Source organism: Corticium candelabrum, chromosome 3 (genome assembly GCF_963422355.1).
Source record: "Corticium candelabrum chromosome 3, ooCorCand1.1, whole genome shotgun sequence".
NCBI lineage: Eukaryota > Metazoa > Porifera > Homoscleromorpha > Homosclerophorida > Plakinidae > Corticium > Corticium candelabrum.
This window is the reverse complement of record NC_085087.1, coordinates 4,156,916-4,227,468: the sequence shown is the minus strand read 5'-3', so window position 1 is coordinate 4,227,468 and position 70,553 is coordinate 4,156,916. Positions and strand designations below refer to the sequence as shown.

Sequence of the window (70,553 nt, the reverse complement as noted above, 5' to 3'; positions counted from 1 at the left end):
TAGGTGCAAGTCTGTGCCATGTCACAGAGTTGTGAAGTTCGTAGAACAATTGCAATCTAAACATATTTCATACATATCAATGCCAACACAAACAGTGGCGGAGCTATGTGTGTTGTGGGGTTGAGTACTCCCAAATTTATGCATGTGGTTGCTCATCTATTTTTGTTTATTTTAGTAAAGTGATTTTATGTACATAATTCTAGACAGTACCAAGATGATACGTTGTTAATCTACGTTTTTCTAACTCCCAAAAATTTTTCCCTGACATACGACGCTGAACACACTGAAACTATGTTTGTAACTAATGAAAGAATTTGCTACACTTAAAGTCAGATCTTATATCTAGGAGGGATTCAACGTCAGAAGTGACGACTCAAACCAGGACCCAAGGACCGCACGAGCTCGTCTGGGATTTATTGCTAATCAACAAAAGGATTGTGGATCTCCAGACTCTTTCGTTGGCTACGGAACACGGTACACTCACAAGCCAGTCAATAATAGTGCTGGTAACTACGGCAGTCCGTATCGAGCAGACAACGGGGAAGCAAACATCAAAGCAATCGGCTACATCATGGCACGTTGATATAAATACATTATACCTAACTTGCGCGGTGAATGAATAGACATAGACAAAAATGCACCACATTCTCAGTAGGCTATCGTTCTGTCATGGCTGTGTAGAGAAAACGTTAGTGTGTCTTGTTTAGCTATTCATAAATGAAACACATTGTCTGTTGTTCGAATAATGGTGATGTCCAATGAAGGGGTGGACACGCCCCAAGTTGCGAGCGACGTACCATGCACGTTCCTGCTTTAATTTGGACTAAACTTGGCTAGCCGAGGTTTTATGTGTCCTAGACTTATCATATTAAATTAGACCGAATCTTGACTTCTTGGATACTTCTAGCGAGCTGTCCGACTGTACTGATGGTGTCCGGTAACGGGGTACGTACTCTAACTGGTGATGTCTGGTGCTATTATTAAAACAGTGACTTAGGCATCTTTATGCTTTCCTAAGGCTTACCTAAGCTGCAAAGCGTTAGGGTAAAGCACGAAATTTCTTTTCTCTTAATTAACACTATATATTTCTCTTCGCATTCTCTATAGGTTTCCTATTTTGTTCATATTATCCTTCTAGTTTGTCATCACTTAATTTTGCTTCAATCTTGTTAACCACTTGTTTCATTCTGAATCAGTCGGAGCGGTGACTGTATGTACGGCAACATTTTTACCTAAGTTCGCGTCACAAATATGTTTAGGAAAGCGTACCTAGGATTGCCATCTTAGTACGCCAAATTCTTACAGAATTTGTCAACAGTTGTATCTCCGCTAAATAGATTGTTACGAAAGGGAGTAAAGTGGAAATGGTCATGTGAACAAGAACAAGCTTATAGCCGATCAAAACAACTGTTAGTGTCTGCCAAGTGTTAGCAAATTTTGATCCACAGTAAAAGTCGGTCGTAACCTGTGATGCTTCGTAGTACGGTTTAGGAGCCGTATTGGCTCAGAGAAGGAAGATCGGAAAAGAACATCCAGTAGCATTTGCATCGAGAACATTGACGAAAGCGCGGAGAGAAAAGACACACAATTGGAAAGAGAAGCATTGGCAGTAATTTTTTGTCTACAAAAATTTCACCAATATCTGTTAGGTAGAGAGTTTGTGCAAGTCTCAGACAATAAACCACTGGTACGATTGTTGGGGGAAATACGCCTCTTCCGCCAATGGCATCAGTGAGAATCCATCGATGAGCCATGATCCTATCAGGTTAAAGTTATAAGCTGAGATACAAACTAAGCCGAGAAATCTTTAATGCAGATGCCTGCATTCGATTACCCTTACAACTACCATCGACAACCGAGGAAGAACAAGCAAAGACAATTTCATTTTTACAGCAACTGGAATCGTCACCAGTATTGGCAAGAGATGTTAGAAGATGGACAGAACAATACCCTATACTGTCTAGGGTACAATAATATGTTTTCATGGTTGGCCCAATAATCGTCTAATCGAAGCGTTGACTCCTTACTGTCTAAGAGCAATTGAATTGTCTATAGAAGAGAGACTCGTATTATGGGGTTACAGGGTGATTGTATCACCATAAGGGCCAAAACCTGTTTTGGAGGAGTTACACGCTAGTCTTTCTGGTGTGGAACGGATGAAAGGCTGAGCCAGAACAATAGTCTGGTGGCCAGGACTGGATGGGGACATCGAACGCAAGGTTCAAGGTTGTTCTGGTTGTCAAGAAACAAGGAATACACCACCCAAAGCTTCATTGCATCCCTCGTCTTGGCCTTATCAGCCGTGGATGAGGGTGCACGTGGACTATGCTGGAGCCTTGATAGGAAAAGATTTTGCACTAGCCGACCACCAAAAGCAGCAATAACAACATCAACATGTACATGGCATATCTAAACAGTAAATTATTTGTAACGCCACTGGTGATGCTTTCCTAAGACTTACATAAGCTGCAAAGGGTTAGGGCAAAACACGAAATTTCTTTTCTGGTCTAAACCATCATGTATGTCTCTTCGTGTTCTCTAGATTTCCTATTTTGTTCATATTTACTTCTAGTTTGTTTATCTGCATGTCAATTTGCTTCAATCTTGTTAACCACTTGTTTCGTTCTGAATCAGTCGGAGCGGGGACTGTATAGATATGCATGTTTGCCTAAATTCTCAAATTTTGTTTGCGTCACAAATAGTTTTAAGTAAATTTTAAAGTGTGCTCTATGCACTGTAAACTAAAACAGAAACCCAATATTGATTTAGAACATGCACAACACATGGTAAGACATGTGTACTGTACAGTGCAGTTGAGGATAAGAAGAAGGCAGGAACGCTCATGAATTTGACAACATTGAAAATCCCTTCACGTGGTGGTTACACCTACCGTATTTACACAGCTATCATTCTTTCAGGCCTCCAGCTAAATAGGCACAGGTTGTCGTAATAGTGTGGTGACTCCGGAGCAGCCAAAGAAAAGACAAATTAATGTGGGAAAACATGTACGTACAAATGTAGATTAGGCGTCTCTGTTCGCTCTGACTTTGGAATACAGTAACAAAAATTAATAGAGACGCAGTAGCGTAATGACAGGTCAGTCGCTTCGTCCGACAAACAGACGCACTGTCATGGACAATGCACGTTCCCCTTCGCAAATTCCCGTGGAGCACCAAATTTCTGTTGAAGACGACTCAACACCGCAACCCGACCGCTGAGCCACGCACACCTAAAATTTAAGCTGTCAGTTTGCAGAACCACTGTGCAGAAACATCGTGGACCAAAAAAAATGTTACAAGTCAAGTACAGCTCCACGTACCGCATAGCGTTGGCGATTGAATCCAACAACTTTCCTTTCTAGACGCATGGTTTTTGGTGGGAAGTCATGCCCATGCGTTGCTAAACCTTCTGTAAAGCAAAGGACTTAACACCATGTACAGGACGGACGCCCGATGTCCGAATTCTCTACATCAACAAAGAGAGGTGAATCCTTATGATGACACCACGTACGTCTATTGGTTGGTAATGACACCACTTCTCGTCTATTGGTCGGAATAGCTTCACTAGTATCTGCGTACAGTCGCACTACTGCCCGGGCCTCGGGTAACATGCAAAGCGCATTTACTCTGCCAAGGCTCACATAGTGTTCACGTCATTATGTAGCTGTGACTCACTGTAGTAAAGTTACATAAAATTATTTCCTACAGTCTCGTTCCCAGACTCCGGGACATGATCTCACTCGTGTCTACGTGTATGTCACTCGATCAAGGGTCAACAGATTTGTAGAGTGCAATGGTCATGCATCCCACTAGAGAAAGCAGGCGAGAGAGTTTTCGAACACGAAGCAGACTTAAATGTAGAACACGTGCAGGTAGTTCTTTATATGTCACTATGGTTACGGTCTTGTTAGCGTTATTCACAACACTTGCTTCACTACTTTACTGACCGTCACATAACCCTCAAGTAAAGTTGCAATCACGCTCGAACTCGGGGAATCCCAACATTCATGCAAGGTACCGTACCGTGCCAACTAGTTAATTAACTCTCACGAGATCAAGTACAATCCTATACGCATACACACAGATCGCGTTGTTTTGCAGTCTATTCCGGGTGAATATATTGATCGTTGCAAAATTCGGTTGCACGAGAGATTACGACGCACTTACTCTAAATTTTGTTAGAGATCGAAAAGACATACTTAGCAGTCTGCTCTCCCACTAACTCAAGATCTCGCGGACACTCTCATTGGAATCTCACCATATGCCTACTCGAAACATGTCAAAAACTACAGTTCTAGTTGCTGTGTTAGAAAACATTTTCAAAGAAAAAAAGAGACACATCACTTTCTATAGTTGCCATGACACCTACAGCCATACATCGATCTCTATTTCATTTGTTGTAGTTACCGTAAAAAGAAATCCCTAGAGTAGAACGCGTTACCGGACCTATGTAGTTATCGATGTCAATGAGCGACTTCCAACTGCCTTCCCGAGTGCTCTAGTCGACTCACATAGTGATTAATGCACGGTTTGTCGTGATTTGTTCCAGTAATTACATATATTTAGTATTGCACTTTCTAGTTTACAACGTTACCGTCTTATCTAGACAGTAGGCAATTATTGCTAGTCCCGACAATTACATAATTCCGTATTTTAAGACTCACGTGAGATGAGGGTGGAGCTTTGACTCAAAACAATGACATCATGTTCCGTTCTATCGCGTACAATAAGACCAAACCGCTGGACTGCAAACTAGAAGTTCTACAGTTCACACCTTGTGATTTGTTCATCATCATGCAGCGAATTCAACTAGTTGTCTTCTTGTTAGTAGTCGTGACCGCAGATTCACAGGAGATGGCAAGCACTAAGGAATCACTTCATTCAAATATCAAATGATTTGTAGGAATCAGTGAGTTCTTGTAAGGGTTGTTTTTCTTTACTCTAGGAAAGCAAGGACTGTAACAATAGTTGCTGCTCGGGTAAGATCACAACAACTCTGTTATAACATTACGATTTCTATAACAACTAACTAACGTCTTATTTACAGTAACAGTGTCAGGTATTCATGGTGCTCCTGGCGCTCCCGGCATGTCTGGAGTTCCTGGCAAAGAAGGAACCAAAGGAAATAAAGGTGGGTAGTTATAATAAGAGAAGTAATCAAATTTAATATTTGGAATTCCAATAATGGAATCAATTCTGAGTTTTCGTTCAATTAACGCTGACAAAGTTAACTATTTAACGTTTGTTATTTTTAACATTTTCTTTACGTTACAACGCACAACTCCAAATTCTAAATCAACACATACACACTCTTGAATTCGTTGTGACTTCTTAATTAATTAACCTAAGTACGTAACCTAATAGTCATCAACGTTGTACCTCACAACAAAAAGGGATTCTAATAAGATGAGAAATAGTAAACATAACATATTGAATACTTTCTTTTTAAATTATTTAATTTAAATGAAATGCTATCATGTTACTGCAGGTGAAAAGGGTGTAAACGGTAACGTTGGTCCCAAAGGCATTCAAGGCGAACGCGGGAAAATGGGTCCGGTCGGGCCAAGTGGACCGCCGGGAACTCTTCGTCTGGACAAATGCTCTAAAATAAGAGAAGGTACAAAATTGCAAAAATAATTTAAAAATTAAACAATTATAAATTTATTAAGTTTATCTATTGAGAAGGAATGGTGAGATACAACAAGAAAGTGAAAGAGCTCGAGTATTGTGACGGCACAAAATGGTCGACATTTCTTCTAGTAGGAGAACTTGGCAGATCGGCTCAGTTTCCTGCATCGTCGTGTACGCAAATATCACTCAAATACAAATCATCTTCAAACAATGGACAATACTGGATTAAACCATCTGCTAGTGATCCATCATTCCAGGTCAAAAATTCTACATTTAATTAAATAATTTAAATTGCCTTTATTGCTGCTAGAGTTTACTAACGACCACTGTTTACCACAGACATTTTGTGATGCCAGTGAAGGTTGGACTTTGATCATGAAAATAGATGGAAATCAGCAGACGTTTACCTACGAGAGCGTGTTGTGGTCGAACAACGAGACATTTCAATCAAACAACTTGGATTTGGATGACAAAGAAGCGAAATTGGCTTCTTACTGGACACTACCATTTACTGAACTTCGTCTGGGAATGAAAGTAGGTGGAACAACCAGATGGATCACTTTTGGCTACAGCGCATCATCTCTCTACAGTCTTATTGCTGATGGAAAGTACTGAGAGACGAGTATTAGTAAGAGCAAGTGGAGAAGTTTACTACCAACGTCGTCTATGCAGAGCAATTGCAACAGGGTAAGCATGCGACACCTTCACTGTCTAGAGCATGCATGCATGTCAAATTACAAAACAAAAACAACGGCGTTGTTTGTCGTGAAAGCGTAACAATGTCATTCATGCCTAATGTAGTTTTTTGACAATTTTAGGTGTTTGCATGTCGGTATCATGCTCTGAAGTAGAACAATTGCAATCTAACGCATTCTATAGATATAAATGCCTTACAATGTTAACACAACGAGATTCTAAATTTAATTAATGAATGAAAATATTTGCTACACTTAAACTTAGATCATATTTCTAGGAGGGATTCAACGTCAGAAGTAACCACTCACACTGGGGCCCAAGGACCGCACGAGCTCGTCTGGGATTTATTGCTAACCAAGAAAACGATTGTGTAACTCCAGACTCTTTCGTTGGCTACGGAACAGGGAACACTCACAGGCCAGTCAGAAACAGTGCTGGTAACTACGTCGGTCCTTACCACAAAGGAGACAACGGCGTAAAAAACATCAAAGCAATCGGCTACATCATGGCACGTTGATATAAATACATTTTACATAGAATGCATGGTGAATGAATGTTTGCCGCTTCTATGTATAGTAACTGCTATCAATTAGCTTTAACGTACATTCGACTTGCATTGTCGTTACTAGCGTCAAGACTGTCAAATAGCAGTAAACAATTACATAGAAACGATATCGATTGTCATTGTCTGTATATGTCGAAATAGTAAATTGATTAAATTAAAGCAGCTTAGCTCTAGACGATAATCCCTAATAACTTTGACCGTGTATACTGCTCTAAGAACGAAAGAGTTTGAATAAACCAAATCACAATATGACGTCATCACTTGCCAGCGGTGACAGTCACGTTGAAAGATTACGGTATGATATTTTGAAAGTGTTAAGATTGATGAAACCGAACAAATAACGTAACGTAACTTAATTTATTAACGTATCGCGACTTTACGTTTAGCCTCGAATTTCCAGACCAGAGAGCGAGCGAACTCTAGTTGCACTGTAGTCTCGACCAAAACAATACTAAAATGATTTCGGAATTATTTATCAAAAGCGATGCTAATTGGTAGCTAACAGCGCAGGATCGTTTCACCTAGACTAACATATCATTTGTAACTGCCATGAGATATCACGAACAAAGAAGAGACATTTTCCGTGTTTCGGCGATATTCTGGTGGACGGCATGAAACGACGACTCTTTGATTCTTTGGCAGACCGCTAGCTAGTCTAATCGCTCGACTAGCGAAACTACCGCTCGACTAGTTGTCAAAGGTGATGCTCTAGCGACGCTGCTGTGCATGTCCTGTCACCGCAAGCTTAAAAAATCGAATAACTGAAGCTGAAACGAGAACTAAGATGTTTGCGTGCAACAGAGTCATCCTCACGGCTCTGGCGTGCACTTGGCCGCCTATGTATACGAGGGTTTTTTTTCACGCACGCAATCAGCTTTATTGCATGTATAAGCACTGTAAACTAAAACAGAAAACCAAAATTTTATTGATTTAGAACGTGCACACCACATGCTAAGACACGTGTACTGTACAGTGCAGTTGAGGATAAGCAGAAGGCAGGAACGCTTATGAATTTGACTACGTCGAAAATCCCTTCACGTGGTTGTTACGCCTATCGTATTTACACAGCTATCACCCATTTAGGCCTACAGCTAAATAGGCACAGGTTGCCGTAATGAGGTGAACCCATAGCCGCCATAGCCAAGACAAACTATTAATGTGGGAAAACATGCACGTGCAAATGTAGATTAGGCGTCTCTGTTCGCTCTCACTTTGGAATACCGTAAAAAATAAATAGAGACGCACTAGCGTCCTTACAGGTCAGTCGCTTCGTCCGGCAAACAGACGCAATGTCACGGACAATGCACGCTCCTCTTCGCAAATTCCCGTAGAGCGCCAAATTTCTGTTAAAGACGACTGAACACCGCCACCCGGCCGCTCAGCCACGTACACCTAAAATTCAAGCTGTCAGACTGCAGAACTACTGTGCAGAAACACTGTGGAACAAAAATCGTTTCAAGTCAGGTACAGCTACACGTACGCAAAGCGCTGGCGCCTGAATCCAGCAACTTCGCTTTCTAGACGCCTGGTTGTTGGTGGGAAAACATGCACATGCGTTGCTAAACCCTTATGTAAAGCAAAGGACTAACCACCATGTACAGGACGGACGCCCGGTGGCCGAATTCTCTACACCAATAAAGAGAGGTGGAGCCTTGTGATGACATCACGTTCGTCTATTGGTTGGTAATGACACCATTTCTCGTCTATTGGTTGGAATAGCTATATTTACATCTGCACTAGTCGAGTACAATATAATACGGTCGTACGGTCGTACGTACAGTCGCATTACTGCTCGGGCCTCGGGTAACATGCAGAGCGCATTTACTCTGCCAAGGTTCCTAGAGTCTTCATGTCATTGTGTAGCTGTGACTCACTGTATTACAGGTACATAAATTATTCCCTACAGTCTTGTTCCCAGACTCCAAGACATAATCTCACTCGTGTGTCTGGTTTCAGTACACGGGTATGTCAATCGATCAAAGGTCAACAGATTTCTATAGTGCAGTGGTCATGCATCCCACTAGAGAGAGCAGGCGAGAGAGTTTTCGAACACGAAGCAGACTGAAATGTAGAACACGTGCAGATAGCTCGTTTTACGACATTAATGTTACAGTCTTGTTAACGTTATTCACAACACTTGCTTCACTCCTTTGCCGACAGTCATATAACCCTCAGGTAAAGATGCGATCACGCCCACAACTCGAGGAATCCCCACATTCATTTAAGATATGATACCGTACCGTACGTCATTACTGCAACTAGATAATTAACTCTCACGAGATCAAGTAGAATTCCATGCACATACATACAGATCCCGATTTCTTGCAGTCTATTCCCGTTAAATATATTGATCGTTGCAAAATTCGCTTGCACGAGAGATTACGACGCACCTACTCTAAATTAGAGATCGAAGAGACATACTTAGCGGTCTGCTCTCCCACTAATTCAAGACCTCGCGAGACACTCTCATCGGAATTTCACCACATCTACAGCTTACTCGAAACATGTCAAAAGCTACAGTTGTAGTCGTTGTATTGGAAAACGTTAGCAAAAAAAAGAGACACAACACTTTCGATAGTTGCCATGCATGGCACCTACAGCACTACATCGATTCCTATTTAATTTGTTGTAGTTACCGTAAAAAGAAATCCCTAAAGTAGAACGCGTACAGGACCTATCTAGTGATCGACGTCAATCAACGACTTCCAACTGCCTTCCTGAGTGCGCTAGTCGACCAACATAGTAATTTACACGGTTTGTCGTGATTTGTTCCAGTAATTACATATATTCAGTATTGCACTTACTAGTTTACAACGTTACCGTTTTATTTAAACAGTAGGCAATTATTGCTAGTCCCGACAATCACGTAATTCCGTGTGTCAGGACTCACGTGAGATGAAGGAGGAGCTTTGACTAAAACAATGACGTCATGTTCCGTTCTTTCATGTACATTAGAAGACCAAACCGCTGGACTGCAAGCTACAAGTTCTACCGTTCAAACGCTCTGATTCGTTCATCATCATGCAGCGAATTCAACTATTTGTGCTCTTGTTAGTAGTTGTGACCGCAGATTGAGAGGAGATGGCAAGCACTAAGGAATCATTTCATTCAAATATCAAATGCTTTGTAGGACTCAGTGAGTTGTTGTAATGGTTGTTTGTCTTTACTCTAGCTTTCTGTTTAGTTTAATAGAGGTAAAAATAGTTTTATGTACTTTCATATTTCAATTGCCACAACAGTGTTATTGCGTAACTTACTAGTAATATTGTGTTAAGTTAAAGAAAGGTATTGACAGTGTTATGGCATACCAACAATTTGTGCCCTCTACCAACCAATCTGTGGTACTACAAACATGTGCAATAATACCAATACCAGCTCCCAATCAAATAGCTAATCAACGCCCAATTTGGAAAGTAGAAACAAATATATGTATATATATATATATATATTTACGCAGTGCATATATTTTTAAAAACTAACCCAAAACCAACCCAAACTCCCCACTCTCTCTCTCTCTCTCTCTATGAAAGGTCCTTTATTGTAATATACCGAACGATACAGTACAATAAGCGTCTACAGGACTGGTAGCACTATAACAGAAGTAGAGTTCTGGAGTACTATGTAGAGGTCCAGTCGAAGACTATACATCACAAATGATTAAAAGCAGAAATCTATCTATCTATCTATCTATCTATCTATCTATATATATATATATATATATATATATATATATATATATATGTATATTTAGCACACACTTTTTCAGAAGTCACAAGAACCTAGGACTTTTGAAAAGCTGTTTGTGTGTGTGTGTGTGTGTGTGTGTGTGTGTTTGTGTGCGTATGTGTGTGTATCTTGTTGCTGTTGCTGCTGTTGAGCACTTGTGATATTTCTTTGTGCATGTTTGTCAGAGTCATGTGTAGAACAAAAGAAGTAGAAATCTCAACTGATAAAACCGATCAACTGTCACTAGAGACTGTTCAGGTAAATGCAGCTGTATAGCGCCTAGACATATGCACTGTCTAGGGTAAATTTATTTCACATGCCTATCTACTCTCATATTTGCGCTCATTGGACATACAAATTTGGTTTACACTTCGAATTTTTCACACAGACGTATTTCCTAATGCCTGTGGCCTGCAATACTCTCAAGAACAACAAAGAGCAGCAATCATGTCATGCAATTGCTCCGCGCTTGGTTGCTCTTGAGAACTAGTACAAGCATTTTTAACAAATTTTGAGTCAACCTTAAACCAATTGCAAAACAAACTTTTCAAGTGTCTCGTATACAGAAAAGTGTTTTTATAACATAATCAAAGTCTTAAGGAATATGTGCAGGGGAAAGTGTCAAAACGTGGTCATACGCTAACATACTTGTTACCGATTCTACAACATCCTTTTTGGTATATATGCATATATATATATATATATATATATATATATATCAATGTTTCTGTGGAGTTGTAAATGTGTTTCAACTTTCTATGTTTATTCAACTACTTACCTTTAAAGGCTAAAGTATTATAGGAAGACACCAGACTTGTATGGCTATTTTTCTAGTCACGAGCTTGTCTAGCCTTGGTTGTATCTTTTTTTTGCTCTCTTGTGCTGTAGCTAAGCCCAGTCAGCTCTTGCATGGCACAGTTCACGTTAGCACAAGCTGGCGTGGACAACAACCATGTCAGGCGTTAATTGCGGCTTAGTCATCCTTCGTCCTTTTGTGAGACTCCCGCTGGTCTTCAGGCTTCTCCTAGGCACCTGCTCGATGATGAGATCCGAGGACCAAGCCAGCCCAATGACGATCACTTCTCACTACATGGAGACCTCCTCTAAAATGGTGATACACATCTGGATGCTTATTGTGGAGATTAGACATTCGCTGCAGATATATCCATGCAGGGTTTGTGTGCATTTCTGAAACAGTTTGAAGATGCAATTCCCAGTTGTCAGTTCGCTCTGCCCGGATATACTTGCAAAGTATATCAACCATATCCACGTACTGCAACCAAAGTGGAGCAGTCCTTGATGACTTTAGGAATTTGGTTTCTCTTTTGAAGAGCATCACCAATTCTGGTTATCACACCACACTGACAAACTTGATATGCAGACATTGAACGTTGCATCACCTTCTCATAGAGAACAGCAGCTTTATCCAGGTCTAGATGTCTAGCAGACTTCTTATGTGATAACGTTGTAGCTTTTAAAAACTCTTCTTTTTCCACATTTCCAGATTCTGGGTCATCTGAACTTCCGGCTAAAGGCTCTTTATATGTTTTGGCCAGCAGTAAGGCACTGAGAACTGCATCAACAATAAGCTGTGCCCGTACTGCTCGAGAAATTGCCTTACCAGTAAGCATGTGCATTACTGCAGTGGGTGCGTAAGTCAATTGCCGCAATTCTTGTATTCAGATGCAGCCATGAGATGGCCAATACACCCAAGGTAACTCGCTTCTGTATACAATAATCATCAGAGACTTTCAGAAAGTGGCTGATCAAACGTGATAATGGCTGTAACATTGTGACAACGTGCAAGCTTACATACATATTTCAATGTTGAGTATACACATGGCACATCACTGGGATTTATGTCGATCGTGGGTAGAAACATCACAGACGTTCTTCCAGAGTGATTGCCTTGATGCAGAATTTGCATCATCCCAGACCACATTGGCTTTGGCGAACCAGTCATGATGAAAGTCTTTCAAAGAATATCAAGATGTGCTGTTTGATGTTTCCACTGATGATAGACTTTGTGAGATGTTTCCACTGCTCTGATGTCGTCCCCATTCGGTTTAGCAGTAGTTTCTACTATCTTCATTTTTCCGTGTCAAGATCAGCTTTCTGCTGACTGTAGAAGTCATGGAGCACAGCTTTGGCCTTCTCTCTAGAGGTAACGACGTTGGGCTTACCATTGATCTCAGTTTCAATGATAATATCTTCAAAATATTTCTGCAGTTTCTGCTGCATGTGTGAGTAGCTGTATGCACCGTGTTCTGAGTCAGGCTGGTTATGTTTCATACGTGATCTGTTCGTCATCATTTTCTTCAAGAAACTAGCAACCTCCATGAAGGCATCTGTTCTTTCTTTATCTTTTGGGCGACCTAATTTTGCTCTTTTCAATTAATTCATGATGATAAATTGCTGGTATCTCTTTCTTCGTATGGAAATTTACATTACGGCCTCCGTGGTACACTGCATTTGCAGCATGAAGATCATGAACATGCAAAAGTCTTGCTTGTACGGCATCTGTCCAGGTATCACCTCTTTCATGACAAATTTGCTAGAATTGTGTCCCTCAATTCAAATGTTTTCAAAGGAAAACATTAGTACTCCTTCTCTTTGTACTCAATGTCGCTGGTGTGCGACAGAAGAGACCAGATATAGGGAAGGGATGCTCTGGACATTGTACATCATGCACAGGTAGTTCGGAGAACAACGTTAACTCCATGGATACACTTGACATGAAGTGCTGTGCAGCAGCAAAGTATGCAAAGAGATATTGTTAATTGATCTCCTCCGGTAGAAATCGACGGATATTGTATAAAGTTTCATCATACTGCACCTGCATGAACTGTCAAGTGAAACACTGATGAAGTACAATCAGTTACGTAGGAGAAAGTTGGCTTACAATACATCGTAATGATTGATGCTCTATTTTGTGAAGTAACAATGTCTAAATTTGTTTGTGATCGTTGACATAGACATGATAGTGAATAACTGCTTGATATCTGTCTGTAGATGTACTTGATCAGCTTGTTTGGATATGTCGGTGTTATAGATCAAGCTTTATTGAGATTTGATTACTTGAATGCTCAGAAAGATTATCCTGTAAACTGCAAATGTACAGTCGAGCGTCTGGAACATTAGTGCTAGCGTATATGATGTCAAACAACAGGAAGTCGGTCGTTGTAAGCAACTTGGTTTTGCCTCGAGATACAGATTTTGCACACTGACTTTATAAACAAGACAACGTGACATTTGCATTTACAAATAGATTTTCTGGCTGACAAAATCACACGACCAAGAGTGAGGAGACTTAGTGCTGTTGCATATATTCAAGTTCTTTCCTTATTGATATCTATTATTGAGAAAGGATTTACATGGTGAAATGGTACACAAACGATGAACGATTTGTGTAGAGATCACACTTACACATCCACAAACTTTCTAGGGACTGCAAATTTTAGAAAGCTTGCTAAATAATTTAAGCCACCCCTTGTTCCTTTGTTCTAGTGATCATTCCTAGTGCCTTTACAAGATCCCCAAATGTGAAGAAAGGACATTACCAGTTCTGGTGCAGAGCTGATGTCTAATGTTTTGCACTATATAGCCGACCACCAAAGGCAGCAATAACAACATCAGCATGTACAAGACCTAGACTAAACATTGAATTCTTTGTAGCGCCACTGCTGATGCCCCATGCTATTAAAAGCTGTGATTTAGGCATCTTCATGCTTTCCTAAGGCTTACCTAAGCTGCAAATGGTTAGGGTAAACCACGAAATTTCTTTTCGTCTAATAGACCACTATATGTCTCTTCGTATTCTCTAGATTTCCTATTTTGTTTATATTTACTTCTAGTTTGTTCATCTGCATATTAATTGCTTCAGTCTTGTTAACCACTTGTTTCATTCTGAAACAGTCGGAGCGGGGACTGTATATATCTGCACGTTTACCTAAATTCTCAAATTTCGTTTGTGTCGCAAATAGTTTTATGTAAATTTGTAAGAAGTGTGCTCTATGCACTGTAAACTAAAACAGAACCAATATTGATTTAGAACATGCGCACAACATTCTAAAACGTGTGTACAGTGCAGTTGAGGGTAAGCAGGAGGAAGGAAAGAATTTGACAACGTTAAATATCCCTTCACGTGCACGTGGTGGTTACGCCTACCGTATTTACACAGCTATCACCCATTTAGGCCTACAGCTAAATAGGCACAGGTTGTCGTAATGAGGTGACCCCAGAGCCGCCAAAGTCAAAACAAAACATTAATGTAAGAAACATGCACGTGCAAATGTAGATTAGGCGTCTCTGTTCGCTCTGACCTTGTGATATACCGTAACAAAAATAAATAGAGACGCACTAGCGTACTTACAGGTCAGTTGCTTCGTTCGACAAACAGACGCACTGTCATGGGCAATGCACGTTTCTCTTCGCAAATTCCTGTGAAGCGACAAATTTCTGTTGAAGACGACTCAACATCGCGACCCGGCCGCTCAGCCACGCACACCTAAAATTTAAGCTGTCAGACTGCAGAAGCACCGTGGAGCAAAAAAATTGCAAGTCCGGTACAGCTACACGTGCCGCATATCGCCGGCGCCTGTATCCAGAAACTTCGCTTTCTAGACGCCTGGTTGTTGGTGGAAAAACATGCACATGCGTTGCTAAATCCTTATGTAAAGCAAAGGACTAAACACCATGTACAGGACGGACGCCCAATGGCAGAATTCTCTACACCAAAAAAAGAGAGGTGAAGCCTTATGATGACTTCACGTTTGTCTATTGGTTGATAACGATGCCACTTCTCGTATTGGTTGCAATAGCTTTATTTGTATCCGGGCTAATCGAGTCTAAATACGGTCGTACGGTTGTAAGTACAGTCGCACTACTCCCCGGGCCTCGGGTAACAACATGCAGAGCGCATTTACTCTGCCAAGGCTCCTAGCTATTATAGTCTTCATGTCATTGGGTATCGGTGACTCACTGTATTAGTACAGGTACATAAAATTATTTCCTACGGTCTCGTTCCCAGACTCGGGGAGACGATCTCACTCGTGTCTGGTTTCGGTACACGTGTATGTCACTCGATCAAGGGTCAACAGATTTCTAGAGTGCAATGGTCATGCATCCTACTAGAGAGAGAGAGAGCAGGCGAAAGAGTTTTCGAACACAAAGTTAAAAGCAGACTGAAATGTAGATAACGTGCAGGTAGTTCGTTTTATGACATCAGGGCTACGATCTTGTTAGCGTTATTCACAACACTTCAGGCGCTGATCCAGGATTTTTTAGAAGGGGGTGGCTAGCTAGTGGTCGTAAGTGAGACATATTGGAGTGTGACAAAATTGTACTAGATAGCTACTAGCGAATTGAGTGAAGACAGTCTAACTCAAGTCCACCGCGACTGTAGCCCATATCCGGGATATTGCCAAGGGCGGCTGATGGTGACGTTAGCATCTGATCATGACGTCAGCATCTGATCATGACGTCTCACTCAAAAACAAGCAGCCAACACTGTTTGTGTTAGCGTTCGATGGAGGCTACGGAGCACAAGAATCAGGGATGCGGAATGAACAAAGGCAACTGTCGCAAGAATATGTACAACCTGCGACGGCGACCCTCAGCAAAAGTCAACTACAGGAGCCGGAGGGTTTGCAAAGCAGTCTCCTTCAGATTGCAATTAGACATACAAGAGAGCTAACTGCCGATGACAAGTACCGTTTGCTAACTACCGTGCAAGACGACATCCGGGATGATGAGTTGGACACAAGGTCATTTCCTGCTGGAGATCCTGAGGGTAAAAAGCGGAAGGTCAAGCAGATTACATTTCAAAGAAGTTGGCTTCGTGAGGATAACTGGCTTCGCTATGGTAAATCAAGGGATGACAAGGGAGGTTGGTGTCTACCGTGCATTTTATTTCTGACTCCTGATGGGATGAGATCTCTTCACCTTGGCGTATTCCTTAGAACCCCGTTTCTTAATTACAACAAATCCAAAGAGATTCGTGGTAGACATGCGACAACGGAATATCATTCACGAGCTGTTGATCGGGCGTACCACTTTAGGATGCATTATTCCAATCCTGCAGCAAGAATTGACAACAGAATGACAGATATTAATGCCAGAAACTACAAATTCAACTTAGAAGTTCTGCCTACCATCGTTGAAGCTGTTATTATGTGTGGAAAGCAGAGGATCGCCTTGCAAGGTCTTAAGCAAGATAAAATCCACTTTGACATTCCTGCAACACGAAATGAGGGAAATTTTATTGCATTGGTAAGGCTGCTTGCTGGCACCAATTCTTGCTTGGATCAGCATCTCAGGACTGGACCTGCAAATGCAAAGTACATTAGTTTAAACATTCAGAACGAAATATTAGAGATTGCTGCTGACCAGATTCGAGATTTCTACAGAGAATGCTTGAGGGAATGTGCACACTTTTCAGTTTTAGCAGACGAGGTTACATCTCATGGGCAAGAGATATTGTCAGTTTATTTACGGTTCTTAGAAGTTCAAAAAGGTAACTTTGAGCGGAAGCCAAAGAAACATGAAGTCTTGCTGGATTTCGTCTTTCTTCAAAGGATAACTGGGGAATCTATTGCACAGGGTATCCTGTGTTTTTGAAAAGCATAAGATTGACATCAGGAATTGTCGAGGACAAGCGTATGATACAACCAGTTCAATGAGCTCATCCAGTGTTGGTGTGCAAGCGCATATCAAACGTGTGGCACCTGATACAGATTATCAAGGCTGCTGCTTGCACAGTCTGAATCTAGTAATATGCAAGTCGTCACAAATAATGGCAATTAGGAACATGTTTGACAGTTGCCAGCAAGCATATCTATTTTTCCATAACTCTCCCAAACGACAGAGATTTCTGGAATACGTTATTAGCTGTCAGTGCCCAGCTACCAAGAAGACAAAAATCAATGGTTTGTGCAAGACGAGATGGGTTGAGAGGCATACAACTTTTGACACAATTCTGGAACTTTACACCTATCTTATTGAACCTGGGATGAGATATGTTACCCAAGCAATTGTGACAAACTTTATCCTGATGCAAGCAACTGGAAATGGGGTTCAGAAACACGAACTGCTGCAAATGGCTTGAGGTACACATTTGTTGTATTTGAACACATTGTAGTTTTCATGCTTGTGAAGCAGCTTCTTGAACCCATACGTCCAATTGCAGAGTGTCTGCAAGCAAGGTTGCAGGAGTTGTACTTTGGCTTCAAGAAAGTTGACGAAGTTGTCCAATTTTACAAAAGGATTCGAAACGATGTGGATGTAGAGCATAACCGAATATACGCTAAAGCCAAGGAGCTAGCCGCTGATATTGGAAGTGATGACGCAATGCCACGCATCATAAAGGGAAGGCAAACAAGAGCAAATCCTACTGTGTTGTTGCCTTGTGATTACTGGAGAGTATCACTGACAATTCCGTTTTTGGACTCCATCCTTTCTGATCTTGAGTCTAGATTTGCAAGCGATAAAAGAGCACATTTTGAAGTCTGTGTTTTAGTACCAGAGGTCATTACCAAGAATGAAAGTTTAGAAGAAACGGTAGGAATTTTGACATCTAAATGGGGACATCTGATGCCAACAGAGGATAACTTTGAGAGTGAACTTATCCGTTGGAGGCAGCACTGTCATGGGATTACGGAGATCAAATCCATAACACAACTTTTGAGCGAGGATGCTGATCTGCTATTCTTTCCAAATGTTCGAGAACTGCTCTGCATTCTAGCTGTTTTTCCAGTTGGTAGTGCTGAAGCAGAGAGGTCATTTTCTTGCCTCAGGCAAGTGCATACCTGGCTTCGTACCACTGTGACTTGCGATAGACTTGGCAACTGAGGTGTTCTGGCGCTTCATGGATTTGACATTCTACTTAAAATAGAGAAGATATGCAGTACTTTTAGGAGTCAACACCCGAGACGGATGTGCAGTCCTTCTGTATTGTACGATGATAGCAATGCGTTGTAAGAGTAAACTTGATCTTGAACACAACCTTGAACATTGTATTGTATTTGTGTACCATTAATTAAAGTTAAACAGAATACTACAAGGTTTCTTTCCGTTCAAAAAATCTGAGGAATAGCCACCCTGTCCACCACCCCTGCATCAGCCCCTGCACTTGCTTCACGCCTTTGCTGACTGTCACCTAACCCTCATGTAAAGGTGCGATCAGGCCCCCCAACTCGGGAAATCCCCACATTCATGTAAGGTATGATACCGTACCGTATCATTACCACAATAACTAACTAACTCTCGCGAGATCAGGTACAATTCCATGCACATACATACAGATCGTGCGATTTCTTGCAGTCTATACCCGGTGTACATATTGATCGTTGAAAAATTCTCTTACACGAGAGATTGCGACGCACATACTCTAAATTAGTTAGAGATCGAAGAGACATACTAAGCAGTCTGCTCTCTCTTTAACTCAAGACCTCGCGATACCCTCTTATCGAAATCTCCCCACATGCAAGCCTACTAGAAACATGTCAAAAACTACAGTTCTAGTTGTTGTGTTGGAAAGCGTTAGTCAGCCAAAAAAAGAAAAGAGAGACACAACACTTTCTATAGTTGCCATGCATGGCACCTACAGTACTACATCGATCCCTATTTAACTTGTTGTTGTTACCGTAAAAAGAATCCCTAGAGTAGAATGCGTACCGGACCTACATAGTGATCGACGTCAATCAGCGACTTCCAACTGCCTTCCCGACTGCTCTAGTCGACTCACATAGTAATTAATACACGGTTTGTCGTGATTTGTTCCAGTAATTACGTATATTTAGTATTGCACTTGCTAGGTTACAACGTTACCGTTTCATTTAGACAGTAGGCAATTATTGCTAGTCCCGACAATTACGTAATCCCGTATTTTCAAGACTCACGTGAGATGTGGGTGGAGCTTTGACTAAAAACAATGACATCATGTTCCGTTCTTTCGTGTGCAATAAGACCAAATTGTTGGACTGCAAACTAGAAGTTCTTTAGATATACCGTTCAGACGCTCTGATTTGTTCATCATCATGCAGCGAATTCAACTAGTTGTGCTCTTGTTAGTAGTAGTGACCGCAGATTCAGAGGAGATGACAAGCACTAAGGTATATCACTTTGTTAAATATCAAATGCTTTGTAGGACTCAGTGAGTTGTTGTAATGGATATTTGTCTTTACTCTAGGGAGGCAAGGACTGTAGCAATGGTTGCTCCTCAGGTAAGACCACCACAACTCTGTTGTAGCATCATGGTTTCTATAGCAACTATCTAACGTCTTATTTACAGTAACAATATCAGGTATTCATGGTGCTCCGGGCGCTCCCGGCATGTCTGGAGTTCCTGGCAAAGAAGGAACAAAAGGAGATAAAGGTGAGTAGTCATAATAAGAAATGTGATCAAACTTAATATTTAGAATGTCAAATAATGGCATCAATTCTGAGTTGCCGCTGAATTAAGACTAAAAAGTTAACTTGTTAACGTTTGTTATTTTTAACATTTGCCTAACATATCAACGTAAAACTCCAAATTCTAAATCAACCCAAACACACTCACACTTGAATTAGTTGTACTTTCTTAATTAATTAACTTAAGTATGTGACCTAGTAGTCATTAACGTTCTACCTCACAATAAAAAGGGATTCTAATAAGATGAGAAATAGTATTCATAGAATTTGAATATTTTTTAAAATTTATTTAATCTAAATAAAATATTATTGTGTTACTGCAGGTGAAAAAGGTGTAAGCGGTAAAGTTGGTCCTAAAGGCAATCAAGGTGAACGCGGTCTAGTCGGGCCAATTGGACCGCCGGGAACTTTTCGTCTGAACGAATGCTCTAAAATAAGAGAAGGTAGATAATTGCAATAATGTAAAAATTAAACAATTATAAATTTATTAAGTTTATGTATTGAGAAGGAATGGTCAGATACAACAAGAAAGTGAAAGAACTCGAGTACTGTTGCGGCACCAAATGGTCGACATTTCTTCTAGAAGGAGAACTTGGCAGATCGGCTCTCTTGCCTGCATCGTCGTGTACGCAAATATCACTCAAATACAAATCATCTTCAAACAATGGACAATACTGGATTAAACCATCTGCTAGTGATCCACCATTCCAGGTCAAAAATTCTACATTTAATTTAATAATTTAAATTATCTTTATTGCTGTTAGAGTTTACTAACGAACACTGCTTACCGCAGACATTTTGTGATGCCAGTGAAGGTTGGACTTTGATCATGAAAATAGATGGAAATCAGCAGACGTTTAGCTACGAGAGCGTGTTGTGGTCGAACAACGAGACATTTCAATCAAATTTCTTGAGTTTGGATGACAAAGAAGCGAAATTGGCTTCGTACTGGACACTATCATTTACTGAACTTCGTCTGGGAATGAAAGTAGGTGGAACGACCAGATGGATCACTTTTGGCTACAGAGCATCATCTCTCTACAGTCTTATTGCTGATGGAAAGTACAGAGAAACGAGTATTGGTAAGACTAAGTGGAGAAGTTTACTGCCAACGTCGTCTATGCAGAGCAATTGCAACAAGGTAAGCATGCAACACCTTCAATGTTTAGAGTATGCATGTCAGAATCACAAAACAAAACAATGGCGTTGTTTGTCGTGTAAACGTAATAATATCACTCATGCCTGCTGTACTTTTTTTGACAATTTTAGGTGTCTGCATGTTGGCATCACGCTCTGAAGTAGAACAATTGCAATCTAATGTATTCCTTAGATATCAATGCCTTACAATGATAGCTAACACAACTAGATTCTAAATTTAATTAATGAATGAAAATATTTGCTACACTTAAACTTAGATCTTATTTCTAGGAGGGATTCAACGTCAGAAGTGACCACTCATCCTGGGGCCCAAGGACCGCACAAGCTCGTCTGGGACTTATTGCTAACCTACAAAACAATTGTGTAACTCCAGACTCTTTCGTTGGCTACGGAACACGGTACATTTACAGGCCAGCCAAAAATAGTGCTGGTAACTACGCCGGTCCTTACCAAGCAGACAACGGTGTAACAAACGCCAAAGCAATCGGCTACATTATGGCACGTTGATATAAATACATTATACATAGAATGTACGGTGAATGTATGGTTGCTGCTTCTATGTACAGTAACTGGTAGCAATTAGCTTTAACGTACATTTTATGTTCAGTATAGATAACATCGACTTTCATGTTCGTTGTTAGCGTCTTGACTGTCAAATAGCAGTAAACAATTATATAGAAACGATGTCGATGTCATAGTCTGTATACGACGAGTTCAAATAGCAAATTGATTAAATCAATGCAGTTTACCTCTAGATGTTGATTCCTAACAACTTTGACCGCGTACGCTGCATGCTCTAGGAATGAAAGATTTCGAATAACCAAAACAGACATTATGACGTCATCACTTGCTAGCAGTGATAGTCACATGGAAAGATCACGGTACTGTACTAATTTTTTAAAAGTGTTGTAATTAAAGCTAATTACAATGAGCATGTAACGTAACGCGACATAATTAACGTCGGGCGCCGTTACGTTATGCAAATCACACTGGCAATTTTGTTGTCGTAACGTACCGTATTGATTTCGTAACGTAATGTAAGATGTTGAGTTGGGTTTAACTTTTCCCGGTTGACGTAAGCAATTATATCCAATCATGGAGCAGTGCGTGGGTTTCACTGCTGTAAGATGGATATACGGACGAGCGGCGTAGTGACCTTGTACGCGAGTATTCGTGTTTCTAGGACGTCAAATTAATTGTTTAAAGCCCGGATTTCAAGAGCACTTTGCTAAAAGAGAATGTGCTTGGAAAGCTATTGCCGCAGCCTTGCATCGAGAGGACAGCTAGGTAAGAGTTTCTCAGAGTAGACGTCACACGTAGACAACCATTGACAGGTTACATTTTGTGACGAAGCTTCATGAGTGACGTCATGTACGAGACGCTGAACGTATGCGAGGCAGTGGTGTAGATTCGGGGGTTCTTGGGGGGGGGGGGGGTTCGTTACTCCAAAAGTTATGAGCGTGGTTGCTCATCTAAATTTACAAACCAACAACGTATCATTTCGGTACTGTATAATTATGTACATGAAATCACTCTATTAGATTGTAAAATCTATACGCATACATATACAGTTCTTTGGGTTACAATGGAGATATCAATTAAATCATTCCTCCTAGTTGATATGAAATACGTCCCGGAAGCGTCCTTTGACTTTGCTATCTTTCTGAGAAGCAAAACGGTAAGGTAGTCTTAGTCTACTAGTCATCAGTTTGATAAGGAGGCCCGGGAGTGAAAAGTCATTTTCATCTTTGGCGTTAAATTAATTGCAGCTCAGTCATCCCTCGTCCTCGTGTGAGACCCCCCGCTGATCTTCAGACTTCTCATGAGCACCTGCTCGAGGATGAGATCCAAGGACAAGCCAGCCCAATGACTATCACTTCTCACTACATGGAGACTTCCTCTAGAATGTTGATACACATCTGGAAGCTCATTGTGGAGATTAGACATTCGCTGTAGATATATCCATGCAGGTTTTGTGTAGTGATTGTGTCCACATGCGTCCAAGTGAGGAAGCATCTCTGAAATAGTTTGGAGATGCAATTCCCAGTTGCCAGTACGCTCTGCCCGGATATACTTGCAAAGTATATCAACCATATCAATGTGCTTCAACCAAAGTGTAGCAGTCCTAGATGACTTCAGGGATTTGGCTTCTCTTTGACTAGCATCACACTACACTGGCAAACTTGATCTGCAGACATTGAACCTTGCATCACCTTCTCATAGAGAACAGCAGCTTCATCCAGGTCTGGATGTCTAGCAGACTTCTCATGTGAGACGTTGTAGCTTCAACAACTCTTCTGTTTCCACATTTCCAGATTCTGGGTCATCTGAACTTCCAGGTAAAGGCACATTAAATGTTTTGGCCAGCACCAAGGCACTGAGAACTGCATCAACAATAAGCTGTGCCCGTACATGTACTGCTCGAGAAATTGCCTTGCCAGTACGCATGTGCATAAGTCAATTGCTGCAATTCTTGTAATCCAGATGCAGCCATAAGATGGCCAATAGACCCAAGGTAACTCACTTCGGTATGAAAACTTCCCAGACGAAGGACAATATATTTCAATTCACTTTTCACTGGCTCAGTTACAATAATCATCAGAGACTTCCAAAGAGTGGTTGATAAAACGTGATAATGGCTGTAACGTTGTGGCAACGTGCAAGCTTATGTAGATACATATTTCAGTGTAAAGTAGACATATGGCACATCACTGGGATTCATGTCAGTCATGGGTAGAAACATCACAGACGATCTCCCAGAGTGATTGCCTTAATGTACAAGTTGCATCATCCCAGACCACATTGGCTTTGGCGATCCAGTCATGACAGAAGTCTTCCAAAGAATATCAAAATGTGCTGTTTGATGTTTCCACTGATGATAGACGTTGTGAGATTTTTCCATTGCTTTTATGTCGTTTCCAATCAATTTAGCAGCAGTTTCTACTATCTTCATTTTTTCCGTGTCAAGATCAGCTTTCTGCTGACTGTAGAAGTCATGGAGCAAAGCTTTGGCCTTCTTTCTGAAGGTAACGACATTGGGCTTACCGTTGATTTCAGTTTTATGGATAGTATCTCCAAAATATTTCTGCAGTTTCTGCTGCATGTGTGGTTAGCTGTATGGACCGTTTTCTGAGTCAGCCAGATTATCTTCCATACGTAATCTGTTCGTCATCATTTTTTCAAGAAACTAGCAACCTCCATGAATGCATCAGTTCTTTCTTTATCTTTTGGGCGACCTAATTTTGCCCTTTTCTTTTACCTTAATTCATGCTGATAAATTGCTGGTATCTCTTTCTTCGTACGCAAATTTACACTAGACCCTCCATGGTACACTGCATCTGCAGCATGAAGATCATGAACATACAAACGTCTTGCTTGTACGACATCTCCCCAGGTATCACCTCTTTCATGACACATTTGCTAGAATTGTGTCACTCAATTCAAATGTTTCTACAGCGAAAACATTAGAACTTCTTCTCTTTCTACCCAACGTCGCTGGTGTGCGACAGAAGAAACATTCCGTGCTGAAGTTAATTCTATTAATTAATTAAACTGCTTTTCTGCTGATCTAAGTTGATGCCTTGCAGTCTCTACAGCTGTACCATGTCTTTATTTGGCTATTTTAGAAATTGTGGATATTTGTTGAGAGTTGCAGTATTTTCGACGGCATTCGTAGTGTACTTGTTGCTCATTCCTGCAATCACTTGCCTTGTTGATACTTGCACTTTCCTTTTCTTCCAGAGTAGCAGTTGGTGATGTCCTTTCTAAAGGCTGCTTGCAGATGATATAATCTTCAGACTCCTCTAACTAACGCGTCCATTGCATTGCCGCGTTGACAAATCTAAAATTACCGGGTATACGGGAACTTTGACGCCGTAGCAGTGATTTCGGTCATGGTCGGAGAAAGTGAGTAACGGAGAAGCCGAAAGGGTAGACTATTTCAGAGAGATAATCGTAACCTTGCCAGAGTGGTTTCTACATGAGAACACGACGATAATCTGGAAACGACGGCGATTTCGATCACGTTCTAGTCTAATCGCAGACGGAGAAGCCTTGAACACGTCTCGAGTGAGGTATTTGTTCTTCACTATAGTGTTTCTACGTACCTAATACGATACCCTTGTTTCAGAAGAACTGTATGCTAGACAAAGAGATAGCCTAAGAGGTCACGTGATTTGAATGCTATCACTTCCCAATTCACTAAGCTATTTAGTATGTTATAGAGCACACTTTTCTGTGTAGTAAACAGTTGAGAGAGTTTGTGTTGCAATTTGTTGAAGGTCAAACCCTAGAGTGCCTGTACTAAACGGACACTTTTACAACCGCCTTGATGGATGGCAAGATCGACTGTAGACAGCAGTGATGGATGACAAGACGCTAGTCCAGTCTTAGACACGGAGTTTGGAAGATGCTCGTCCACGTGGTTCTCGTAAGTCGATCGCCAACTTCACATGCATGTGCACTTCACGTAAATTTTGATGGACAATAACCTGGCCTTGTTAAGTTCCTGAGTGTGTAGAAACTAGTAACTGAAGCAATTAACCAGAAGAAGGAAAAGCCCGGGCTCATATATTAAAGTTTCTTCGATTTTTGGTACAAATGTGATTCAGTTTTAAATAGTAGGCTCAGAATTCGGAGACCAAAAAAGCAGTGAGTTTGACAAAACTACGTAAATCCTCAAAATTATGTGATGATCGAGGTACGTACCAAGCAAAAATGGCACTGGTTCAGTCTGCTATGCAGTAAGAAGCAGGTTATTTATCAAGCTCTGCTTGCTGTGCTTTAGTTTGTCAAGGTTGTTCTAAACTATGTATATAAATGTAGCCAATTTTTTGACGATAATTTTATAGTCAGAAATAACTACACTACTTAATTGTGTTTGATGAAAGGGCAGCATGACAAATTCTCAGGGGTAGATGGAGTCACACACACACACACACACACACACACACACACACACACACACACACACACACACACACACACACACACCACACACACACACACGCGCGCACACACACACACACACACACACACACACACACACACACACACACTGAAAATGCTTGACTATAGCTGGCATGAGTGTGTCTCCTTTCATAATTAATACCACTCATAGCTGAAATTTGAAACCAAGTATTCATGTTTTATCAGGCAGGAAGCATGAAACATTTCCAAGCTACTACACTCTTCAAGCTACTAGAAGCTTCTATGCTCACCAGGACAGGAAGTATGATGCACTCCTAAGTGTGACACACACATTTCAAACACGCACACACACACACACACACACACACACACACGCACGCACTTGTGACTAGCTCAGTCACGTGACTCTTACCAGTGCCATTGCTAATTAGAGCGAGCTCATATCTAACCAAGTACTTACACAAGTACAATCTAGATCTGTTACCAAGTCTTCTAACTGCATGCATATTTCAAAGTCATAGCTATTTGGAATGCTGAACCAGACATTCGTGTCCAGAGCATGCCTTGTATTGGTTATGAGTAATACATCTGACACAGTCATATGGTATGTGCAGTCCCTGACCTAAACTGTTGGTGTCTTAGTTGCATTACATCGTGGAGGAACTGTGAGTGATTATTGTTCAAGTGCTGTACAAGCCATTTGATCTTCTTCTTCAGGTGTACAAACTGAACACAATAGACTTTTCCATCGTCAGACTGCAGAACTTAGTTTTCGCTGAGGGGACTGCAAACATTCACGAAAACGTGCAAGAAAATGTCACACCTATTCATCTGCCTGGGATCAAACTCTGTTGAAAAGTGGGTAAGCGGAGACAGGTTAGAGCTAGAACTGGCTGGATTAGGAGAGCGAAACATCGAGTTTGAAGATGCCAACAGCATAGACAGTTTGAAACTAGCCAACGAGGGAGGATATGAGTTTATGAGGTTTCCTCCCAATTGTCGAACACTTGAAATCATTGAACTACCAGCAGAGGGATATACACCACTATTCTTGAGTAGAGTGAAGGGAACAGCACAGACCTGTATTGGTCCAATATCCAGATCACTGGACATGTCCAAGGTTGAAAGACAATATCTTGTCGCAAGCATTCACAAATACATTATTGTTCTTAGACAAATAACACAGTAAAAGACGAGCCAGTGAGAAGTGTTACCGATGTGAAGCACTCTTGCCTATGTCAAAGCTCAGAGAGCACCTTCATTCTTGCAGGTTTGTTGCCCAGCATTGCATTCCACTGATGGTTGTGCATAAAGGTACATTAATTAACCAAAGAAAGATGCATAATCCATTGTGAGCCAACAACAAATTGTGGTCAACTAACTCTTGTTAATAACACTTAGATGTACTGAAAATAGTAACTGTTTAGTAGTGTATTTCAGATAATATAATGCTGTTGTGCATTTCACACACACAAACTGTATACATAAAGGGTACCATGTTTATCTCAATGAAAATGTACCCTTGTTTGTCTCAATGAAAATGTTTTGTTAGTTTCAGAAGCCTAAACAAGGGTACCATGTTTATCTCAATACAAATTTTTTGTCAGTTTCAGTGTTTACAACGATAGAAACGTTTAGTGCCAACATGCAATGCCTGCATGAGTGATGTTGAACAGACATCTGACTCATAATTCTGCATAACCTTCAAACTATAAGATGTAGATGCTGTGATGTGGTTATGTTATGTCAAGTGGTTAGATGCTGCTAATTAACTACTGTAATTGGCTGAGTGCCAATACTGCATCTGCATGAAGTTTAAGCAAAAGTAATGTTTTTAGCTATGCCATTTTGACACATGGCAAAACCCGGATTTCCTAAGCCTCACTTTAAAGCAGGCCCTTGAATCATCACTAAGTTATTTTCCCATAGTACTCTAAAGTGATAATTTTGTTGCAAATGCCCAATGTTGAACTGCCTCTGACAATGTCAATAAATTGCAAAATACTTCCAGACCAATCAAAATTTGATCAAATACACCAGTGTTGACTCTAGCACTGAGACCATTTCTTCCTGTTCTACTGCAGTGATCAAAGCGAAGGACTCTTCTCACCATGTCACTCATTTCAAAGTTCTCTTTTATCTTCACCTTCACTCTCACTTTTGCTTAGCCTGCAACAAGATAATGAAGATGCTGGAAACCTCCAAAGATCTCCAAATCAGGTGACAATCAAAGAGTACCTGTATCAACACCGTATACCCATTTTCTCAATGCAGTGTCTTTTGCAGGATGATGAAATAGCAACTGATCTGCAGCAGGTAATCCACCTTGTACTTTTTGTTTTTTTGCTGCATTTGTTAATAGCATTGCATTGAGTCAAGAGAAATTAAATTCTTATCTGTCATGCCTAAACTGGCTATTGTGAACCCAGCCTTCAGCTTGTTCTGAATGTGTTCTTGCTTGCTATCTTTGTGCTTGTGTTCATTGCTATGTTTTTTATCCTGTTGGTTAATTAAGATAGTGAGATGGATATATCATATTTCAGCCAGTGTCTAGTTCAGATCACACCAGCCCAGTGCATGTGGGTGCTGCTCAAGAGAGAAGACTAAAGGAGGTATTTAGTACTGCTATGCCATTCAACAGTGTGTATATTACATTAGATTAACTTGACAGACAAGGAGGATACGAATGGAGCAAGACAGAATTTGAACAATGCTTGCTTGCGGACCAGGAGAAGGTACCTGGACAATAGCTTTTTTCTGATTTACTGCTACATAGCTAAATATGTGTTGAAATTCTTACTTTATTTTAAGGAAAGAGCAGCACAACAACAGAAATTAGAAAGAATTGTATGTTGTTGCCACTAACTGCTGTTAGCTGCTGCAATTATTAATTGTAAGCTTTCTAATTACAGCGACTACAACAAGTGCGCCAAGCTCTAAGAGAAATGATCCCTCCTGAACCCACTGAATCGTATAGTGGAATAGATGTCAAACTGTTATTTCCTGACTCTTCGAGGGCTCAAAGGAGATTTTACAGTGATGCTCCTCTTCAGGTAAAATATACAAGACAATGATAGGTATTAGCGGTAATTGCAGTAAGATCGATACACCCATTACAACCAAGCCCGTATATCTCTTGCGTAATTAGAGAGGACATTAGAAAATGATGCAGATCCACAGTAGCTTTATCAGTCTCTGCAAAGCTTTTAGTGTGCTTTATGTTTTGCTACAGAGTGGCCAATTCAAAATGATAGGACAGCTTATGGCTTTGTCCCTTCTGCCAGGGAGAACTGGATTTCTTTTCCTGGCACCATGCATCTATGATTTCATTTGTGGAGTGCCAATTAGCAATTCATCCTGTCATAGACCACATTCCAGATCCTGAAGTGAGAGACATAGCCCTCAAGGTACATGGACCTGTTGTAATAAACCTCACTTGAACTGTTTATTAAATCATGTTCATATATGAAGATCAGTGAAGCAGACATGGAACTATTGCCCCAGTTGCTGATCCAGCCGCAAGTGACAGAAGTCATCTATGCTTCTGGATTTACACAAGAAGTCAACCCAGAAAGAATTAGATCTCAAATCCTGCGAGCAATTCTTCTGCAGCAATGCATTTCTCTGTACATACAGAGATCAATGAAATATCAGAAAGGATTGCATCTGTTGGTTTGTTACAAAAAATTGACGAGCATTCTAACTTGTTTAGGAAATATTTTGTAGCAGGACTGACTCCAGCACTGACTGCCGGTAAAGTGATTAATTATCCAAAAGTTAGCCTTGACATGAAGTTACTAGCAATGTCTTGCTCTGTTTGGCTGATTTCATTCGAGACTTTTACCAGCACAAAACATTCTCTCCTCATGGCTCAAATGAATGTGGCGTCGTGAAAAGAATGCCTACATGAACTGTCTGTCATTTTTGGATGACTCTCAAGATATTCACGTTCCTGGTATAAAACTTTAACTGTGTGTGACTGATACGACTGCATAGATCTCAACTGTGATGTTACACTGTCTGACATATTGTCATTTTGACTGGATCAGCAAATGTACCTGCCCTTGGATTTCCTCATGAAGGTACAGTAGAGTTCACAACTGTGGGAAGGTACCCAATCGTGTCAACATGCACACTGACGATTACTCTACCTACAGGACACGAAAAATACAAATATTTTAAGAAAGACTTCAGCGAAGCTGTCCAAGGACATGATTGTTTGGGCAATTGTAATTGCTATTTTCTAAAATACTTAACAGGCATTTGTTGGTCAAAGAGACATAACAAGCATTTATTGGGATGCAGCAAAGTTAAGTCTATTTAAGCAGAGTTTGGCATTGTTTATAGTAGCTTCATAAAATTGGATGGATTGATTTTGCACAAAACGTTGATTGAAATTGGTACAAGACGAAATGTATGTATACCTGTGTTACACAAAGTTAATAGACAGCTAGTTCAGAAACTGAAAACACACCAGAAATCTATGAAACCAAACTGGGTTTGACTGGCTCAAGCCATTTGCTGTCTATTTTTTTAAATTTACAGTTGTCCTAGCCATGCAGCAATCAAATAGCATCTGTTTGAGATAAATGTTTCACAATTGAATACCTAAAGGCTTTCGTACAGATTAGGTTATTGAATCGAGCAAAAAGGCAGTTGCAATTTTCTTCTTAATAACTGGTAAATGTTGCCTGATATCTCTAACATTCCCTTTCCATAGTAAGAGATGACTCTGTAGCACACAGCACTTATACACTTGGGATTTGCCAAATTTCATTCAGCTGAGCTGATGATCTGTCAGACCGGCAGATCAAAGTGCTTTGTATCACCGCTTCTTGCAAAAAAACTGTAGTAGCAATAATGACTTCTACCAATCTAAACACAGCACTAGCCATGCACGTTCTGGCATTGCATGAGAGGGTAACTCCATGATCGTAAGAAATAGAGTCAAACATGAAATGATGTCACCTGATACCCACTATACAATGTATGATAGCTTTACATACATACAGAGAGTGTGCGAGTGGTGGCATAACCATAGTAACCGTTGCTATGCCGCCATCTTGGAGGCAACAGTTCTGCGTCCGGGAGCTTGCGTGTGTATTTTCTCTCAGATGGCGCGTAGTCGCGTATCGCAATACTTTGAGGGCTTGTCCCCAGAGGCACAACAAAGGTATAGGACTAAATTGACCGCTACTGGACTTCTGATCGATCCATACGCCATCCCTACCTCAGAATGGACTCAGGAGCCGGATGTAATCCCAAAGGTGCAATGGAGCGATTGAGTCCTTTATATGGTACTAGCTCACCTGTTAGGAAATTTACATCTGAGCAGCAGAAACTTGAAGTCACGCGCAATTTCTTGTCAGGAATGGGCAGTTTAGACTTGGTGGATATCCCATGCGCCGTTCCATATAATTCGAATTTCGCGCACGAGTAAAGGCGGATCTTCCTGGGATATTTTAAAAAATATTCTCAGCACGTTTCCAACGTATGCACTGAACAATAGGAACTCTGTCCCTTTGCTCTGGACGTAGTTCGATATTTAAGGTAAGTACAATCATCTACAGCTAATCCAGTCTGATGGGACTGCTAGAAAGCATTGTGATCGAAAGCGGACCAGCTGAGCGGTCGTTTCGTCCGCCCCCTACCCTACGGGCCTGCTGTAAACCAGCCCATATAGGCTAAGATCTTCCGAGTCGTAGCACAATACTAGTGACACTCTTGTTTGCCATATCGGAATGGAAGAGGAATTAATTAAGTGGGCATGCAGTACATACGTACTAAAGGAAAGCCGACTTTTCTCAAAGGTGCCCCAACAGACTGCGGCATGCAGAGACGTGTTTCCCAACATCCACACTATAGCGGCCTACACATATTACTTGCACTGGTTGACAGGTCTTTCCTCTAGTCTAGGCAATTTTTGAGAAGCCGCCGTCACTATGCTATTTATCTCAGAAGGTAAATTATTTTTGCCAAGTGCTGATCTTGGCACAAAGGATACAAATTTCACTAAATTGTATGCAGCATGCTTGCTGAGTCAGCCCCTTCAAAACAATTTTCAGACCAAAGCTTGAAATTTATTGCACACAACTGGATGCATGTTTGACGTCACCGCGGACGCGACTGTGTGTTCGCAGAACCGAGGACTAGCCTCGAACGTCTAGACCAGAGAGCGCGCGAACTCTAGTCTGAAGCGATTTCAGAAGTACTTATCAAAAGCGATGCTAAATGGTAGTCTAACAGCGTAGAATTGTTTTACCTAGAGCAACATATCATTTGTAACTGCCATAAACGAAGAAAAGGCGTCTGCCGTGTATACGGCAATATCTTGGTGGACGGCATGAAACGACGACTTTTTGATTCTTCGGCAGACCGCTAGATAGTCTAACCGCTCGACTAGCGAGACTACCAGTTGCCAAATGTAATGGTCTATCGACGCTAGCTTCTGTGTATGTCCTGTCGCCGCAAGCTTAAAAACATCGAAGAACTGAAGCTGAAACTAAGATGTGTGTGTGTGGTGTGTGTGTGTGTGTGTGTGTGTGTGTGCGTGAGTGCGTGCGTGTGAGTGTGTGTGTGTGTGTGTGTGTGTGTGTGTGTGTGTGTGTGTGTGTGTGTGTGTGTGTGTGTGTGTGTGTGTGTGTGTGTGTGTGTGTGTGTGTGTGTGTGTGCACCAGAGTCTTCATCACGGCTCTGGCGTGTACTTAATCGCCCACGGGGATTTCTCACGCGCGTCATCAGCGTCAGTACACTTAGCATAACCGATTATTGCTAAACCAATCAGAATTTACAACGGACATTCGGGTTCTAAGACGCTGATTGGCCTAGAAGGCTATTTCCGAAATCATTTTAGTGTAGACAGGCGCGCTCTCTGGTCTGGAAGTTCGAGGCTACCGTAGGAGTTCCAGAAAGTTGACGCATTATGGAAATATGGGTGGTTGTGCGGGGACTATTTAATTTTGGAAACTACTTGGTTTCGGGACATTATCTATACGGCTTATTTGGTTTCGAAAAGGTTTTACTGGCTATACTGTGATAGGGAGTGCCGACAAGTGAGGACATATTATTTCAATCAAATAATCAAGTACAGTATCACAGTAATCTAGATGACAATGGAAGCAAAAACCTATTGATTAACAATAAGAAAATATATACAGTTGTGTATATACATACAATATATTCTATGCACTGTACACAAGTAGACAAGCAAACTACATGCAAAAGGCGGTTCAAGTGTATAGTACACAGTGTTTAGAGGTTGATAGTCCAATTCTCGTGCAGACCAGTTACTTGAAAAGCTTGCCAAGATCCACGCTAAATGAGGTACCGAACAGAGAGAAACCGATCTTGCGACCCAGCTGGATACCGGTTCCCGCCACTTTTAGGTTAAGCGAATCGTCTTTGATACCTGCTCCACATGATAATCCAACTCCGACACGAAAATCTAAAGCGGATACATGGCATTCAGCCAGGGTGAGTCCAATCTTAGCCTCGACATGGTGCGAGGAGGAACTGATGGATGCATCAGCGCTGAAGAAGTGAGCATCGATCTGTTCCAGGGGGTTCTTAACTCCAGGACCAGTTCGAATGCGAAAACTTCCAACGCCTGCCGACACCTCAATTCCAGGGCCTTGCAAGTTCTTGGTTACTTTGCACGCAAGATCGGAGTACCCAGTGGAACATACAAAGTCGTAAGTCTCGTCACTCTGCCATGCGTCATGGACTCGTATCACTATTCTAGAACTGAATAGTTCCATGTCGTTGTATTTTGCAACCCTCAGAATGTCATCGACTTCTTTTACGCTGAATTTGCCAAAAGCTACATTTGATGCAACCGCCATAGAAGCTAAGGGTAGTGCAACCGCCATAGAGCTTGAGGTACGAGTCAATGCCCCTTTGTACAAGGACTGGAAACTATATATTTTTGTTCACGGGGGAGTATGGGACTGTTTTGTTTACAGGGTCTTTTGACTATACGAAAGGTACTATTTTATTCATATTTGCTTCTATTTTTTCCTAGGTTTGCTCCTATTTTGTTCACGCATGCATGCATTCTGAGCCGACGGAGTGGGGACTGTAGAACTATTTTGTTGAACCTACAGAAACGTGGTATCGCGTAGCCAGCCTCTCCCTTTTCGACTCCCGACGGCGAGGGACGGAGGAGCTGACTACAATGCCCCCGCCGTCCGGAAGTCGAAAGGGAACGAGCTGGCTACGCAAGATTAACTCTGCGAAGATTTACAGTTTAGATCTATTTTGTTGAAGTGGGGAATGTAGACGGCGAGGGACGGCAAAGACTGTAGGCCTATTTTGCTCATGCATTCTGGACCCACCGCAGCGGGGACTGTAGACCTAATTTGTGGGATCGTGGTCTCGCGTACCCTAAACTCCCCCCTCCTTTCGACTTCCTGATGGCGGAGACGAATGTTTCAAATGGGGGAAAGCTGGTTACGCGAGACTAGCCAGGGACTCTAGAACTATTTTGTTAAACCCCCCAAAGCGGGGACGGTAGAGGTGTTTTGTTCACGGTGAGTTGTTAGCTGCATATCCGCGCAGTTCTTCACAAATCCTTTTACAAATTGTGCTATAGAGCTAAGCACTGCTTGCAAACTACCGTATCTAGAAGATGAAACGCTCGCGGGAATTATTTTGGCGGTTTGTTAACTAAGAAATTGGCGGAAAAGCATATTAGCGAACTTTATTTTGGCGCTTGGACAGCTTTCATACCATATTACGGGGGAATCCCCACTCACTTGTCAGGTGGCCAAGCCAACTCAAGGAAGGTTTCAGTTTGCTGCGTTCGTGGCCATCACATTTCCCTGACTTACTGGTCTCCAACTACAGTAATGATAAAGATTTTATTGACGGAACCCACATGACTCCTCCTTCTTTATCGATATCTTTATGGCCTCATTCTCATGCTTAAAACTACCCATATACGCATCACGTGACAGTCAATCAAGTCAGAATAAAATCTATAAATTTTTATGCAATAAATTAAATTATTGATTATAATCAGCAAATTGAAATGTTGCGTCGAGGTATAGTAATAAACATCAACATATAGTAACTACATACAACTTTATGTTGTACCTGATAGAATAGCTCTAGTAATCTAGAAAAGTGTCGTGAAAACATACAACTGAACATTAGAATCAATATCAACAAATGAATACAGATAATAAAACACTGCAAGTAACACAATGCAATACTTTATATCACGTTCAAAGATCCATGCAGATACAATATTTGCTAACTACACTAATGCAAAATATAGCCAAAATATTAAGAATGCATAGAACAGCTGACCCATTGACAAGTAAAAACGCACATGCACTGTCACAAGTTTACAAAACCTTATACATATACATGCTTGCTTAAAAACGTTTTCGTCATCCAAGACAAAAAATTACGTAAGCGATATTACAAAAAGCGACTCACTCACAAGAAACTCTAAATATCAAATGCAGAAACTGCATGATGTCACAAAATAGATTCATATGCTGGATTGCGGTGAAGTTGTTCCGTATTCTCACTCTCCATTGTAGAGTAAAGACGATTGGCAGTAAGCGTCTCTTGCTGGTGATCAGACCCATGAACAGACCCTGGACGTTCATCCGGAACTTCATAGGTGGAAACGATTGGTGTAGATGCAACAGCCGGAACAAAACTTGCTGCTCTCATGATGACTTCATAATCATTAGATGGAGGCGGTTTCTCCATCCTAAAGACAGACAAAACAAGATTTAATAGAATAAATAGAAACAGATACACCAATAAGTTATACATACTTTTATTTTCTTGCGGTAATCGAGTAGGTAAGTACAGCAGTTGCTACAATTGAGCACAAGCACACAGCAATGATAATTCCAGTAACAGTACCAGCTGAGAGATTGCTGCTACTTGAATCACTAGCACGAGGATGGAATGTAGGACAATATTGGCATATAGTTTGAAACACTTCTGTTGTACGATATACATTAGGCTCGTTGGAATCTACAAATATGCACTAAACGCCACAAGCACACGCATCAAATTGAATGCAATTTTACTTAATCCGATGGACACGATTCTTGTGGTAACTACTGGTGCACTTGTAACGCGGACAACAGCAACAGAGATGATGTTTTCTTGACGTTCACCTGAAGCTTCCGCACGACAAGTAAAATTTCCTGTTGTTCTTACTGTGATTGATGATTGCCGAGAATAACTTCCATCCAAAAGATCATTACTAACATCAGCATGTCTTTGTGAAATAGATGAGCTATTTCCTGCCATCCATGTTATGCTTGGATAATTCGGGTAAGCTCTTGCAACACAAACAAGTAGCTTTGTACCATCTCTACAAAGATTAGCATCTTGTGTAGTAGATAACATAGAGACACGAGCAATCACTTCTATTTGCTTGTTTTCCTGTGTATTAGGAATCGAACAGATGTAACGTCCAACACGATTCACACTAACTGTTGAGTGAAGTACATTAGCCCGTCACTACTAACAGTAAAGTCGTCAGAACTTGCAACAGCTAATCCAGATGAATTTGTCCATTCTACACGTGGCTTCTCAGGATATTGTCTTGCACTACAAAATAGACCCACACTCGTATTAAAGGCAATATTGACTGAAGGACTCGAAGAGCTAGTGATAGTAGGAGCAGCTAAGAACACACACATGATATTAACTTTAACTACTTGGTAATCAAACACACAGGTAAGTGACCATTCCAACAACAGTAATTACATACTCTCGTATTTGCAGCTAATTCGTTGACAACAGTACAGTCATAATGACTACCATCTTGAATGGCAACATTTGAAAGACTTATCGTCGATGATCCATTAAAGTTAGGCAGAATAGCTCCGTTTAGTCTCCACGTGATGCTTGGACTAGGTCGACAAGTGTGATTACAGTCCAACTCCAAATTACCAAATTCATTCACATTTCGGTTCAACTGATCAGCAGCAACATCATTTACAAACATCGGTTCGGCTGCAAACAACAGCATCACAATAACCAAACTAACTCAATTCCTTACAAAATTAAATTGCAAGATGTGATCTCACCATTTACAATAAACATTCTTTCATCTGAGTATCCACACAGATAACATTTATAATCACCAGGTGACGACACAGTCAGGACAGACGTAACACAGTTTGCGTTATTTGAATTCATACCGTCACTAGCTGTTGTTTCTAACATTTGTTGTCTACTCCATTGTATACGTGGAACACAAGGATATGAACAAGCCATGCATGTCAGTAGTCGAGATTTGTGACTAGCTGTAAGATAAATTGGCTGAGACATACTGACAGATGTTGGAGACAAAATAAATGGATCTAGTAAAATATTTACAAATTTAGACCAGCAATTCATAACAATCACATTCATGTGTTTACGTTGAATTTGCTCAACATTTTCTTTGTTCTGTCCATCAATTTCAAAAGTATAATTTCCATTTTCTGTTACATGCACATTTACCTGCACATTGTAAGCATGTCGTGGAGGTTGTATAGTTGCAGCTTTTAATGCTGCAAGTTGATCTCCTGATGAATTGCGCAACAACAATGTGGGTGAGTGAGGAAAGCAGCGTGCAACACCATACAAACTAACAGTCTGCTGTTGTGCTGGATTAACAACAGATGAAGGGCAAGAGACAGTATCCAAACACACTGCCCTTGATTCAAGTAAACATGGAACTGAAAACAAACACACCATCTAAGTATACACTTTAGTAGCAAGTAAATATCAAATTAACCTTTTACTTTCACATTCACACTGTTATGGTTTTGCCCACACGTGTTGTTGACTACACACTGAAATGTTCCATTGTGTCTCACAACTGCTTTCAATGCGACAGTTTTCATGTTCATCCAATCTCTTTGTTCAATTCCATTCTCAAACCAAAAAATATTGGGAGATGGAAGACCAGTAGTAGAACAAGTCAAAATTAAGTCATCATTCTCTTGGACAAGACCATTAGCTGGTATCACAGAAAGCTTGGCAGCAGGTGGGGGCTAGAGTAGAAAAAATAATAATCACACCTATGTTATTACACAATCTATTTCATCTCAACCTACCTCCAATGTCAACTGTACACATTTCACTAACTGTTTTGTGTCTATTAGTAGCATTGCACTTGTATATCCCACAATCATTTTGTATCACAGGATTCAACGTGATTCTAGAAATGTTTGGTGACAAGACAGATGAGTGCGGTCCACTTATCATAACATCAGGGTATGGTAGACCAGATGCTGAGCAGTTAGATATTTGATTCATTCCAGTACACACATAAATTTTACCTCCAGCATTGCAAAACGATTCAACTTTAGGCGCAGCTAGAGGACAAATTTAAACAACCATACAGAATGACGTCAGCACCACAGAATAATGTTATAACCTTCAACAGTTACAGAAACTGACTCGTTTATACTTCCCACTGAATTGTTGACTTGACATTGATAAACTCCACCATCAGATAACTTTTGAGCTGTCACATTATGGACAAATGTTTTGCTTGTGACAGTAGCTATTGGTGTATTATCTTTGCTCCATGTAATGGTTGGAATAGGATATACATCATCTTCAACACTGCAATGTAAAGTAAACCTCTCTCCAACCAATATCGTGCCATTAGGAAACAAAAATGTTTCTGTAAACACAGGAGCAGCTAAAAAAAGCACAAAATTATCAAGCAACCTTCAACAAAACAAATTCATTACACATTGAAATTAAAACAATAAAATGTACAGATTCCACATAAAGCAAGAAGACTATTGAGAAATTACCTTTTACTTCCAGTCTGGCAATAGCAGTGATATTAGTTGTAGGTGGTGTTGTTGATGCTATGCACTTGTAGTTTCCTGTATCTAGTGCTACTGGATTTGTAGTAACCAAAGTAGCAGTATTTGTTCTTATGATTGACAGGTAGTTGTTGGCAACTAAATATTTTCCATTTCCACTCATTCCCAAAGGTAATACACTACCATCAGGCAATACAAACTCTACTTTAATAGTTGATGTAGTAGGAAAGCTGCCATCAGTTTCCTGAGATGCACAAGTAAATGTTGTGAATGCAGCTGAGTTTTTGATAAATCCAGTAGATGAAAATGATGGAGCTGGTGTGAAAACCAAGACAGCATCTAGAATAGAAGTTTGCACAGATATCTTTCAAATACACATTTCAATGTCATGTTTGTTGTTACCGACATACAGAAATAAAGCATCTGATCTAAGTATCAAATGCATTTAGTGCAAACAGAAGAATTCATAACACAAACTGTTCATGCCATTTCCAACCCTGCTCCAACAACTACTTGCTACATTCAGAATCATTAACAAGCAAACAGTACTTCCAAAACTGGCAGCCAAGAGTGTAGCTGCTTAAACAAGGAATGAAGTGTAAGTACTTGAGAAGCACTGAACATCAAAGCAGTACAAAACTCCCACTATCAAACAAACTACATACATACTCTGCTGATTTCTTTCACTACCATCGTTGTTAACGTTTTCTAAACATGACCATGCCTATTGCACAGCCCAAAAGATGTAGTTATTTCTTAGTAAAAGATTAGTCAAAATTCAAAGTACCACAAAATCAATTAATTAAATTAAGGAAAGTACTATAGAATGTGACCCACAAATATAAATGCAATTTTACAGTCACTGGTCAGTTTTTCTCATATTTCAGACATACTGCATCTGTAATTACATAATCAACTAATTAAAAAAGGTGCGGACTGCGTTATGTGTAACATGCGGAAGGTTGGAGCGAGCATTTCAACCCAAATAATGTCTCAATTTTCTCTGACTGCGATAGCAAAGCCAACTCTGGCACCTAGATTAGGTTTTGAAAAATATAGCTAGTATGACCTAGCAACCGTATAGAACTAGTACTTCCTTACCTGCTGACAGTTGGCAAAGTGGGAGTAAGAATATTAGTCGAACAGACATCGTACCACGCTCCCTTGCTTTGACGACGTAACTAACGCAACCGCAGAAGTGATTACATACCGGTAAAATCGGTTGCTATCTTGGATGAAGGTTTTTCTTTGATCGCATCCACGCTCCCGTATAAGCTTGCGTGCGCTAAGCAAACTATCTAGCACAGTTACTGCGTCTGATACACTCACACAGAACAGTTTCTTTCCTACTGTACACCCACCACGTGAAAAAAGCAGGAAAATGTTTTTTGTAAGATATATCCGGGCTAGTTAGGTAGGAATTGATATCTGTGATCGGCTAATCTGCGTTCCGAGTGTAGAAAGCAGTTTCTGACGTCTCCAAAGCAATTGAGCTTGTTTTATCGCTGCTCTGAGTTATGTCTCGGCGCTTATTACAGTCTACGTTCACATTCCTACTACTCTGCCAACTGTACATGTCAGGTACGCAAATATCGCTAGTAGGTCATACCGCCTTACTGTTTACAACATCTTAGATGTTTCTAGATCTAATTTATCATATGACAGAGTTGGTTTGCTGTTATAGTCAGCGTAGAGCCTTTCGTGAAAGATCAGACCATTGAAATGTTTGCCTGCCTTCCGCTTACAACGCTAATTTCACGAAAATGACGGCTTTTCTCGCATTGTTTTATTCTAAGGATAGACAGTGTGCTAGTATGTTTGTACATCAAATGGAAATACGTACGGAATATGCGTACTAGTCACACTTACACGTGCTACTTACTCTTGCACACACGCACGCACGCACGCACGCACACACACACACACACACACACACACACACACACACACACAAAGACACACACACACACACACACACACACACACACACACACACACACACACACACACACACACACACACACACACACACACACGCACTCACACCTCTTCTTGTGTTGCTTTCTGTGACCGGATACAGTATACTCATAAAGAAGGAACAACGAGGTACGAATAGAGATAGCGAGCGCTCCTAACGACTCTATTATTTAGTGACAGTTGTGTTGCTTTTTACTTGAATTAATCAGGGCATTTTCTGTACATTCGTGTATTGTGAAATGTGCTGGCCTTGGCCTCCTAGACTTGTGTAACGGCGATTAAAACGGCTTTTTGATTTTAATTGGCGCTATACAAGCTTGAGAGGTTGAGGCTCGAAATGACTACATCTTTTGGAATGTGCAATAGGCATGGTCATGTTTAGAAACGTAAACAATGATTGTAGTGAAACAAATCAGCAAAGTATGCATGTAGTTTGTTTGATAGTGGGAGTTTTGTACTGCTTTGATGTTTAGTGCTGCTCAACTACTTGTACTTCATTCCTTGTTTAAGCAACTACACTCTTGGCTGCCAGTTTTGGAAGTATTGTTTGCTTGTTAATGATTCTGAATGTAGCTAGTAGTTGTTAGAGCAGGGTTGGAAATGGCATGAACAGTTTGTGTTATGATATTCTTCTGTTTGCACTAAATGCAGTCGATACTTAGATCAGATGCTTTATTTCTGTATGTCGGTAACAAACATTTATGACATTGAAATATGTATGTAAAAGATATCTGTGAAAACTTCTATTCTAGATGCTGTCGTGCTTTTCACATCAGCTCCATCATTTTCACCTACTGGATTTATCAAAAACTCATTAACTACATTCACAGTATTACTTGTTCATCTCATCAAACTGATGGCAACTTTCCTGCTACATCATTTATTTAAGTACAGTTTATATTGCCTAATGGTAGTGTATTACTTTTGGGAGACAGTGGAAATGGAAAGTATTCAGTTACCAACAACTACCTGTCAATCATAAGAACAAATAGTGGAACTTTGACTATTATAAATTCAGTGGCACTAGAAACAGGAAACTACAAGTGCATAGCATCAACAACACCACCTACAACTAATATCACTGCTATGGTCAGACTGGAAGTAAAAGGTAATTTCTCAATAGTCTTCTTGCTTAAGTGGAATTTGTACATTTTATTGTTTTTAATTTCAATGTGTAATGAATTTGTTTTGTTGAAGGTTGCTTGATAAATTTTTTGCTTTTTTAGCTGCTCCTGTGTTTAAAGAAACATTTTTGTTTTCTAATCGCACGATATTGGTTGGAGAGAGGTTTAATTTACATTGCGGTATTGAAGATGATGTATATCCTATTCCAACTATTACGTGGAACAAAGATAATACACCACTAGCTACAGTCACAAGCAAAACATTTGTCCATACTGTGACAACTCAAAAGTTATCTGATGGTGGAGTTTATCAATGTCAAGTCAACAATTTAGTGGGAAGTATAAACGAGTCAGTTTCTGTAACAGTTGAAGGTTACAACATTATTCTGTGGTGTTGACGTCATTCTGTATGGTTGTATAAATTTGTCCTCTAACTGCACCTAAAGTTGAATCGTTTTGCAATGCTGGAGGTACAATATATTTGTGTGCTGGAATGAATCAAATATTAAGCTGCTCAGCATCTGGTCTACCATAGCCTGATGTTATGATAAGTGGACCGCACTCATCTGTCTTGTTACCAAACATTTCTAGGATCACATTGAATCCCGTGATGCAAAATGATTGTGGGATATACATGTGCAATGCTACTAATACACACAAAACAGTTAATGAAATGTGTACAGTTGACGTTGGAGGTAGAATCAGATGAAATAGATTGTGTAATAACGTAGGTGTGATTATTATTTTTCTACTCTAGTTCCACCTACTGCTAAGTTTTCTGTGATACCAGTTAATGGTCTTGTCCAAGAGAATGACGACTTCAATTTGACTTGTTCTACTACTGGTCTTCCATCTCCCAATATTTTTTGGTTTGAGAATGGTCTTGAACAAAGAGATTGGAGGAACATGAAAACTGTGACATTAAAAGTAGCTGTGAGATGCAATAGAACATTTGAGTGTGTAGTCAACAACACGTGTGGGCAAGACGATGACAGTGTGAATGTGAGAGTAGAAGGTTAATTTGATATTTACTAGCTAAAGTGTATACTTAGATGGTGTGTGTGTTTTCAGTTCCATGTTTATTTGAATCAAAGAAACTGTGTTTGGATACTGTCTCTTGCCCTTCATCTGTTGTTAATTCAGCACAACAGCAGACTGTTGGTTTGTCTGGTGTTGCACGCTGCTTTTCTCACTCACCCACATTGTTATTGCGCAATTTATCAGGAGATCAACTTGCAGAATTAAAAGCTGCAACTATACAACCTCCACGAGATGCTTACAATGTGCAGGTCAATGTGAATGTAACAGAAAATGGAAATTATTACTTTTTGAAATTGATGGACAGAACAAAGAAAGAGTTGAGCAAATTGAACGTAAACACATGAATGTTATTGTTATGAATTGCTGGTCTAAATTTGTAAATATTTTACTAGTTCCATGTATTTTGTCTCCAACATTTGTCAGTATGTCTCAGCCAATTGTTCTTACAGCTATTCACAAATCTCGACTACTGACATGCATGGCTTGTTCATATCCTTGTGTTCCACATCTACAATGGAGTAGACAACAAATGCTAGAAACAACAGCTAATGATGGTATGACTTCAAATAACGCAAACTGTGTTACGTCTGTTCTGACTGTGTCATCACCTGGTGATTATAAATGTTATCTGTGTGGATACACAGATGAAAGAATGTTTATTGTAAATGGTGAGGGTCACAGCTTGCAAATAAATTTTGTAAGGAATTGAGTTAGTTTGGTTATTGTGATGCTGTTGTTTGAAGCCGAGCCGATGTTTGTAAATGATGCTGCTGCTGATCAGTTGAATCGAAATGTGAATGAATTGGATAATTTGAAGTTGGACTGTCATCACACTGGTCGACCTAGTCCAAGCATCACGTGGAGTCTAAATGGAGCTATTCTGCCTAACTTTAATGGATCATCGACGCTAAGTCTTTCAAATGTTGGCATTCAAGATGGTGGTCGTTATAACTGCAGTGTTGTCAACGAATTAGCTGCGAATACAAGAGAATTGTAATTTCTGTTGTTGGTATGATCACTTACCTGTGTGTTTGATTACCAAATAGTCAATGTTAATATTGTGTGTGTGTGTGTGTGTGTGTGTGTGTGTGCGTGTGTGTTTTAGCTGCTCCTACTATCACTAGCTCTTCGAGTCCTTCAGTCAATATTGCCTTTAATACAAGAGTAGGTGTATTTTGTAGTGCAAGACAATATCCTGACAAGCCACGTGTAGAATGGACGAATACATCTGGATCAGCTGTTGCAAGTTCTGACGACTTTACTGTTAGTAATGACGGCGCAAATGTGCTTCACTCAACAGCTCGTGTGAATCGTGTTGGACGTTACATCTGTTCGATTCCTAATACACAAGAAAACAATTTGGAGGCTACCTTAGGACTTCCTGAAAGTTGATGCATTATGGAAATAGGGGTGTTTCTGCGGGGACTATTTGGTTTCGGGAACTACTTGGTTTCGGGAGATTATCTATACGGCTTATTCGGTTTCGAATAGGTTTTCCTGGCTATACCGTCATATATAGTACCGACAAGTGTGGACATATAATTTCCATCAAATAATCAAATACAGTATCACAGTAATCTAAACGACAATGGGAAACGAAAACCTAATGATTAACAATAAGAAAATATATACAGTTGTGTGTATACATACGATAGATGCCATACACTTTACTCAAGTAGACAAGCAAACAACATGAGAAAGGAAGTTCAATTGTATCGCACACAGTGTTTAGAGGTTAAGAGTCCAATTCTCGTGCAGATCAGTTACATGACTGAACACTTGGCAAGGTCCACGGCAACTGAGTTACCGAGCACAGAGACACCGATCTTGCGACCCAGCTGGAAACCGGTTCCAGCCACTTTTAGGGTCAATGAATCGTCTTTGATACCTGCTCCACATGATAATCCAACTCCGAGACGAACATCTAAAGCGGAGACATGACATTCAACCAGGGTGAGTCCAATCTTAGTCTCGTAGTGAAACGAGGAGTAACTGGTGGATGCCTCAGCGCTGAAGAAGTGAGCGTCGACCTGTTCCATGGGGCTCTTAACTCCATTACCAGTTCGAATGCGAAAACCCCCAACGGCTGCCGTCACAGTGAATGCAGGTCCGGTCAAATTCTTGGTTACCTTGCACACAAGATCGCCGAACCCAATGGAATATACCGCGTCCCATGTCTCCTCACTCTCCCATGCGTCACCGAGTCGCATCACTATCCTAGAACTGAATAGTTGCATGTTGCTGTAATTAGCAACCCTCAGAACGATTTTGGCATCTTCTTCTGTGAAGTTGCCAAAAGCTAAAGGTGATGCAGCCGCCATAGAGTTTGAGGTACGAGTTAATGCGCGTTGTGCAATGACTGGAAACTATATATGGTGCTCACGGGGGAGTGTGGAACTGTTTTGTTTACAGCGTCTGTTTTGCCTATAAAACAGAGACTATTTCTTCATATTCTCCTATTTTGTTCACGCATGCATGCATTCTGAGCCGACGGAGTGAGGACTGTTGAACTATTTTGTTGAACCTACAGAAGCGTGGTCTCGCGTAGCCAGCCTCTCTCCTTTTCGACTTCCGACGGCGAGGGAGGGTAGAGCTGACTACAATGTCCCCGAAGTCCGGAAGTCGAAAGGGAAGGAGCTGGCTACGCAAAATCAACTCTGCGACCATTTACAGTTTAGATCTATTTGTTGAAGTGGAGATGTAGAAGGCTGGGGACGACAAAGACTGTAGGCCTATTTTGCTCATGCATTCTGAACCCTCCGGAGCAGGGACTTAGATCTAATTTGTGGGAACGTGATCTCGCGTACCCCGAATCTCCCCTTTTCGACTTCCTAGAAAGGGCGTGATCTCGCGTACCCCGAATCTCCCCGTTTCGACTTCCTAGGAAGGGCGGAGACGAATGTGACTAGAAAGTCCCGCCGTCATGAAGTCAAATGGGGGGAAAAGCTGGTTACGCGAGACTAGCCAGGGACTCCAGACCTATTTTGTTGAACCCCAAAGCAGGGAGGTAGACCTGTTTTGTTCACGTGGAGTTGTTCGCTGCATATTCGCGCAATCGCGTAACAATTTTTTTTTGCAAATGTGCCATAGAGCTATGCGCTGCTTGCAAACTACCGTATCTAGAAGATGAAACGCTCGCGGGAATTATTTTGGCGGTTTGTTAAGAAATTGGCGAAAAATTATATTAGCAAATTTTATTTTGGCGCTTGGACAGCGTTGTTGGATAATTGATTTAATTAAATTAAGTACCATATTACGGGGGAATCCCCACTCACTTGTCAGGTGGCCAAAACAACTCAAGGAGGGGTTCAGTTTGCTGTGTTCGTGGCCATCGCATTTCCCTAACTTACTGGTCTACAACTACAGTATTGATAAAAATCTTATTGACGGAACCGACATGACTCCTCCTTCTTCATCGATATCTTTATGGCCTCATTCTCATGCTTAAAACTACCCACATACGCATCACGTGGCAGCCAATCAAGTCATGATAAAATCTATACATTTTATGCAATAAATTAAATTATTGATTATAATCAGCAAATTAAAATGCTGCGTTAAGGTATAGTAATAAACATCAACATATAGTGACTACATACAACCCTAGCTTGTACCTGATAGAATATAACTTCTAGTAATCTAGAAAAGTGTCACGAAAACGTACAACTGAACATTAGAATCAATATCAACAAATGAATACAGATAATAAAACGCTGCACGTAACACAATGCAATCCTCTATACCACGTTCAAAGATCCATGGAGATACAATGTTTGCTAACCACAGTAATGCAAAATGTAGCCAAGATATTAAAAATGCATAGAACAGCGGACCTATTGACAAGTAAAAGCGCACATGCTCTGTCACAAGCTTACAAAACCATACACATATATGTATATCTATCCTTAATTGTTTAAAAACGTTTTCATCATCCAAGACAAAAAATTACGTAAGCTACATTACAAAGAGCGACTCACTCACAAGAAACTCTAAATATCAAAAGCAGAAACTGCATCATGTCACAAAATAGATTCATATGCTGGATTGTGTTGAAGTTGTTCTGTATTCTCACTCTCCATTGTCGAGTAGAGGCGATTGGCAGTCAGCGTCTCTTGCTGGTGATCAGACCCATGAACAGTCGCTGGATGTTCATCAGGAACTTCGTAGGTGGAAACGATTGGTGCAGATCCAACAGTAGGAACAACACTTGCTGCTCTCGTGATGACTTCGTAATCGTTAGATGGAGGAGGCTTCTCCTTCCTAGAGACAGACAAAACAAGATGTAATAGATTAAATAGAAACAGATACACCAATAAGTTATATATACTTGAATTTTCTTGCGGTAATCGAGTAGGTAAGTACAGCAGTTGCTACAATTGCGCACAAGCACACAGCAATGATAATTCCAGTAACGGTACCAGCTGAGAGATTGCTGCAACTTGAATCACTAGCAGGTGGATGGAATGTAGGACAATATTGGCATATAGTTTGACAAACTTCTGTTGTACTATATACATTAGGCTCGTTGGAAGCTACAAATATGCACTAAACGCCACAAGCACACGCATCAAATTCAATGCAATTTTACTTAATCCGATGGACGCGATTCTTGTGGTAACTGGTGGTGCAGTTGTAACACGGACAGCAGCAACAGAGATGATGCTTTCTTGACGTTCACCTAAAGCTTCAGCACGACAAGTAAAATTTCCTGTTGTTCTTACTGTGATTGATGATTGCCGAGAATAACTTCTATCCGAAAGATCATTACTAACATCAGCATGTCTTTGTGAAATAGATGAGCCATTCCCAGGCATCCATGTTATGCTTGGATAATTCGGGTAAGCTCTTGCAACACAAACAAGCAGCTTTGCACCATCTGTACCAAAATTAGCATCTTGTGTAGTAGATAATATAGAGACACGAGCAATCACTTCTATATGCTTGTTTTCCTGTGTATTGGGAATCGAACAAATGTAACGTCCAACACGATTCACACTAACTGTTGAGTGAAGTACATTAGCACCGTCACTACTAACAGTAAAGTCGTCAGAACTTGCAACAGCTAATCCAGATGAATTTGTCCATTCTACATGTGACTGGTCAGGATATTGTCTTGCACTACAAAATAGACCTACTCTCGTATTAAAGGCAATATTGACTGAAGGACTCGAAGAACTAGTGATAGTAAGAGCAGCTAAAAACACACACACAACAATATTAACACTAACTATGTTTGGTAATCAAACACACTGGTAAGTGACCATACCAACAACAGTAATTACATATTCTCTTGTAATTGCAGCTAATTCGTTGACAACAATGCAGTTATAATGACCACCATCTTGAATGGCAACATTCGAAAGACTTAGCGTCGATGATCCATTAAAGTTAGGCAGAATAGCTCCATTTAGTCTCCACGTGATGTTTGGACGAGGTCGACCAGTGTGATTACAGTCCAACTCCAAATTACCGAATTCATTCACATTTCGATTCAACTGACCAGCAGCAACATCATTTACAAACATCGGTTCGGCTGTAAACAAGAGCATCACAAAATAACCAAACTAACTCAATTCCTTACAAAATTAAATTGCAGTATGTGATCTCATCGTTTACAACAAACATTCTTTCATCTGAGTATCCACACAGATAACATTTATAATCACCAGGTGATGACACGGTCAGAATTGACGTAACACAGTTTGGATTATTTGAAGTCATAATGTCATTAGCTGTTGTTTCTAACTTTTGTTGTCTACTCCATTGTATACGTGAAACACAAGGATATGAACAAGCCATACATGTCAGCGGTCGAGATTTGAAACTAGATGTAAGAACAATTGGCTGAGACATACTCACAGGTGTTGGAGACAAAATATATGGATCTAGTAAAATATTTACAAATTTAGACCAGCAATTCATAACAATCACATTCATGTGTTTACATTGAATTTGCTGAACTCTTTCTTTGTTCTGTCCATCAATTTCAAAAGTATAATTTCCATTTTGTGTTACAGTCACATTGAACTGCACATTGTAAGCATGTGGTGGAGGTTGTATAGTTGCAGGTTTTAATGCTGCAAGTTGATCTCCTGATGCATTGCGCAACAACAATGTGGGTGAGTGAGGAAAGCAGCGTGCAACACCAGACACACCAACAGTCTGATGTTGTGCTGGATTAACAACAGATGAAGGGCAAGAGACAGTATCCAAACACACTGCCCTTGATTCAAGTGAACATGGAACTGTAAACACACACACCATCTAAGTATACACTTTAGCAAGTAAATATCAAATTAACCTTCTACTTTCACATTCACACTGTCATCATCTTGCCCACACGTGTTGTTGACTACACACTGAAATGTTCCATTGTGTCTCACAGCTGCTTTGAATGTTACAGTTTTTATGTTCATCCAATTTCTTTGTTCAATTCCATTCTCAAACCAAAAAATATTCGGAGATGGAAGACCAGTAGTAGAACAAGTCAAATTGAAGTCGTCATTCTCTTGAACAAGACCATTAGCTGGTATCACAGAAAGCTTGGCAGTAGGTGGAACTAGAGTAGAAAAATAATAATCACACCTATGTTATTACACAATCTATTTCATCTCAACCTACCTCCAATGTCAACTCTACACATTTCACTAACTGTTTTGTGTGTATTAGTAGCACTACACTTGTATATCCCAGAATCACTTTGCATCACAAGATTCAATGTGTTTCTAGAAATGTTTGGTGACAAGACAGATGAGTGCGGTCCACTTATCATAACATCAGGGTATGGTAGACCAGATGCTGAGCAGCTTAATATTTGATTCATTCCAGTACACACATAAATTGTACCTCCAGCATTGCAAAACGATTCAACTTTAGTTGCAGCTAGAAAACAAATTTAAACAACCATACAGAATGACTTCAACACTACAGAATAATGTTGTAACCTTCAACTGTTACAGAAACTGACTCATCTATATTTCCCACTGAATTGTTGACTTGACATTGATAAACTCCACCATCAGATAACTTTTGAGTTGTCACATTATGGACAAATGCTTTTGCTTGTTACAGTAGCTAGTGGTGTATTATCTTTGCTCCATGTAATAGTTGGAATAGGATATACATCATCATCAACATTGCAATGTAAAGTAAACCTTTCTCCAACCAATATCGTGCGATTAGAAAACAAAAATGTTTCTGTAAACACAGGAGCAGCTAAAAAGCAAAAAACTTATCAAGCAACTTTCAACAAAAACAAATTCATTACACATTGAAATACTAAAAACAATAAAATGTACAAATTCCAAATAAAGCAAAAAGATTATTGAGAAATTACCTTTTACTTCCAGTCTGGCAATAGCAGTGATATTAGTTGTTGGTGTTGCATGTTGTTGATGCTATGCACTTGTAGTTTCCTGTATCTAGTGCAACTGGATTTGTAATAACCAAAGTACCACTATTTGTTCTTATGATTGACCGGTAGTTGTTGGCAACTGAATACTTTCCATTTCCACAGTCTCCCAAAGCTAATACACCACCATTAGGCAATATAAACTGTAGTTCAATAGTTGATGTAGTCGGGAAGTTGCCATCAGTTTCATGACATCCACAAGTAAATGTTGTGAATGTAGTTAATGAATTTTTGATAAATCCAGTAGATGAAAATGATGGAGCTGGTGCTGTGAAAACCAAGACAGCATCTAGAATAGAAGTTTGCACAGATATCTTTCACATACATATTTCAATGTCATAAATGTTTGTTACAAGCATACAGAAATAAAGCATCTGATCTAAGTATCGACTGCATTTAGTGCAAACAGAAGAATATCATAACACAAACTGTTCATGCCATTTCCAACCCTGCTCCAACTACTACTTGCTACATTCAGAATCATAACAAGCAAACAGTACTTCCAAATCTGGCAGCCAAGAGTTTGTTGCTTAACAAGAAATCAATTACAAGTACCTGAACAGCATTGAACAACAAAGCAGTACAAAACTCCCACTATCAAACAAACTGCATGCATACTCTGCTGATTTAATTGTTTCACTACCATCAATATTTACGTTTTCTAAACATGACCATGCCCATTGCACATCCCAAAAGATGTAGTCATTTCCTAGTAAAAAATTAGTCAAAATTAAAAGTAGCACAGAACTAATTAATGAAGTTAATTAGGAAAAGTCCTATAGAATGTGACTCACAGATACAAATGCAAGTTTACAGTCACTGGTCAGTTCCTCCCATATTTCAGCGTCTGTAATCAATTAATTAAAAAAGGTAGGGACGACGTTATGTGTCACATGCGTAAGGGTGGAGCGAGCATGCATGTTTCAACCCAAATAATTTCTCAATTTTCTCTGACTGCGATAGCAAAATTTTAAGCCAACTCTGGCACCTAAATTAGGTTTTTAAAAATATAGCCAGTATGACCTAGCAAACGTCTGTCACACCATTAATTAATTTGCTTACCTGCTGACAATTGGCAAAGTAGGAGTAGGAATATTAGGTGAACAGACATTGTACCACGCTCACTTGGTTTGACGACGTAACAAACGCAACCGCAGAATTAATCACATACCGGTAAAATCTGTCGCTCTTTCGGATGTGAACGTTATCTTTGATCGCATCCACTCTCCCGTAAGAGGTTGTGCAAGACGTCATTAAGCCACGTGATCCACTGCCGCCGCCATTTTGGGTGTCAAGTTGTCAGTCACGCCTCCGATATTAGCTCGCGTTCCCGTTCTGTTGTCTATTAGAGATTGTCAAGAGCTGCTGTGCTGTTGGGTGTACTAATAGGTAATTCAGTGTTTGGCGATATCACGATATATCGCCTTTTAACGACATTTGAGGTCTCAGTCGATTCACAAGTGCTAAGTATCCGAGGGTTTACGGGATCGTCGCCAAACGGTACCAAGTCTATACATTTCTATACAATAAATTAACTTGTTGATTATAATCAGAAAATTAAAATGCTGCGTTGAGGTATAGTAATAAACATCAACATATAGTGACTACTTAGAACCTTACGTTGTACCTGATAGATACTAGAACGCTACACGTAACACAATGCAATCGTGCAGACCACGTCCAAAGATCCCTGAAGATACAACGTTTGCTAACCACAGTAATGCAAAATATAGCCAAGACAATATGAATGCATAGAACATCGGACCTATTGACAAGTAAAAGAGCACATGCATAGTCACAAGCCTACAAATCCATATACATATATATATATATATATATATATATATATATATATATATATATACATATACATATACACATATATATGTTATTTTACTTTATTTTTAAAAAATTTTTAAATTATAATGAAAGAATCCATGTCATAGCTATACAAAGCTAACTTATCTACTATCAATTTAGCATTGTACCTTCAAAGCTTACATTACAGCTGTTCGTGTAAATTACATAAAGTTCTGCTAAAAGTCAATCCGTTGAACAGAGATGTTTTCTTTGCAATGGATTTCAGAACCCCAGGCTGTGCATTGACCACACTCCATAAGTTTCAACTATTAGAGAATAGAAAATCCCCCTGCAGCTGCAACGTTCTCAAGATCATTCTCACATTTCCCAGCTTCAGCGGCCACACCTGCTTTACTTGCAGCGTTGATAATGTGAGAAGGGCCGAATGAATTCTTGACCGACACATCAAAATAGGCAGGTTTGCCCTGAGAGAAATCAGGTTTATAAACATCACCCGGTCTATCAAAGGACAGAGTCGAGCATCCTTCTTCACGACGTGTATCAGCATTTTCCTTCAAAAGACGGTGGTAGATAACATCACATACAGCATCTTGACGTTTAATTCTCAACGGTCCGCAACCAAGGGCATGGTCGCCATGTTCATGAATGACATGATTACATGTACATCTGTATGACGTGGAGTGACGTGGAAATACAGCTATTCCTAGACGTAATCGCAAGGCAACAACAAACTTCTGAGTGGACATGGCTAGGCCGAAACTGCGGTTAGGAATGGCTCTTAACCAAGCCCCCGAGTGAGGATTTGTCACTGCTTTCATTCGTGCTTGATCACGTAGGCTGAGACAGCTTTCTTCAATATTACATTTCGCGTTGTTGTCCAAGATCTGCTGGATATCATGTTGAGTAGAGACTGGTGTTATACAGTCACTGAAGCCCGGAAGAATACTTGCCAGATGTTGTTGGCATTGAGTTTCACCATTGATGATCAGGTCAACGCTTCTTCCAAGTTGGTGTGATGGTTCATCTTCAAGGATCGATATTGGCATTGAATTGTATAGTAGCTGAAATGACAGCTGACGTGATAAATTGCAGCTTCCAATAAATGCTGCAGAGGAAGCTCTGCTGGCCTCTCGAAGGGCTACACCACCAAGGAGAATGGGAAGGGTTGCTGTAGCCAGGTGCAGGTCTGAAATAGATGAGGCAGTCAGCGTTTCAAAGCTTCGTCGTAAGCCAGCATCAGACCTAAACAACTCATCAAAAATTGAGAGATGGCACCGTTCTGACAATATAATTCATTTTGCATGAACCAAGGCAACTCCTGAGGAGATGTAGTTCCACGTGAGAATCATCCAAACTGACAACTGAATCTGTTGGTGTAGAATCCGTTTGTATACGGAACTAACAAAATAAGTATCTGATCCGTAAACTGGAGAGAAAAGAATATCAACACCATTGGAGACCCGAACAGTGCGTTGAATCTTAGGATCAATTTCGGGGAAATCCTGTTGTCCAGAAGACCAGAATATCTTGCATTTGTTCACATTCGCATTTAGGCCAAAAGATGGTCCTCTAGACAGCAAGATATCCAGGAGATGAGCTATAGCATGACGAGAGCCCACGAAAGCACAATCGCCAAGGTACCATAACTGAACATTGATACCTTCGGAAGTTTCAATGTCATCTAACAGTTCTAGAAGGGCCAGTGAGAAAATCAATGGTCCAAGCGTGTCACCATGCTGTACTCCAGCGGAGGACTTGATCCAGGCATTACCAAACCGGAGAAACCTTCGCAATGGTAGCATCACTGCGACCAATCATAGAGAGAAGGAAAGTCACAGTGCAAGCTTCGCAGGAAGGAAGACAGATGGCATTCATTGAATGCGTTAGACATGTCAATTTTCAGACAACAAAGATTAGGATTGGAACCATGAGTTGTAATATATGACGACAAGGCATGAACAGCTGCGTCCATACCTCCAGGCACCCCGACACCAATCTGGCCATATGGTAGGAATATATCAGGTAATTCTGATTTAGTTGCCCAACAACAAAGATGACTAATAGGACGTCGTAAAACTTCACATACTGCTGTCGGGCGTATCCCACCTTGCTTCTTCACAAGTGTTGTCAACGGAGCCACAGACAGCTAAGAGGCTATTCTACGGTCAGCTCTCCCAGACATGAAAAAGGCTATCAGAACAGTTAGGTTGTTAAAGCTCTTTTCAATCTCAAGGTGTCTTCAGGCTATAGATATAAGTAGGGTAAGGAAAATTTATACCTCATACATAGTAGAAATGTGTTCCTTCTCACCAAAGTCTCGTCAGTCACCTGAACATGACTTCTTTTATTACTTCTCCGCTGTGAAGGATGGTGTGAGTAGACAAACAGTCTGTTGGGATCCTGGCTGTGAGTAAGACAAGTGCTACAGCAAGGCAAACCCCCTTGTTCTGTCAGGTCGGAGTCCAAGGCTGCCATAAATACACTTCTAATGCATCTTTTACCGTTGACCAAACTTTTCAAGTCATCTTTTACACATTTTGCTTTTAGTTCAGATGGTCTGTACAACAGTACAGTAGTAGCAGGTAGCCCATCTCGTCCAGCTCTTCCAAACATCTGTACACAATAGCTACACAATTGTGCAGGCATGGTCACACACCATGGATAAAAAATACCTGGAACATCTGTGGAATAGAGTCAGGTAGCCCATAGAGGATTACCAATCGGATGTCTTTTATGTCGATTCCCTGAAATAGATTGAAACCGCAATTCTATCAGAATAACTGCATGGCATTCACATTTAGATATATCTATGTTGTAAGATACCATGCCAAATCCAATGGTAGCAACAACTACCGAGACCTGTGAATTTTTGAGCTGGCTCTCTGACTGTCTTCTTCTCTCTGTGGTGAGAGAAGAATGGTGTATTTCTGCAAGCCCAGTCTTCGACAACATCTGCCAAATGGCAGTGGCTGATTCCTTTGTTCGAACAAAGATAACCGTCTTTTTGAAGTCATTGCTTTCTTGTCGTAGGTCTTCAATAATAGGCATTAAACTGAACTGGAGTTATCATTGCAAAGAAGACCTTGCATAACTTGTATACTTTTATTTACAAATTTTATTCATACTAACCTCAGTTGTTGCCTTTTTCTTCATGAACAGAAAAAACAAGTTAGATCTGTTTAAGGATCCTCTGATAACTTTGGGATGATCAAGCCCAACTCTCTCAGCTATGACATCAATGGTAGCCTTTGTTGCTGTTGCTGTAAGCACCATCACTGGACATGTTGCAAACTGTCTAAGTCTGTGTAGTTGTGCGAATTGGACTCTGAAAGAGTCACCTCTGTATCACAAGGTTTCATAACTATAGTATGTCTGTGGATATGTGTAGTGCCATAATAAGTACCATTCCTGGACACAATGAGCTTCATCTATGGCAATTAATGAGATTCGTTTTGTCAGCGTTTTCATTTGCCCTAGCCATTCCAAACTTGTTGCACATTCTGGAGACAGGAAAACTGAAAACACATTCAGGTCTGGTATAGTGTCACGGTGTGTGTACAATATTAATAATATTAAATTTATGTATAATTTAATTACTAGTACATGAAACTTTCTAGACTAAAATGTGAGATGTCATGCACCAACCAAAGTGACAGAGCTGTAGGTCGCTTGTCCTAGCGTACTTTAGTTCTCCCGGATGGACAAATGACGCAGCTCTGAGCCCAAGATGCTTCAATTTCTCCATCTACCACTCATGTAAGTAAATAAAGAGCGAACGATGCCAAATATGCCATTCTTACCTGATCATTCATCAGTGCACGCAGCGGACTTATTACCAGGCAACACAAATTACTACCCGCAATGAGTGGAGGTAGCTGGTAACACAGTGACTTCCCAGCGCTGGTCGTCAAGCGAACAACCGTGTCGTTTCCGTGTACCACTGATCGTATAGCTTCCAATCGACCGGGTCGGAACTCACTGAAGCCAAACACGCTCTTCAGCAGAAGCGTAGCTTTCTCGCAAATCCAGTCACTACTTTTCGGCGACGCCATCACACAGTAGAAATATCTACGCTTTTTGCGCGCCTTCTTCTCTAGCCAATAGCAAGCGTACTGTACTTTGCGCTTCATGTATCAAACGCAATGCCATTTAGCTCTTTAAGAGCAATCGAATTAGCTTTATCAAGCTATGAAATCGGATCGGGGTCCCACGTCACTATGACGTTCTCGAAAGCGACCAGGCTCTTCTCGCGCTGGAGCAATTCCGGTAAAAGCTCCTCCTCCTCATGTGATTCACGTGCGGTTAGCTCAGCGACTGCGCGGAAGAGCCTGGTTTGCGAGGCTACAGCTTCTCTAGGCGTCTTGTTGTTTGTGCCGCTTCTCTAGCCAGACGTCGCCTACTGTGCACTGTACCGTATTTACACAGCTATCAGTCTAACTGCAATTCTAAAAGAGGTGACACCAGAGCCAAAACAAAACATCAATGTGGGAAAACATGCACGTGCACATGTAGATTAGCTAGGTCTGTTCGCTCTGACTTTGGATACCGTAAAACAAAATGAATAGAGACGCACTAGCGTACTTACAGGTCAGCCGAGCCGCTTCGTCCGACAGACAGACGCTGTCATGGACAATGCACGTTCTCCTTCGGAAATTCCCGTCAAACGCCAAATTTCTGTTGAAGACGACACTAGTGATCTTTGCAACAACACCACGGCCGCTCAGCCACGCGCACCGACAAATTCAAGCTGTCAGACTGCAGAAAAACTATGCAGAAACACTGTGGAACAAGCACAATGTTACAAGTCAGGTACAGCCACACACCCTCGCTCCTGGTTGTTGTTGGGAAAACATACACGTACAAATGTATGTGCTAAACCACTTAAAGCAAAGGACTAAACACCATGTACAGTACGGACGCGCGATGGCCGAATTCTCGTTAGCAGCTACCAAAGAAAGAGAGGTGGAGCCTCATGATGACATCACGTTCGTCTATTGGTCAGTAATGACACCACTTCTCGTCTATTGGTCGGAATAGCTTCATTTGCATCTGTGCTAACCAACTATATATACGGTCGGTCGCCGGGTCGTTGGGTCGTCGAACGACTACTATACCTGAGGCCCGGAAATCCTGGCCTCCGGTAACAAGTCGAGTTGTGCCGTTTCTATCAAAATTAGCATCTTGTGTAGTAGTCTAGGAGCCGATCTAGATATCTGCGTCAGAAACAACTTGTTTTGACTCCTCAGTGGACGTCATTTTCTTTGTAGATTGGCTTTTTCTATAAGTAGACAATCCAAAAATCGATGTTTGCGGTCGCAAGCAAAGTTGTTTTTTGTAAACACGGTCGGGACACCGAGCTCTCGCGCATACGCATAGCATATCAGACAAAGAGCAGAGAAATCAATATCTCTATAGTTTTGCAACGGTATCGTATTGTGTAAATTTGTTTGATTGACACTTGCTTTGTATTAAATTTTTACTAGTGACAAGAATATTCAAAAATCGAATGTGAGGAGACGACATAACAATTCAATTTTATCTTTCTCTTTTGTACGTCCTGTACACACCAGCCGTTGACGCACTATAAGCTTACGTTGTTTCGCATCTTAGAAGTTCATGTAATGTAATACGTTCATTGCTGTTGTCAGTTCGAGATCGATCAGTGTCTAGCATTTGCTTTCTGCGTAGAGCCAAATTAATTTAGTTGTACTGTTTACCTTGTATTCGATCTAGTATGTATGTATTATTGTCTTTAAAATACAGTACTAGTGAACACAACTGTCATTGAATCAATTTGTGTACCGAGCACTGCGTCGAAACAGTTCTATCTCGAGTACGTCTAGATCAGCTGCTAGCGCCACAATTTTGTGGTAATGGAAATTGATTTGAGTGGTCAAGCAGAAGAAAAAAACAATGGTTCGTGTAGTCAGTCAACTTCAGAGGAATTATATGCAGTTTCGGCAAGTTTTAGTTAATCTTCAAGCAGCAAATTTAGAGTACCATTATCAAGCGGGAAAACTCTGCATTAGTGGTGCAGTTTTTTAAGCTTACGTTGCATGCATTTGCTAATGTTCTCAGATTAACACACCGCGTACGTTGCACGGCAGTACTGCTCCTGTTCAGGCTGACCGTCAATATTTCTTTGCAAGAATGTTATTTATTTCTAAAGTCGTGAAATGGATTTGCAATACGTACTGTCATTTTCTTTGGGTTCTTTACCATGCATCGTCTAGCTTCTCTCCAAGGAACTTTGGCTAAGTCAACCAAATCTAAGCTACTGCCTCTTCTCAAAACATTAGTAAGTCCAATTAAAACTTTTACAACTGCTATCATTGCAACAGCAACTATTGTGGATCGCATGGCTTTGCAGTCACCAGAACCTGCATTTCAAGATGTTGTAGATGTAGTGCTTCACAACAATTAAAGACTCACCCTGCGGCTGGTCATATATATATATATATATATATATATATATATATATATATACACACACACACACACACACACACACACACACACACACACACACACACACACACACATATCATCTCGTATTGATTTTGCTGTAGACACCTATCCATCATTTTCAACAAAGGCATTCGAGATGGCTGCTCGCTCAACAGCTGGAACAGTACATGTCAAGATTTCAATGTTAACAGTCTTGTCATAAGCAATGGAAATTTTTTTAGACGAAAACAAGTTAGGGCTTGTCGAGTTTTTGGTACAGATGTAGAGCAGCAGTAGGTACGCAGAGCGGCTTCTTGATGTGAAGCTATTCGTTTGTCACCGACAACTCTGCATGCAGCCTTCTTACATGAAGATGCTTACGCAGTTATTCTTTCTTCCGTACCAGCTCTTACTTCAGATTATGAGAAGGCCGACAGTCGCATTTTTTACATGCCAAGCATCAAATGCTGTCTTTGCCTGTATTGTTATATCCTCTCCTGACACCGACGTAGCAGTGATAGAAATCCATCATGCCTATGCCATCAATGCATCATTGCTATGGCTCACTGGCACAAAGCTACGTTCAGTTAGTCTCACGGACAGGACATTGCTGCCAATCTAAGCGAAGACATGTCTGCTGCACTTCCTGCATGGCCTACACGCATTTTGTGAATGCGACACCACGTCGAGTGCCTTTGCTAGACAAGGTGAGACAAAGGTCTTTAGCTTAGCTTCTCAAAACAACTGTTTACGTAATTAAGCTTGGCGATGACCAGATTAGGATCCATTTTGGCTCCGAGTAAAGAGTTGAATGGTTTGCCAACTTCTACCAGTGTCAACGAAGCTCTGTACAAGATATGTCGCATGAATGTTTTCGAAGAGCAGCAGATGCTACTGACTCAAGGTGCGCTTCGGCAGCATGTATACTGTGGGCTAACCATCAAATTTTTGTATAAAAGCATACTTTGGGTTCTATGCAGAATATGCCTAGTCCGCACGGTCACGGATCGGATGTATTGTTGAAACTGCTGAAAACGGTTCTTACATATATGTGACAGTATGAATGTGAACTGTGGGATTTGGGAATGAGATGTAGCAAACGTTTACTACATCAACCGTGGAGAAGAGGGTATCGTAGAGGGCTAGGGATCTCAAAAATCCTTGCAGGAAACTCTTGGAGAACCTATCATGGAAGCTCCAAATCTATTGCGTGTTAGCCAGTTCTCTTTCTTATGGAGAGCAGTTTATTCAAATAATGAATTAGTCAGCGGGTTTATTCTGAATACTCAAGGTAATCTGTGGCGATCAATGGACAATGAGACAAGGACAAGAATCATGGTGTTGTCCTACATAGACTTCAAGAGCTGGATTAATCTATAATTTGTTCTGTATATTCTTCTAAGTTTATTCTTCTATAACTATCTATTTTTGCTTTTTAGTGTATATATCTTGCCTGGCCTAGAGCACTGTACTTGTGGTGGTATGAAACAAAATATATTATGTCGTGCTCAACCAGACCAGTCTAGTTTGTAAAGTCTATTATAAGTACCGGAAGCAAACCCTGCTTCAGAAGTACTTAGACCATCACGGCTGTCTAGAAAGAAGACATAACTTTAAGAAGGATCCGAGTAGATCCCAGAAGCACTGTTTTTTGTACGAGCTGCAAGTTGTGATGGCCAGAAATAATGTCCAGCCATCGTGAAATACCTGCGTGCGCTGTACCCAAAGCTCCCAAGACGACAACCACCAGTGTTCGACAATGCCCCATGCGGCTTATCTCCACTCGCAAGTCGCTGTACTTCGCCAACTTCTTAGCATGTTTCTTGCCAATGTTGCTATCAGCAGGACAGCTGATATCAATAAGAAAAGTGTTTGTCTTCCTATTTCTGAGACAAATGTCTGGACGATTGGCTTTGATCTTCCTGGCAGTGGACATGGTGTTGTCCCACATCAGTAATGTCATTCGTCTCCACAAGCCTATTAGAATGATGCCGGTACCATCTGCTCTCCAGTGGATCTCCGAATTAGCGAAAAACATCCCAGTGAATGATAGAGACCACCTGATTGTGTCGATGAGTGTAGTCCATCGGTGCCAAAGCACTATACAGCCTGCCACAATTGTGGTCTCCTGTTTCCAGGCCTACACTGCACATGCGGCAAGTAGGACTGGCATCGCAATGTAGAATCCTGCACTCATAGTACCGAGTCCAAAGAGCTTGGTCTTGAGCAGCAACAACCAGTCCTCAGTTGCAGCAAGAAGATTCGCTGCCTTTATCCATGCGTAGGTCTCTTTCATGTGCACATGCGGTTGCTCAGTGAGACGGCGATTCTGCCCGTGCGTAGGCTTCCGGCTCCAGGACAGCACACGAAGAGAACTGCAACACGTACGGTAATGTCTCGCATCTGTCTCAGGCGCTTGCTTGAAGCCACCTTCAACCTAGATGGATGTATTCCTGTGTAAGCTCTGCGACTTGTCGTCCGAAGCAAGACTCCTTCGCAGTTGTGCAGTAAAACGACAAGCCATGCGCTTGATCGAGTGTGAAGATTTTCCAAAGTCACACTCCCGTATCATCTGCATGAAAGGATCAGAACTGTCAGCAAGGTAACAGTTCAGCCTCACAATACAAGATTGATATGTCGACTCAATCTGTTGCAACCCCTACCCCTCACTGCAAGGAGCGTACAGTCGATCAACGTCTGCAGAAGCATGGTGGACACCGTGGATAGAGAGGAGCCTCCTGGTCCGTCGATCGAGCCGCTAAAAGGTCCGTGCACCCCAATGAATGACGTCAAAACCGTAAGTGAGAAACGGTAGTGCAAACCCATTGATGGCTAAAATCTTGTTGCGACCATACAACTCAGTTCGGAGAACCACTCAGCGAAAGTACTCACAACGAAGTCCCTCCCGCATCATGCTGTGCTGAATACCGTTACTCTCATCTATACCCATGTACTTGTAGACTTGACCCGGTTCCAGACAGTTGATGGTGTCGGTTTTTCCTACCGTCACTCCAGAGTTGTGTCCAGATAGTCTGCCGTTGACAAAGTGTGCAACAGGTCATTTTTCCAGACCAAACTTTATCTGGATGTCATAAGAGAAGGTACGAACCGTGTGCAACAACCCGTCCAAATGATCAGAGTTTCTGCCATACATCTTCAGATTATCCATGTAAAGTAGATGACTGATGAGCTGACGTTGGGCAGTCTCACCATGTCCAGTTGTCATCCAGTAGCCGTAACCGGTTCTGTTTAACTCCTTACTCAAATGATTGAGACGCATTCAGAAGAGAAGTGGAGAAAATGAGTTACATTGGAAAATACCCTTCCTGATCTGCATAAGCCTTGTCTTGATTGTACTGGTCCCGCAAGAAGACACCATCGATGTCCTCCAACTCTTCATCACACATGACAAGAACTTGCACAAGACTGGACTGATCTTATGCATCTGAAGGCATTGGGACAACCAATTGCGTGGCACGATGTAACAGGCTTTCTGGTAATCCACCCAAGCCATGCTCAAGCTCTTGTGCCTGGTCTTACAGTCTTCGGTAAGAAGCTTGTTGATCAACAGCTGATCCTTTGCACCAATATATCCCTGTCGACAATCTTTCTGCTCCACAAGCCAAGCACTATGTGTCGCTATGCTCCTCTATAATGAGCAAGTGGGGTCTTTACTCCCATCAGGCCGCTCATCAACCCGGCAGGTGCACCTAGGTGTGCTCAGCAGGGTTCATGTTTCTGTGTAGTCAACACGACGATCAATGACTAGCCAATTCGATATAGATTGCAGGCATTACGGTTACCGCGAACATCGGTAGAGGACGCCTGGTGGATATCAATGACCACCACGAAAGCACTGACCGTTATCGTCAACGGACCGTTCGCCAGACCACAGAAACTCTCCAACGACTGAAACAAGCCATAGTCTCATGGATAAGGCTAGATAAACATGAGAGAGAAAGACAGACAAGTTTCATAATTTTGGAGAGGTAGCTATTGTCGCTAACCACTAAGCCACAGCGGTGACCTTTATTATTATTATCATTATTGTTATTATTATATCCGCTGGATGACACAGCTTCCTGCCCCGAAAGCATTGTTGAAGCTTGTAAGCTGGAACTGAAATGTTGGATGTAACCCGCAGCAACGTTTGTGCGTTCACGTGCTGTACCAATGCATGTGGTTGCAGAAATTGCAAGAATCCCAATCCAGTACTATTGAAAGAAGAAACTACAAAATCAGACATTCAGGCTGATGATAACGATAACAAAAATGTAGTGATAGTGAATAGATAAGGAATCAAGTGTATAATTGTACTAGCGAGTTATTTACTAACTAAACTCTAATTAGTAGATCAAGTTATTTATAGAAGCAAACTGGTCCAATAATATTTTAGACGGGCTAAATTACTTTCCGCAATGCAAAAAATATTTACATAGTATTGTACTGGTAAAAATGCTTACTTTGATTCATCGATACCTATTGCTGTGAAGTGTAACTCCAAGGCTGTAGCAATGAGCAGTTTCAGATAAAACAAAAAGTTGCTGCTTTTTAGAAACTATTTCAAGCATAAATGCCATTCTAACTTTGTTGGTGCTAGTTTTTTTTATTGCAAGACTCGATTCTGTAGAGATTCTACGCCTTTGAGAAACGCTCGTCCGGCAGAGGTCTGACAGAGCCGTATGGCCTCGACTTCACGTGCACCTCGCTCGTACTATATATATAAATTCTACCGTTACTTTGTTGCATGTTTTCCAAAGTGAAAACGATTAAGAAATACTTTCTGTTGGTTTGTATAATGTTCCGGTGCCAAGAAACCCTGGTCCACAAAGGATCGGAACAAAACGACAGCTTCTGAGACTTGGCTCAAACACTATTGTACTTAGATCGTTGTAACGTTTGTAAAATTCCAATTACAAAAATTTTATATTTTAAAATTTAGTAAGGATTTTATATTTAGTTAAAATCGATTTGCTTGTGCTAAATAGCGTGTCGGTCGACAACTAGAAGTAAAAGCAAAATTAGTAACGATAGTGTACGTCACGGACGAGAAGTCTAGAATAACCAAAAAAGGAAAATAAAATGTCATAATGACGTCATCACACGCTGTGAAAATTATTTTGAAGACATCTACGTGTATAGAAATTAGTTTAGTTTTAGACTGTGGCCATGGTAGTAATTCTTCGAAGGTTGGCTAGTTGGAAACTAATTAGTAATAAGTTTTGTGACGTCCATGATATCTAATTTAGTGGTGGGAAAGGCGACATCTTGTGACGTTTTGACGGTAAAACTACCTACAAGAAATTAAGTTAGTGACAAGTAGTCTATATGAGCTAGACCAAACTTTGTGCGATTGCCAGCGTCAATTATACGGGAATTAATCAGTTTACCACGTGGCTAAAAACTTGGAGTCGAACACTGACTCGCTGTTCGAGGTTATTCTCTAGTTGTACTTATCATCGGAAAGCTGAAGTGTTTCCAGTTTGTAAGTATTGGGCTATGGTCTTGCTACCGCTAGTAGCAACACTTGCTTCACTACTTTGCCGACCGTCGTGTAAGTCGACCTCTTTACAATTATCTGAATGCGTACACGTCGTAAAGTTATAGGCTGAAAACAGAATTTACTCAAACGTAGCTGATTAATTGTCTTTTTAATTAAAAGACAATTATTCAACTACGTTTGAAAAAGACAATTGATCAACTACGTATGAGTAAATTCGGTTTTCAGCCTATCACTTGACGTACATGTACCCATTGAATGATACTGAAATGAATCACTGGCCAGCAAAGCTACTATTATTATGTGTCGTTATGCCTCTGCATGATGGGCAAGTAGGGTCTTTGCCCCAATCTGGGCGCTCATCAACCCGGCAGGAGAGCCCATCACGGTACATGTTTCTGTGTAGTTCACACGGCGATCAATGACTAGCCAATTCGATATAGATTGCAGGCATTACGGTGACTGCGAACATCGGTACAGCACGCCTAGTGGATATCAATGACCACCACGAAAGCACTGAACGTCATCGTCAACGGACCGTTCGCCAGACCATAGAAACTCCTCAACGACTGAAAGGAGTCATAGTCTCATGAATAAAGCTAGATAAACATGAGAGAGAAAGACAGGCAAGTTCATAATTTACTGTCGTCACTGGGGTTAGAACCCCCAAACCATGGAGCGGTAGCCATTGTTGCTAACCACTAAGCCACGGCGGTGACATTATTATTATTATGTGTCGTGCTCAACCAGATCAGTCTAGTTTGTAAAGTCTATTACAAGTATTGGAAGCAAACCCTGCTTCAGAAGTACTTAGACTATCACGGCTGTCTAGAAAGAAGACACGACTTTACGAAGGATCCGAGTAGATCCCAGAAGCACTGTTTTCTGTAAGTACTGCAGGTTGTGATGACCTGGAATAATGTCCAGCCATCGTGCAATACCTGCGTGCACTGTGCCCAAAGCTCCCAAGACGACCGGAACCACCAGTGTTCGACAATGCCCCATGCGGCTTATCTCCACTCGCAAGTCGCTGTACTTCGCCAACTTCTCAGCATGTTTCTTGCCAATGTTGCCATCATCAGGCCAGCTGATATCAATAAGTAGACAAGTGTTTGTCTTCCTATTTCTGAGACAGATGTCTGGACGATTGGCTTTGATCTTCCTGGCAGTGGAGATGGTGGTATCCCACATCATAGTAATGTCATCCGTCTCCACAAGCCTATCAGGATGATGCCGGTACCATCTGCTCTCCACATTATTATTATTATTATTATTGCGTCATCACACACAGCTAACCTGGCCTAAAGTACATGAGGTAGCCAGAAAAATTATAATTGTTATAGCAAGCTTGTAAAAAATAGGAAAATTATAAACGCGGAGATTGAAAAAGAAACAGTGCTACTATTCTTAACATTTTGAAAGGTGAGTGAAGAATTGAGTTACTTGATGTAAATAGGTAAGTTAGTGAAGACATCGTATTGGCAAAGATGTACAAGTTTTGTTATTGCATTAATTTGCAGATGTAATAATGATTATATTGTTATAAGTTTCAATATTAAACAGTTGAGTCATCATATTCATAATTTTAGTTGTATGATATTTTTTGTTTAGATGTTGCATTGATATTCAGTGCAACTCCAGCATTTACACCTTCTAGCTTTACATGGCAACGAAATGGAAACAGTCAGCCTAACGTTAATCAATCGCCCAAGCTAAATCTAGCAAATGTTGATATTCAAGATGGTGGACATTATGTGTGTACTGTTGTCAATGGACTTGGTGCAATCACAAGAGAATATGTAATTGCTGTTGTCGGTAAGGTTACTCAATCAAGTGTTTTATGATGCTTAGGATAAAGTACAGTAGAGCACCACTTATCCAGATTCCATTTACCAAACGTGCCTGTAGCTAAATGGCTTATGCGTACCACTTATAGTCATCATGTGAACATAAAAAAGCTCTTACTAAATCAAGATCACAACATCAAAGCAATATACAGTACAATAAGAATGAGAGAATTCGTGCATAAAGAGCTGATAATGGAGACAACTTTTCTGAATACTTTGCATGATGATTGCGGATATGTCTGTGTTACACTGTAGTTATTGCACTTTCTATGAGTTATCTCAACAAATTAATCACATATTTAAACAACCGAAGTTTCCTCTAGGTTCAATTTGTTTGGATAAGTGGCGCGCTTTAATTATGTTGATGTTGTACTTGTTTGTAGCTGCTCCTACTATCACTAGCTCTTCCGCTTCTCCAGTCAACTTGCCTTATAATATGAGTGTAAATCTATTATGTTATGTAAGACAATATCCTGGCAAGCCACATGTACAGTGGACAAATTCATCTGGATCAGCTATTGCACATTCTGACGACTTTACTGTTAGTAAGGACGGTGCTAATGTACTTTGCTCAACAATTAGTGTGAATCGCGTTGGACGTTTCTTCTATTCGATTCCTAATACACAAGAAAGAAAGCAGATAGAAGTGATTGCTTGTGTCTCTATATTATCTACTACACAAGACGCTAATTTTGGTAGAGATGGTACAAAGTTACTTGTTTGTGAGGCAAGAGCTTACCCGAATTATCCAAGCATAACATAGATGGCAGGAATTGGCTCTTCTGTTTCACAAAGACATGCTGATGTTAGTAATGATCTTTCGGATGGCAGTTATTCTCAGCAATCATCAATCACAGTAAGAACAACAGGAAATTTTACTTTTCGTGCAAAAGCTTCAGGTGAACGTCAAGAGAGGATCATCTCTGTTGCACCAGGTACTTTATATACTTTTAAATTAAGCAAAGTTGAATGTTTGCAGATTGAACCTTTAGCTATTGCTATCCGTGTTACAAGTACACCACAATCAACTACAAAAATTACGTCAATGGCACTTTGTAAATTTTCATTGATTGCTGTGCATGTACTTATCAATGTGGCTTAATAATATTAATTTGTACTTGCAGCTTCTAAAGTGCCCTCCATCAATACAGAAATTTGTCTAACTATGTGCAATGTTTCTACCTTTCATTCTTCTGGCAGCGATTCTTGTCCTGTCACTCTCTCAGCTGCTACTGTTACTGGAATTATCATTGCGGTGTGCTTGTGCTCAAATGTAGCAACTGCTGTACTTACCTACTTAGTTGCCACAAAGAAATTTAGGTAATAGGTTTTTCATATTGTATGTTGGTAAAAAATTATATTTGTTTCGTTTACTTATATTAGGAAAGAGAAACGTCCTCCGTCTAACGATTACGTAGTCATCACGAGAGCAACAACGTCCGTTCCTGCTGTTGGATCTGCACCAATCGTTTCTACTTACGAATTCCTGACGAACGTGCAGTGTCTGCTCATGAGGCCGATCACCAAGGCGAGACTCTTACTGCCAATCGTCTTTACTCTACAATTGAGAGTGAGAATACCGAACAGCTACAACGCAATCCAGCATGTGAATCTGTTTTGTGACGACAAGTTTGTTTTTTACATTTAAACTGTATAAGACACGGATACGCTTGTGGCGCTGCACGTGTCATTTCTTCGGTCCAGAGTAGCAATGCATTTACAAGCGACGCTGATTTTTAGTACCGCGAAAATGAATGCTTTAGACAGCACAAAAATAGACTTCATTGATTTCTTCTGCGTTTTTCATTCATCTGTTTTTCTTTCATAAATACGATATATAAGGATAGTATTGTACACTAAGCAATATAACGATGGAATAAACGAGCTCTCTAGTCAAGCGTACTTTATGTATGGGACCATACAGTAACGCGTGGAGGACTATGGATTATTGGATACCCAATTTGCGACTGCGCTTTGTTACGATAGCCCCAACATTGATACGACGGTTATTTCACGATAACGTCAATTAAAGCGCCAAGGAAGATCTTAGCTCCACACTACTTATTGTTTTACTCCCCTATAGGAATACCTTAGACAACCGGTCTGTCTTATACTTCTCTATATGTCATTGGATTGACCATACTATTGACACGTAGGGGTTGCTGGTGTATACTACTACCGTACACTCTATATATACTTAAAATATGGCAGAAATGTTCTGGAAATCGTAATATAACATCTCCATGTACTCGAGAAGAATCAATGACAGAACATTTGTTGGTCAAGCTTAAAATTGCCGTTAATGCAATAATTATTCATTAATTGTTTGTTTAGATCTAGCTCGACAAGATAACACACGTTTGGCAACTTTTCCTCGAGTAATCCAACGTCTCTTCAACGATGGACCTCCTTAACTTACTGCACACTACACGCTGTCATCTCCAAGAGTTGGTGGCATCTTTCTCAAACAGGTGCGGATCTAAAAATATAGTGTCAAAATCTTTTGTCACCTTATTTTCAAGAGGCGATTTGCATTTGCATATCCAGATAGAAGGATCAGATCTTTCCCTGACTAATCAAGCTCCGAAAAGCCTAGTGATCTTAGCGTTGATGCATGCAGGCTGTTGATGTGTAAGCTATCGCGAATAGCAGAGACAAGGATCACTTTCTGAAATTTCGACATAGTAATTGCTCACATATTCTTTGTGCTATATCACTCCAAGCCCTTGCCCAAGATTTTCTAATGACTATAATAAAAATTAATACTAATGACATTACACGGTTTGGTTACCATTCACTTACCATTCTTAGCTAATTCAAGCGTGTCGCTAGTGCATAGAATCGATTATCTAACAATCTTCTTAGGCTTAGTTAATGTTGTAAGGGTTAGGGGTAAGTGTGTGTTAGGAATATAGTTGTGTTAGTGTTAAGCTTATGAGGATTAGGGCTAGAGTTTTGATTTAAACTGTTTCAAAATATGGATTCTTTAACACTCGTGCTAATAATTACTCGCATTAATAGTAAAGTGACGCCCATCTCATGGGGTTTTCAGGCAACCTGAAAACATGCCTGGATACGTTGTAACCACTCAAAGTAATCAGCGTGTTAATGGCTGCCAGACTTGAAGTTAATGACTACGTATAAGGAGATTGTCCATTGTGTACAGGAAAGACACGTTACACGAAAAGCTTAAAAGGTAAACGCTACCAGTCCTCCAGCCACACCGCAGCCTTTTGAAAAACTCTAATTACCCGATAATACCTAACAGCCAGTCTCTTGCCATTATAGTTTTTACATTTTGGCGATATTGACACTTTCTATCGCCTCACCTCCAGCAACTAATTAAATTAACGTAAGCATCTGCGTGTTTGATGAGAATATCGCAAAGCATGAGAAAAAGTTTAAGAGACAACCAACTACCACATCCCAAACGACAATCAAAAGAAACATATAAAGCTTAGAAGTGTTCTTGCTCGTAGTAAGTCAGGCGCGGATCCAGAGCCTCAAGATGGGGAGCACGATTAATATCAATAAAATAAAATTAATATAAGCACAAAATGATCTTACCTAATCTCGGTAGTTATGAAACGTTACTACACACACTACTTTAAACTTGCCAATTAGCCATCTGAGTCTAGTATACGGATAAATTCTATCCTTCGGGGATGTTTTCTAGCAAAATCATGGATGAATTGATCGTAGTCTACTGTCGTAGTGAAGTGTAGTTAGGCGAGACCGTTACGTCTTTTCGGTTCAGTTTTGAATATTGGTAAGTGTCAAGTCGTCGCAGCCCACTGATGCTCTGCTCACAACTAGTAGTTACTGTTTGTATGTAATTCTCAAAAGGGTATTTACGTAACTATTGGAAAATACCGTTTATCTGTGCCGACTGCTAGAGCTTGCTGCGACAGGTGCTAAATTTCAAAAAGCCTACCATTGAACGTTCTAACATACCAGCTCCTCGTTCAAAGTCGCAGGACTCTATTAGGCACAAAGATTCGTCTGTTAGAAAACGGTCCAAGCTCTTTCGTTGGTCGTTTCCAAAGGGTCTGTACACATATCTTAGCTGCTAGAGGAAGGCTTAGTCAAACACAAAGTTTTCCTGCGTTTCATAAAATATTTCGCTGAGCATTTGCACTAATAAAAGAAATCATAGCATTTGAGTCTAACAGTTACCTACTATCTTTGACCAAAGAAGTGATCAAGATACGGAACGACAATAGTTCTTCTATAATATCCTTTGTTAGAACATTTATGCGAGTCCTTTGCGTACCACAACGACAAGAAGATTGCTCAAGAATCTACGAGCAACGAATCTCTTCTTCACGGAGAGGCGACGAGTTGCGTACACCACCACTCCCAAGGTTGCAAAGAAGGTATAGCCGAGATGACGACAATGCTGGTAAAGCTGACAACATTGATATCGATGACACTTCTGTTTACTGCATGGCATTAGACTGGTGGTGT

At 40.7% G+C, this 70,553-nt stretch overlaps 9 protein-coding genes and 1 long non-coding RNA gene across 10 annotated transcripts; 3 read left to right on the top strand and 7 right to left on the bottom strand.

Moving 5' to 3' along the window:
- The first annotated feature begins 28,796 nt into the window (after positions 1-28,796).
- LOC134176714 (uncharacterized) lies at positions 28,797-29,197 on the top strand. Its single transcript, XR_009969344.1, has 3 exons — positions 28,797-28,847; positions 28,924-28,959; positions 29,025-29,197. It is a non-coding gene; the product is annotated as an uncharacterized LOC134176714 (long non-coding RNA).
- Positions 29,198-33,301: 4,104 nt separating this feature from the next.
- Positions 33,302-33,985, bottom strand: LOC134177242 (uncharacterized). Its single transcript, XM_062644019.1, has one exon. It carries the CDS (start codon positions 33,978-33,980, stop codon positions 33,399-33,401), a length of 582 nt encoding a protein of 193 aa, XP_062500003.1. The 5' UTR covers positions 33,981-33,985; the 3' UTR covers positions 33,302-33,398.
- Positions 33,986-35,395: 1,410 nt separating this feature from the next.
- Positions 35,396-37,979, bottom strand: LOC134177636 (hemicentin-1-like). The gene is made up of 7 exons (XM_062644411.1): positions 37,871-37,979; positions 37,512-37,811; positions 37,176-37,451; positions 36,857-37,101; positions 36,165-36,769; positions 35,904-36,108; positions 35,396-35,836 (listed from the first exon to the last, which is right to left on the bottom strand). Exons 1-5 carry the CDS (start codon positions 37,977-37,979, stop codon positions 36,662-36,664), a joined length of 1,038 nt encoding a protein of 345 aa, XP_062500395.1. The 3' UTR covers positions 35,396-35,836; positions 35,904-36,108; positions 36,165-36,661.
- On the bottom strand, positions 37,913-40,162 carry LOC134177537 (immunoglobulin superfamily member 10-like). The gene is made up of 4 exons (XM_062644321.1): positions 40,020-40,162; positions 38,904-39,257; positions 38,193-38,453; positions 37,913-38,129 (listed from the first exon to the last, which is right to left on the bottom strand). The coding sequence occupies exons 1-4, from the start codon at positions 40,066-40,068 to the stop codon at positions 38,092-38,094; spliced, it is 702 nt and encodes a 233-aa protein (XP_062500305.1). The 5' UTR covers positions 40,069-40,162; the 3' UTR covers positions 37,913-38,091.
- A 197-nt stretch (positions 40,163-40,359) lies between these two features.
- Positions 40,360-42,708, top strand: LOC134177508 (cell adhesion molecule DSCAML1-like). The gene is made up of 2 exons (XM_062644295.1): positions 40,360-40,499; positions 42,122-42,708. Exons 1-2 carry the CDS (start codon positions 40,436-40,438, stop codon positions 42,415-42,417), a joined length of 360 nt encoding a protein of 119 aa, XP_062500279.1. The 5' UTR covers positions 40,360-40,435; the 3' UTR covers positions 42,418-42,708.
- Positions 42,709-43,400: 692 nt separating this feature from the next.
- Positions 43,401-44,057, top strand: LOC134177032 (vascular endothelial growth factor receptor 1-like). The gene is made up of 2 exons (XM_062643733.1): positions 43,401-43,728; positions 43,804-44,057. The coding sequence occupies exons 1-2, from the start codon at positions 43,401-43,403 to the stop codon at positions 44,055-44,057; spliced, it is 582 nt and encodes a 193-aa protein (XP_062499717.1).
- Positions 44,058-44,749: 692 nt separating this feature from the next.
- Positions 44,750-45,519, bottom strand: LOC134177033 (uncharacterized). The gene has a single exon (XM_062643734.1). The coding sequence runs from the start codon at positions 45,379-45,381 to the stop codon at positions 44,824-44,826; it is 558 nt and encodes a 185-aa protein (XP_062499718.1). The 5' UTR covers positions 45,382-45,519; the 3' UTR covers positions 44,750-44,823.
- A 1,285-nt stretch (positions 45,520-46,804) lies between these two features.
- Positions 46,805-49,324, bottom strand: LOC134177635 (hemicentin-2-like). Its single transcript, XM_062644410.1, has 5 exons — positions 49,006-49,324; positions 48,727-48,945; positions 48,327-48,593; positions 47,388-48,254; positions 46,805-47,320 (listed from the first exon to the last, which is right to left on the bottom strand). Exons 1-4 carry the CDS (start codon positions 49,322-49,324, stop codon positions 47,593-47,595), a joined length of 1,467 nt encoding a protein of 488 aa, XP_062500394.1. The 3' UTR covers positions 46,805-47,320; positions 47,388-47,592.
- On the bottom strand, positions 48,676-50,091 carry LOC134177395 (intercellular adhesion molecule 5-like). The gene is made up of 4 exons (XM_062644173.1): positions 50,005-50,091; positions 49,682-49,942; positions 49,006-49,619; positions 48,676-48,945 (listed from the first exon to the last, which is right to left on the bottom strand). Exons 2-3 carry the CDS (start codon positions 49,881-49,883, stop codon positions 49,357-49,359), a joined length of 465 nt encoding a protein of 154 aa, XP_062500157.1. The 5' UTR covers positions 49,884-49,942; positions 50,005-50,091; the 3' UTR covers positions 48,676-48,945; positions 49,006-49,356.
- A 4,436-nt stretch (positions 50,092-54,527) lies between these two features.
- LOC134177634 (uncharacterized) lies at positions 54,528-56,344 on the bottom strand. The gene is made up of 4 exons (XM_062644409.1): positions 56,093-56,344; positions 55,976-56,037; positions 55,422-55,617; positions 54,528-55,349 (listed from the first exon to the last, which is right to left on the bottom strand). The coding sequence occupies exons 1-4, from the start codon at positions 56,342-56,344 to the stop codon at positions 54,987-54,989; spliced, it is 873 nt and encodes a 290-aa protein (XP_062500393.1). The 3' UTR covers positions 54,528-54,986.
- Positions 56,345-70,553: the final 14,209 nt, after the last annotated feature.

Bases quoted from the DNA above. Each gene is read 5' to 3' on its own strand.
- LOC134177242 (XM_062644019.1), bottom strand. From the start codon at position 33,980: ATGGCGGTTGCACTACCCTTAGCTTCTATGGCGGTTGCATCAAATGTA.
- LOC134177636 (XM_062644411.1), bottom strand. From the start codon at position 37,979: ATGAAAACTGTCGCATTGAAAGCAGTTGTGAGACACAATGGAACATTT. The intron at 37,452-37,511 runs GTAAACACATGA...ATATTTTACTAG, and splicing joins AAATGTTGAGCAAATTCAAC to ATCCATTTATTTTGTCTCCA. The intron at 37,102-37,175 runs GTGAGATCACAT...TGTTGTTTGCAG, and splicing joins AAGAATGTTTATTGTAAATG to CCGAACCGATGTTTGTAAAT.
- LOC134177537 (XM_062644321.1), bottom strand. From the start codon at position 40,068: ATGTCTGTTCGACTAATATTCTTACTCCCACTTTGCCAACTGTCAGCA. The intron at 38,454-38,903 runs GTAATTTCTCAA...TTTGTCCTCTAG, and splicing joins TGCCAGACTGGAAGTAAAAG to CTGCGCCTAAAGTTGAATCG. The intron at 38,130-38,192 runs GTAGGTTGAGAT...TTTCTACTCTAG, and splicing joins GTGTACAGTTGACATTGGAG to CCCCCACCTGCTGCCAAGCT.
- LOC134177508 (XM_062644295.1), top strand. From the start codon at position 40,436: ATGTCTCGGCGCTTATTACAGTCTACGTTCACATTCCTACTACTCTGC. The intron at 40,500-42,121 runs GTACGCAAATAT...TTGCTTTTTTAG, and splicing joins CTGCCAACTGTACATGTCAG to CTGCTCCTGTGTTTAAAGAA.
- LOC134177032 (XM_062643733.1), top strand. From the start codon at position 43,401: ATGAATGTTATTGTTATGAATTGCTGGTCTAAATTTGTAAATATTTTA. The intron at 43,729-43,803 runs GTGAGGGTCACA...TGTTGTTTGAAG, and splicing joins AAGAATGTTTATTGTAAATG to CCGAGCCGATGTTTGTAAAT.
- LOC134177033 (XM_062643734.1), bottom strand. From the start codon at position 45,381: ATGGCGGCTGCATCACCTTTAGCTTTTGGCAACTTCACAGAAGAAGAT.
- LOC134177635 (XM_062644410.1), bottom strand. From the start codon at position 49,324: ATGGTGTGTGTGTTTACAGTTCCATGTTCACTTGAATCAAGGGCAGTG. The intron at 48,946-49,005 runs GTAAACACATGA...ATATTTTACTAG, and splicing joins AAGAGTTCAGCAAATTCAAT to ATCCATATATTTTGTCTCCA. The intron at 48,255-48,326 runs GTATGGTCACTT...GTGTGTTTTTAG, and splicing joins ATATGTAATTACTGTTGTTG to CTGCTCTTACTATCACTAGT.
- LOC134177395 (XM_062644173.1), bottom strand. From the start codon at position 49,883: ATGAATCAAATATTAAGCTGCTCAGCATCTGGTCTACCATACCCTGAT. The intron at 49,620-49,681 runs GTAGGTTGAGAT...TTTCTACTCTAG, and splicing joins GTGTAGAGTTGACATTGGAG to TTCCACCTACTGCCAAGCTT.
- LOC134177634 (XM_062644409.1), bottom strand. From the start codon at position 56,344: ATGGCGTCGCCGAAAAGTAGTGACTGGATTTGCGAGAAAGCTACGCTT. The intron at 56,038-56,092 runs GTAAGAATGGCA...CATGAGTGGTAG, and splicing joins GTGCACTGATGAATGATCAG to ATGGAGAAATTGAAGCATCT. The intron at 55,350-55,421 runs GTTAGTATGAAT...TGATAACTCCAG, and splicing joins AGAAAAAGGCAACAACTGAG to TTCAGTTTAATGCCTATTAT.